Genomic DNA, 72,089 nt, shown 5'->3' with positions numbered 1-72,089 from the left:
AAAACCAAATAAAACACTAAATGGGCAATGCTCACAATGATAAGTGCAAATACTGGTAAGCATGCATAATGAAAAACTATTTGGTTCAATGGGACATGTTATATAAAGAGAACATGCAGAAAATGAGCTCTAAAAATGGCTAAAATATAGAGCCATCATCTACCATCTTGACGTAACTTTTTTTTTATGTGTGGGTGTTCCTGTACTTACAGATACAAAAACATGCAACTGACCTTCTAGCACTTGGTTCATATGATAGTCTAGATAAAGTTGCAACATTACATATTTTTATAAGGAAATGGCATAATTTTCCAAAAGTTATAGATAATGCATCTTGGATACATCAGGCTCGTGCAAGCAGGTGGCACAATTAGGGAGCCGGGATACTTCCTACTCCAAGTGATTACTATGCAGGAATTTTTTGGGGCACCAAGTGCTAGGGTATGCAGCAAGCCGCAAGATTTCCCGTTGGTCCAGAAATGAAGGTATCAATCCATAGATGCAACACCCATAGCCTCAATAAATCAACGTGGCAACACAAATTAAGAACCTACTTGTAGCCATGTTACTGATTCATTAAATTTGTTTGTTTTTGTGTGTATTTATCTATGATTAAAGGGGCTTTTAAGTTCCGGTCAATGCCCACTTCTGCATTTGAGCCCTCCCTGTATTCGCTCCATGTCGATTTCCGGTAGTATCTGTTTCCGTATTCATTTCCAGAGTTTCTGTATTCGTTTCAACTTCCACAAACAAATATGAAAAGAAATGTGCTAGCAGTCAATTCCGACCATTCCGCTCCGTTTTCATCCCTACTCGCAAATATGCATCAACCATTTGGAAAATAAATTGAAGGATATTGAGACATTGGCACACAATGTATTCCATGCCGGCTAAGGAGCAACAAGCTTAATTAGGTAGTGTACAATAAGTGCAACCTGCTGATCTACTCACGACATTGTTGAACGGACATTATAGAATGTTTTTCCTTTTTGTCTTGTCTGATATGCAATTGCGAAATAAATCTTGGCGCTTTTTGCGCCCCAAGGCTGTTGGGGGGGGGGGGGACGGAATACGTAATTACATCATATTGTTTCTCCGACACCGACAACTTCCTAAAGCACCATTTTTAAGTGTAACATTTGGGAAACCTTGATGTAAGGCAAAGCTATGCATGTATAAAAAATGCAATTTGGGTATGTACATACATGGCTTTACCAAATTGTCAAAAATAAATCTTCAGTTACTATTTGAAGGGGTGAATGAAAAAAAAGGTAATCAATGTGCTCGTAAATATGCAATCTGAAACTATATACTAGAATTTTCATGGACAAATGTTGAATCGAAGGATATTGAGGCAACATCATGTGGTTTCTTCCATTATGACAAGGGAACATCAAGCTTAACTAGGCAGGTCTCACTCTGCAGAGCAGACATAGTATGTGCCTCTGAGGTGACATGTAACGAGAAAAAGACGAGGAAAAACAAGGATTATAGGGAGACTCAAAGTAAAGTTGAGATGGACAGGAAGAAATCACTGGAGATGGGACCACGGACGGGGAAGGTCAAGGTGGTCAAGGTCCAAGTAAACAACACCGTGGGGAGGGGGCTATCTCGCATGGGTGACCGTTGTGTAACGGTTGAACCATTTCAAAATCGATACAAACAACTTTTGCACGCCAAGGTTCGGGGGACGAAGGGAAGGATACTTAGCTCGGCGATGGCATCGTCATATTGTCTCTTTGGTACCAAATTAAGGAGCTACGATCTTTTTCTCCAGCTGTAATATATTTCTTCTAATTTGCCTAGGGCACAACATTATGATTGCAAATCGATAGGTAGATAGATCTAATTGCCTTTCTCGAGGATTGTGCACAGACGCCAAGGGAGTTCATGGATGGATCGATGAGTCTGCAGCGTTGGTTGGCTTTGGGACGTACTTGCGCAGCCAGATCTGACGTTGGTCGATGGAGATCTTGATGAGCCTCTCGCCGTTGAGCACCAGTTGCACTACCGCCTCCGTCTTGAAGATGATCCGGCCATACATGGGCATGCTGCCCCCTGTCGTCTTCTCCATGAGCACCCTCACCACGCACTCACCCCATTTCCTGCGTCGATACATGACAAAGTGCTCATAATCACACATAAATGGCATCAGGGTCTGATTCCAATCATCATATGCGTGATGCATGCAAATCTTAGTAGTAGAGATAGATAATGCAACCCCAATCATCATGTATGCATGCAGATCTTATTATATCCATATATAATTATACACTTAATGTGTAGATCGAGTAGTCCACTTACTGCCTGAAGTAGTCGAAGATCTCCTCGCGGAGGAGAGGCATGCCCTTGGAGAAGGTGATGAATATGGAGCGGCAGTCCTCGGGCACGTCCACCGGCAGGGGGCTGTAGGGCGCCATGTGCTCCGGCGGGTTACCCACCAGGCCACTCTCCGACTTCCTCAGCAGGACCTGGAGGCGATCGTCGAAGACGAACTTGCCGGCGCCGTCAAGGAATTGGGCCACGCCACGGACAACTATGTCCTAGTGGAAGGCGAAGAACCTTGGCTCGATGCAGACGCCACCCTGCATGCACAACGCGGAGATGAGCGGGATGGGCGAGAGCACGGGCTTCGGGTAGCGCAAGCACTCGAGGACGGTGTTGGCCTACGCCGCGACGATGCCCACAGCGCCGGCATCAACGCCAGGGACGTGGTGGATGGCGGAGATGGTTCCTTGATCCAGCCACACCAGCAATGCCATTGCGTTCCGGGCCTGCTCCGGGTTGCCGCACACGGAGATGAACCGGTCGTACGCCTGCCGTGCGACGAAGTACATGTACAACACCTCCCACACCGTCATAGTGGACGACCCCTCCATGCTTGCTCTGTTTAATTGGTTGCTTGCACTGTCGATAGGTAGTAACCAAGAGAGGGGCGATGGATGGGGAATGGGTGCGGGGAGCGGTGGTATTTGTAGTTGCTCCATGGCTTAATGCTACAGTTTGCACTGACAAAATTGGAAGGAAACAGAGCGTTGTTTATTTCGAACGCTTTTCCTTGGATCGCTTTTACATCCATATATTACCTCATAATTAACTGCCACTTTCAAACTTATATGTCCCGGCTCAACGTAGTTAACAGCTTAATTTGGTGCTTTGTATTTGTATACGTGGTGCATCTTTTCTTGGATCTGTTTAATGTTGTACCATATATGCATGCTCCAGCTCTGTGCTCTGCATACCATTTTTATTTCATATACATATAAAGAACATGTTATGATTTCATATTGTATATACTTCCTTTGGCCAGACTCGATTATAGATCGTTATCTGTATATACGTGGATGTGTCGTTTCTACATACTGTCATAATTAACTGCTCCCATCCTCGCATTGAAAATTCATGTGATCACAGTAATGTATTCCTCAATACGAACTCGGAATTTGACGTTCTTGGGCTTGTTGGATTCGTATGAACGGCGCCATTCCATTTCTGTTTTAGATCTTGATTTGGAGCACTTTAAACAAAAGACTTTTTCCGACTACAAAATGGCTATGTCTGCCCCCTGGGTGTCTCCCTATTGAATCCCTCCTTTTCTCTTTCATCGTGCTTGGTCCTAGGTTGCTCCAAAACACCTGTAGGCGCAAGAAAACAAGGAAAACTAATAAAAACCAAATAAAACACTAAATGGGCAATGCTCACAATGATAAGTGCAAATACTGGTAAGCATGCATAATGAAAAACTATTTGGTTCAATGGGACATGTTATATAAAGAGAACATGCAGAAAATGAGCTCTAAAAATGGCTAAAATATAGAGCCATCATCTACCATCTTGACGTAACTTTTTTTTTATGTGTGGGTGTTCCTGTACTTACAGATACAAAAACATGCAACTGACCTTCTAGCACTTGGTTCATATGATAGTCTAGATAAAGTTGCAACATTACATATTTTTATAAGGAAATGGCATAATTTTCCAAAAGTTATAGATAATGCATCTTGGATACATCAGGCTCGTGCAAGCAGGTGGCACAATTAGGGAGCCGGGATACTTCCTACTCCAAGTGATTACTATGCAGGGATTTTTTGGGGCACCAAGTGCTAGGGTATGCAAGATTTCCCGTTGGTCCAGAAATGAAGGTATCAATCCATAGATGCAACACCCATAGCCTCAATAAATCAATGTGGCAACACAAATTAAGAACCTACTTGTAGCCATGTTACCAATTCATTAAATTTGTTTGTTTTTGTGTGTATTTATCTATGATTGACGGGGCTTTTAAGTTCCGGTCAATGCCCACTTCTGCATTTGAGTTCGCTCTGTATTCGCTCCGTGTCGATTTCCGGTAGTATCTATTTCCATATTCATTTCCATAGTTTTTATATTCGTTTCAACTTCTACAAACAAATATGAAGAAAATATGGTAGCACTCAATTCCGTCTGTTCCGCTCCGTTTTCATCCCTACTCGCAAATATGCAATGTGGAATTAAACAATAGAAATTGCATGCATGAACCACTTGGGAATTAAATTGAAGGATATTGAGACATTTGCACACGATGTATTCCATGCCGGCTAAGGAGCAACAAGCTTAATTAGGTAGTAGAATGTTGGACTGGAGGTGTATGCACATAGGTGGTCAGTGTACAAGTAGTGCAACCTACTGATCTACTCACGACATGGTTGAACGGACATTATAGAATGTTTGTGCTTTTTGTCTTGTCTGATATGCAATTGCGAAATAAATCTTGGCACTTTTTGCACCCCAAGGTTGTTTGGGGGGGGGGAGCGAATACGCAATTACATCATATTGTTTCTCCAACACCGACAATTTCCTAAAGCACCATTTTTAAGCGCAACATGTGGGAAACCCTGATATAAGGCAAAGCTATGCAAGTTGGGTATGTACATACATGGCTTTACCAAATTGTCAAAAATAAATCTTCCGTTACTCTTTGAAGCTGTGAATGACAATAAAAGGTAATCAATGGTGCTCGTAAATATGCAATATGAAACTAAAACCTAGAATTTTCATGGACAAACGTTAAATCGAAGGATATTGAGGCAACATCATGTGGTTTCTTCCGTTATGACAAGGGAACATCAAGATTAATTAGGCAGGTCTCCCTCTGCAGACCAGACATAGTATATGCCTCTGAGGTGACATGTAACGGGAAAAAGACAAGGAATAACAAGGATTATGGGGAGAATCAAAGTAAAGTTCAGATGGACAGGAAGAAATTATAGGAGATGGACCACAGACGGGGAAGGTCAAGGTGGTCAATGTCCAAGTAAACAACACCGTGGGGAGGGGGCTATCTCGCATGGGTGACCGTTGTGTAACGGTTGAGCCATTTCAAAATCGATACAAACAACTTTTGCGCACCAAGGTTCGGGGGACGAATGGAAGGATACTTAGCTGGCGATGGCATTGTCATATTGTCTCTTTGGTACCAAATTAAGGAGCTACAATCTTTTTCTTAAGCTGTAATATATTTCTTCTCATTTGCCTAGGGCACAACATTATGATTGCAAATTGATAGGTAGATAGATCGGATTGCCTTTCTCGAGGATTGTGCAGAGACGCCAATGGAGTTCATGGACGGATCGATGAGTCTGCAGCGTTGGTTGGCTTTGGGACGTACTTGCGCAGCCAGATCTGACGTTGGTCGATGGAGATCTTGATGAGCCTCTCGCCGTTGAGCACCAGCTGCACTACCGCCTCTGTCTTGAAGATGATCCGGCCATACATGGGCATGCTGCCCCCTGTCGTCTTCCCCATGAGCACCCTCACCACGCAGTCACCACATTTCCTGCATCGATACATGACAAATTGCTCATCATCAGACATAAATTTCATCAGGGTCCGATTCCAATCATCATATGTGTGATGCATGCAAATCTTAGTAGTAGAGATTGATAGTGCAACCCCAATCATCAGGTATACATGCAGATCTTATTATGTCCATATATAATTATACACTTAATGTGTAGATCGAGTAGTCCACTTACTGCCTTTTCAAAACTACTTTACTTAAATTTCAAAAAGCGTTTGAATAATTTAGAAAAAAGGTTTCTTGCCATTCAAATAACACATTCACGCATTTCATAAAATTCATGACATTATTTAAAATTTTCATACATGTAAAATAAATTCAAAGATTTAAAAAAATGTCTTACCATTCAAAAAAAGGCACGTGACATTTACAAAATGTTGACACGTTCGAAAACAAAAATTTTGTGAGATTGCTTTATCCCATTTAAAGAAATGTTCGTCTAATACGAAAAAATGTCTCCTATCATCCAATTCTTAGTGACATTTAGAAAAAACATGATCATGACATTTAACAAATATTAAATCACAAAATGTTCAACATGTATCTAAGAAAATGTCTCCTATCATCCAATTCTTAGTGACATTTAGAAAAAACATGATCATGGCATTAAATAAAAATTATATCACAAAATGATCATCATATTTAACATTTATTCGAAGAAAATGTTTCAAACATGTATTTGAATTTTTTTCATTATGTATTTGGAAAATATTCAACGTGTATCAAAAAATGATACACATGCATAAAAAATACAACATGTATTGATACAAAGTTGACATGTATTTGAGGAAAGAAAAGCAAAATGGAAAATCGTAACGCTGAAGAAAACTGGTAAAGAAACATAGAATAAAGAAACAAAAAACACAAGGAAAAGAATACAACGGGAAAAAGAAATGTAAAAAAAGGTTAACGAAACGAAGAAAACAGAAAACCACAACAAAAGCCGATAAAAACCTCACAGAAAAAACACACACAAAAAAAACGAAGGACCACGCAACTGTTTGTAGATGCTTTCCTGAAAATCGACCCCCCATGGCCCTTTTCCCTTTTCTTATTCGGATGAGAACCGCCGGGCCGGGCCATATCTCCATTCGCGAAGCATATCCATCCGTGGAGGCAAGGCCTACGCCTGTTGCTCCACAAGTGCCTTCACGTGCTGCTACTGCTGCTGGCACGATCTCTTTGCGAGCAGCCTTCTTTCTTGCTGCTCCAAGGATGTATATTTCCTTCCGGATTTATTCAATTTTGACCCTTCATTCATCTCCCTTCGATCAGTTCCATATCTAAAGAACCTGCTCTCCTCTGTGACCGGCCGGCAAAGAACAAAGGCAATCCAAAGTGTGCAATCTCGGGTGGCCGGCGCTGACGAAGCACACGTACTCTCGGTTCGTTCTATCTCCTTTCTCGCCATTTGTCTCCCCCCATGACAAAATCAAAAAAGTCAAAAGATAATTTAGTCAATAATAAACACTACAATGGTAAGCAACAGGAAAGCAAACAGTATCTATTTAACAAAACTTGTGCAAGCTAACGATTGGCTACTAAGGTCATTTAAACTAAGGTGATCATATGTGAGTACTTCAAGAGAGATATAGCCAAATCAGAAAGCACATACGAAAACTTATCGATTTCAATGTAGCTCCGTTCTTGTCGGTGCTTAGATAATTAAAATGAGAATTAATTCATGCTACCTAAATACAGGCACCCAGGGTTCAGAATAAACACCAGTTACATAATGACATATTTTGCTAAGCACTTGAATTTCACCTATTCTAATCGATGCTTTTCTTCAGTCCAAAATGGAAACTTCTTTTCAACCAAGTGCAGTGAAGTAGCTGAAACCACAGGGCATGTACGGGCATATTGAATGCATGACGTGCTTAGAAGAGGGAGAGTATATGGCCAGCAAACATTCGATGTGCTTCAGGAGGTAATGACATCTCTGAAGTACCGTCCAAGCATTGAAACCTAATTAGCAGTGATTCCGTATATTAGCATCTCACTTGTCCTACATGGCAAGAAACCAGTTTTCAACATCAGAAAAACCTTCAAGCATCAGCACTGGAGATGGCCTTAGCCTTTGATGTTTGGCATGAGCTTCATGCATGTAAATACATTGATAAATCAATGCTTCAACCCAGGCAATTATTGAGTTCATTTAGATAGGGCATACCGGTATGCTTCCGGTGTTTTCAATTAGATTTGTACGTGGTCTGTATTACTGCCTTTTTTTACACACCAGGCATGTATGAAGAAAAAAATGGATGTGTGCATCGCTCAACGCAGAGGCCGGGGGTTATCCTCCTTTTTGAAAAATATGTATGAAGAAAAAAGCTCTAAAAATATCTTATTATCAGCTATACACACACATAGCATCTGCTCCCGCTGAGTTTAAACATACCTTCCACATATCCGATAATTTTCAGAAAACCGTGGTAAGTACTCGCCCCGATCAAAATTAATTGACGCAGCTTTAGTACAATTTTGTAGTAAAGTTGTACTATAGTTGCGTCAGTTAATTAATATGGATCGGAGGGAGTATATAGTTTTTATTTTGAGAACCACTATAGTACAGAGTTGTGATCAGAAAGTTCCAGATGCATACAACTCCAACAAAGAAACACAATCAGAATTCCATATGGGGCACCTAGCCAAATCACCGCCGACTGGGGGAACATGCACCACAAATCTTGAAGCCGGTTGTATCCTGAAGCTTCAAGCACACCATGGTAGCCATCAAACATCGCCTCCGCTGACCGGATACTGGCCTCTCGCCAGCAAGCCGAAGGTCGAGTGTTACAAGCAGCAAGGAGCCGCGAGCAGAAAAGCTCCACCTCGCCTTTGATCAGCCATTTCGTAACGCCTGTGCTTCTTGCTCAGCTTAGTATGCGGTTTCAATAAATAATAATAACTTTTTCTCACCAAGGTTTTGGGAGAGGAAGTAAAGAACATCGAGGCAAGGACATGTAGTTTATTTACTGGAGGCAAGGGAGCAACAATGTACACAAAGAAGGGTAGCTCACAAATATGGAATGCGGGATAAAAACCTAGAACATTCGAGCCCCAACCATTTGGTAAGGAAACCAAAGTGCGGTTTTTCCATGTCAATAAAGGAGTAACAAGCTTAATTAGGTAGTGGTATGTTGTTGTGGCGTGTATGCACGCATGTGATCAATATTTAAATAGTGAAAGTTGGTGAACTAGCAACGACATGGTTATTGTTGTATAATGGTTGTGCTTTTTGTTCGGTCCAATATGCAGTTTCAAATAAAAACCAAACACTTTTCCGAGCCAAGGTTTTTGCAGTGTATGCAGTTTCAAATGAAAACAAAAAAAATTGTGAGGCAAGGTTTTGGGGAAAGGAAGCGAAGGATACGAGCCTGGCAATGACATTATGCGGTTTCTTCAATACTAGTGCCATGAAATGTTAGGACCAACAAGATTTTTGTTAAGCCTCGTGTGTTTCTTTATTTCCATAAAGCACAAACAATTAAATGGCCTTGTAATTAAATTTGGCACAACTTTTCGGGGGGTGTATGTGAGTATAGAAAATTAATCGACTTCAGTGTAGCTCCCTTCTTGTCGGTGCTTAGATAATTATAATGAAAATAAATCCATGCTACTTAAATACGTAAGCATCTCTTAAGCATTTGTGCCTAAAGAGCCGCTCAGGGTTCAGAATAAGCACCAATTACATAATGAAATATTTTGCTAAGCACTTGAATTTCACCTGTTCTATTCGATGCTTTTCTTCAATCCAAAATCAAAACTTCTTTTCAAATGAAGTGCAGTGAAGTAGCTGAAACCATAGGGCTTGTAAGGGCATATTGAATGCATGACGTGCTTAGAAGAGGCAGAGTATATGACCAGCAAATATTTGATGTGCTTCAGGAGGTAATTACATCTCTGAAGTACCGTCCTAGCATTGAAACCTAATAAGCAGCAATTCCCTATATTAGCATCTCACTTGTCTTACATGATAAGAAACCAGTTTTCAACATCAGAAAACTCTTCAAGCATCAGGATTGGAGATGGCCTTATCCTTCGATGTTTGGCATGAGCTTTGTGCATGTAAATACATTGATAAATCAATGCTTCAGCCCAGGCAATTATTTAGTTCATTTGCGAAGTGCCTGCACATGTGGGCTTCCGGTGTCTTCGATTAGATTTAAACATACCTTCCACATATCCAATAATTTTTAGAAAACCATGGTAAGTACTCCCTCCGATCAAAAATAATTGATGCGGCTTTAGTAAAATTTTGTAGTAAAGATGTACTAAAGTTGCATCACTTAATTTGGTTCGGAGGGAGTACATAGTTTTTATTTTGAGGACCACCATGATACAAAGTTGTGATCAGAAAGTCTCGGGTGCATACAACCCCAACAAAGAAAGAAAATAAGAATTCCAGATGGGGCATGTAGCCAAAGCACTACCAACGGGGAGAACACGCACTGCAAGTCTTCAAGCCGGTTGTATCCTGAAGCTTCAAGCACACCGTGGTAGCTAGGACTAGGCATTCGGTTAGACCGAGCACTTCGGTTCGGTGCCTCGGTTTATTTTCAAATTCGGTTTTCTTATTTAGCTAACCGATCGGTCTTCAAAGAAATCAGTGACCGAGGCTTCGGTCCTCTGAGAATTCGGTTCGGTTCTCGGTTACAACCGAATATATTAGCTAGCGAGGAGGAAATCGGGAATCAAATCTTGGCCAAGAAAATATGAACAACCAAAAATGAATCAATCGGAACATGTGTAACATACATTGCATGAGAGGAATGCTACGAGGAAACGCCTATCATCAGAAGCGGATAGCCGGCTGTGAAGGAGTGATGCTATGAGCCCAAGACCGCGTGGGAGAGATGGCGCCGCGGCCGCCGCTGCGCGGGAGCCATGGGCACCGCCTGCTGCCACCGCGCAGGACAGGCGCGCAGCCGGCCCAGCTGGTATTACAAGATGGGGATGGAGATGGAGGGCGGCGGCGCTGTGTGACCTGTGCGTTTGGAACCCTCTAGAGAATGCTAGGATAAGACAAGGGCCTGCGGGTGTTTGTGGCTGAGAAAAGGCCAGGGAAAATGTGTGTGTTTATTGGATGGCATTAACGTTGATGGGCTATTGGACTTTGTGTGCTAGGCTTTAATACGGTACACCATCTTGGTTAATTCGGGGGTTCGGTCAACAGACGCCAAGTACCGAGTTCACCGAAACAATTTCGGTTTCTGTAGTTTGCCAACCGAACAAACGACCGAAGCTTCGGTGCTCGGTTTTCTCGGCTTCGGTTCTGGTTTTTTCGGCTTCGGTCTTCGGTCCTCGGTTTTTATGCCCACCCCTAGTGCTAGCTATCAAACATTTCTCCACTGGCCAGATTCTGGCCTTTCGCCGGCTAGCCGATGGTCTAGTTACCACCAGCAAGGAGCCTCGATCAGGGAGGCTCCACCTCATCTTTGATCGCCATTATGTAATAGATATGCTTCTTGTTCAGTTTGGTATGCAGTTTCAGTAAATAATAATAACTTCTGCTCACCAAGAGAGAGGAAGTAAGGAACATTGAGGCAAGGACATGTAGATTATTTAGTTGCGGCAAGGGAGCATCAATGTACACAAATAAGGTTGGCTCATAAATATGGAATGTGGAATAAAAAACTAGAACTTCCGACCACCAACCATTTGGGAAAGAAACCAAAGTGTGGTTTCTTGCATGTCAATAAAGGAGCAAGAAGTTTAATTAGGTAGTGGTATGTTGGAGGGAGGTGTATGCACGCAGGCATGGTTAATGTTTAAATAGTGGAAGTTCGTGATCTACAAACGACATGGTTAATGTTGTATAACGGTTGTGCTTTTTATTCGATCCAATATGCAGTTTCGAATAAAAACAAAACACTTTTCCGAGCCAAGGTTTTTGCGGAATATGCAGTTTCAAATCAAAATCGATTTTTTTTGCGAGCCAAGGTTTTGGGGGAAAGGACACGAAGGATACGGAGCCTTGCAATGACATTATACCTATTCTTCAATACCAGTGCCACGAAATGTTAGGACCAACAAGATTTTTGTTAGGCCTCGTCTATTTCTTTATTTCCATTAAATTTCCTGAAGCACAAAAAATTAAACGGCCTTGTAACTAAAATTGCATGGCACAACTTTTGGGCATGTGTACGTGAGTATAGAACAAAAGACAAAGCACATGCAAGCATAGAAAACATGGATGTCCTTACATGGATTGACCCAACAATAAAACAAATTATCTCAATACTATTTGAAGTACTGTATGTAAGAAGTGGGAATCAGGGAGCTTGCATATATGCAACGTTAAAACAAAATTTAGAACTTTCATGCCTAACAACCTGGGAGAGAAATCGAGGGATATTGAGGCAATGACAGACGGTTTCTTCCGTACCTGCAAGGGAGCAATAACCTTAATTAGGCATATCTCCCTCTGCAGAGCGGAGAGAGTACATGGTGTCATGGACCCTGAAAAGATAGTGAATAACAAATATTGTAGGGAGGGTTAAATTAAAGTTGAAATGGATGGGGAAAATATGTAGAGGTGGACCACACCTGGGGAAGGTGCATGGTGGTGGTCAATGCCCAAATAACATAAATGGTATGCGGTATGTTGGAACATGTGATGATGTCATTATATATTTTTATTAGTACTAATTAAAGGAGAAACAATTTTGTACCTCAAGCAATTCTTTATCTCAGCTTTTTTTAGAGCACACCATTGTGTTACCAATCGATTGGTTGGTGGATCTGGCTATCTAGTATGAGGGTTGACAGGATGGAGATCCTAGACGGATGGATCGGGCAGTGCCGCTGGTTGGCTTTGGGGGGGGGGGGGGGGGAACGCAATTGCGGAACTAGATATCTAACGATGATCGGTAGAGATATTGACAAGCCTGTCACTGTTGAGCACCAACTTCATGATCGCCTTGATCTTGAAGATGATCCGGTCGTACATGAGCATGTTTCCTCCCATCGTCTTCTCCATGAGCACCTCACTACACATTCATCCCATTTACTGCACCCATCCATGAAAAATGCACAATTCAAAATCGAAACCAAGAACATTTCCACCAAGCTAGGAATGAACGAACGTTTTCGTTGGCTAAGAAAAACTACTCCCAACACACAGTCCATAATTGCCATGCGGAAGCAGATAAATTTGCCTATGTTGTTGTATATGGATATGCCATGTTCTAAATTTAAAACTTCATGCTGTGTAAAAACATTGTCATAAATTACCAAGCTGCAGAACGAGTACTTGCCATACATTTTTGGGGGATTGCCATGTCTGCAACATGCATAATTGCCAGACTAAAAATCAAAATTGTGAAAATTGCCATGCTCGGGACTTGCCATGCTGGATGAAGAGAATTGCCATGTTATATCAACATTAAAAGGTGAGAATTTCCATGATGGATGAAGAGAATTGTCATGTTATATCAACATTAAAAGATGACAATTTCCATGCTCTAAAACAGAATTTTTTATCCCCTAATGTGTTTCCTCAGGTTGCCATCCTGGGCGAACCAATCACTGCTGCCATCTCGTAGTCCGCTCAGAGGGTGCTTTTGGAGCGAACGCTTTGGGATTCGTGCGCTAGTCTAATGTGCCTAAGGGTGTTCGCTGGGACTCCTTAAAAATCTTACATAAGATTTTTAACATTTCGGTAAGGAAAAGCATATGTGTTGAAAACATGCAATGCATGTGGGGTATGCCTTAACCCGACAGTAAAAAGTACCCAAAAAATCTTTGATTACTATTAGAAGTAGTGTATGCACGATGTGAAAATCAAGGGTGCTTGTTAACATTCAATGTGAAATCAAAACCTAGAATTTTCATGGACCAACAACTTGGGAAAGAAACCAAAGGATACAGAGGCACTGACACATAGTTTCTTCCATGCCGGCATGGGAGCATGAAGCTTAATTAGGCATATCACCAAGAAAAGACAAGAAATATAAGGATTGTAGGGAGGATTATAAATAAAATTGAAATGGACATGGAAAATAATCGGTGATGTTACCACGGTTTGGGAAATGTGCCTGAAGGTGATCAATATCCAAATAACGTAGTGGGGAGAGGGGTGGCTATGTTGCAACATGGGTGGCCATTGTCTAATGTTTGAGCAGTTTCAAAATAAACCAAAAACTTTTGCGCGCCCTTTTGTTCTGTCTGATATGCACAATTTTAAAATCAAAACCAAGAACTTTTGCGCGCCAAGGTTTGGGAAAATGAAGATCTAAACCAAGAACTTTTGCGCGTCAAGGTTTTGGCAGAAGGAAGGGAAGGATACCGAGGTATGAAATGACATTATCATATTGTTTATTTACTACCAAACCGAGGAGCAACAAACTTTTTCTCGAATAGTTTTTTATTTTCTCTTAATTTGGCCGCAATATAATATTGGGTTACACATCTTTTTTTAAATGATACACGACAAATCCGGTAGATTTGGCTAACAAGCAGGACGAGCATCAAGCATGGACAAGACGATGATGGATTCCTGGATGGATTAGGCTCAGGCGTCGACGTTGGTTACCCTGGGAATGTATTTGCGCAGCCAAATCTCACGGTGGTCGATAGAGATCTTGACGAGCCTCTCACCGTTGAGCACCAGGTTCACGATCGCCTCTGTCTTGAAGATGATTCGGCCATACGTGGGCATGTTTCCTCCTGTCGTCTTCTCCATGAGCACCCTCACCACACAATCACCCCATTTCCTGCATCCATCCATGACAAATTGCCAATCATCAGACATATATTATAAGTATGCATGCATGCAAATCTTAGTATATTCAAGTATAAGTATAAACTTAGTGAGTAGATCTAGTAGTATATCTCGGTAATCAACTTACTCCCTGAAGTAGTCAAAGACCTCTTCACGATGGAGAGGCATGGTCTTGGAAAAGGTGACAAACATGGAGCGGCAGTCCTCCGGTACCGCCATCGGAAGGGGGCTGTAGGGAGCCATGAGCTCCGGCGGGTTCCCAACCAGGCCAGTCTCAGATCTCCTGAGCAATACATTCAAGCGGTCGTCGAAGACGAACTTACCGGCGCCTTCGAGGAAGTGGGCGACGCCGCGGACGACGAGGTCCTGGTGGAAGGCAAAGAAACCCGGCTCGATGTAGACACCGCCTTGCATGCAGAGCGTGGAGATAAGCGGGATGGGCGGGAGCACATGCAGCGGGTAGTGCAGGCACTCAAGGACGGCATTGGACTCCTCCGCGATGATGGCCACAGCGCCAGCATCAATGCCTGGGACGTGGTGGATGGCCGAGATGGTGCCCTGGTCCAGCCACACCAGCAAGGCCACCATGTTTCGGGCCTGCTCCGGGTTGCCGCAGACGGACATGAACCGCTCGTACGCCTGCCGTGCCACACTGTACATGTACAGCACGTCCCGCACCGTCATAGTGGCCGACCCCTTCATGCTAGCACCGCAGGCGGTCGGCGACAAGAGAGGAGCAAGACTGGGATGAAGAGTCAATGGGGAATGGATTCTTATTTGTAGCTGCTGGTCTAGCCAATGTTTAATGAGCTGCCAGAAATGGGCACCTCCGGCGGGAAACTGCTGTCGTTGGTTTTACATCCTTTTCTGCTTTTAGTTCGTTTTACATCCTAAAATGTAGAAATGAGCAATACATTGTATCCTGCTAAATATATGGCGTGATGATGTGCTAATGAATTGCTTAATCTGTACGACCTACAAACAAACAAACCATTTGATGACATCATCGCCTAGCTCGGTGTCCTTCACATCCCCTCCCAAACCTTTATTTCTCCTTAATTTGGTACCAAAGAAACCATATGACTTGTTATCGCCCAGCTCTGTATCCTTCGCATCCTTCTCCCAAAAATTCAACCTTACCCATATATCAGACCAAGCAAAAAACTCAACCTTACTACGCAACGGTCACCCATGTCGCGGCAAAGACCCTTCTGCACTCCCCTCCTCTGTTTCATTATTTGGACATGAGCACCTATATGTGCTTTCTGCCAACCATGGTCCCACCTCTGATCTCCCCATCTTATTCAACTTTACTTTACTCCTTTCTATTGTCCTCGATTATTCCTTCTCTTTTCTCGGAACATGACACGTCATTGGGATCCATGTACCGTTTCCGCTCCATGAAGGGAGATGCCTAATTCAGCTTGTCACTTGTCGGCATGGAAGAACCCGCGTGACATTGCCTGTATATCCTTTGGTTTCTTTCCCAAATAGTTGGTGCACAACAGTTATAGGTTTTGGTTTGCACTTCTTGATCCGGCGACGCAGTTGCACTCCGGTGGACGGTGGTTTAATGCTGCAGTTCACACTGCAAAAAATGGAAGGAAACAGTGTTGTTCATTTCAAACGCTGTTCTTACCCATATATGCAACTAATGGACGGGGCCCAATTTATTTTTTTGCTTTGTATTTTGTATATACGTGGTGCACCTTTTCGTGGTACTGTTCAATGTTATACCATATCCAAGCTCCAGCTGTATGCTCTGCATACCTTTTTGATTTCATATAGATATATAGAACATGTTATGGTTTCACGCTCTGTATACTTCGGCATGTAGACTCTTAAACCAACAGCAATCAATGTTTACATACATTATATACCGGCACTACTAGAATCGCCGTTTAAGCCGAGTTTAAAGGAAACTTGACAGAGCACATATTAAACTTGGCGACATCTTCACCGAGTGCCAAACTCGGCGCAGCTCACTCGGCTGGACAGGGCCCGGCAATCATTAATACTGCTGAGTGCATTCTATCGAGAACTCGGAGAATATATAAACAATGTTTGCCGAGTTCCACTCAGAAAAAACTCGGCGAACCTCACCGTCAGGCTGAACGCGCCGTTAACGGAAGTACCACGTGGCACAAATATTCACCGAGTTTCTGAAGGCCAAACTCGGCAAAGACTAACCAATAGAAATAAACCACGTGGAAGAACACATTGCCCAGTACAAAATATTTGTCGGGTTCATCATTCAGCAGAACTGTGCAATTTCTTTGGCGAGTTCCACACTCAGAAATCATCTAACCAATTACCTCATGCCGCGTGGCACAACGTTATTACCCAGTGCCAAACTTCGCCTAGTTCCTTAAATCACAGAACCGGGCAATGCGTTCGCCGAGTTTTGAACTCGATAGTACGGTAACCAATTAGGGCCTGCCGCGTGTACACACAACACTGCCCGGTGCTAAATTTCGCCGTGTGCCTTGATTAGCCGAACTTGGCGAACTATTTGCCGAGTTTACCACTCGGCAACAATTCGCCCACTAACGGACTAACGCGTGGCACGGTCTTATTGCCGTGTTCTGTATTTCGCTGAGTGCACGTTCAATGCCGCTGGGCGAACTGTTCGCCGAGTATCCGCAGTCTAAAACTCGCTAAAGTCTGACCTTTTTCTAGTACGGAACTTGGTGAAAACAAGTTGTTCCTTGCTTTGCCGAGTTCCGCATCTCGGTATTTTTCCAGGTCAGATTTTTGCCGAGCTGTGGTACTCGGTAAAGGTCCCATATCAGGTCGACCCAGCACACAAATGTTTGCCCAGGATCTACGTTGGACAGAATATAACAATAAAACACAATAACAATATTGTTCACCACAACAATCTAATCAGCACAGGTACGTCATTGATTGAAATAACAATATTGATACAAATTTGTCCATAATGTAATCACAACAAATGTGGACAGATCAAACACAAAGTGCATAGGTAAAGAAGAGTTATAGATTCACAAGTGGAATAGGAAGAAACAGGACTATGGAAAGGCATGACTAGTTTGGTACGGCAGCTTGTACATCGACAACCAAAGGCATCTGCGATGTAAACCTATTAAACAAGTATAAGGGCTAGTTAGTTACAAAGGAGGATGCACAAGAAAAGAAGCAGCAAAGTATAAAATGGGGCTACGGCATCATTTATGAACATTGTGGCTAGAATATGCTGGCATGGCAGCAAAGATAAGCTATTTCAATCATAAACGATGCAATGCTGGCAAAAATGATTGTTTCTTGCTTTGAAATTTGTTGTCAAACCTGAGTCAAGTTTTTGGCGACGGCGGGATACCACCAACAGCGTCGGAATGGCTAGCACATTGTGAACCTCGTGAATATCTAGCTCCAGGGATATTCGAACCAACTGACATAGGGACCATTTGCAACTGCATGTCGTGGCAGGTTAAGAAAAGTTCATTCGATACAATAGACTACGAAGGGCAATAATGTTTTCACGAAAGTTTTTAAAGAGAACTCAGTTGACCGAATGTTGGTGGTCGAGTGAGAAGGTCTAGGGTTGGTGGCAGGGGTTGGTTCTGTGCAATACAAAGACGCTGCATATTTTGCCCACCATGAAAAGTTACATATTCTACCCGATGGCAAATGTTATGTAATGAAACTAAGTCTACCATGAGTGCATTATATTATGCGCAGGATCTAACCGTTGTAGCCTCATGTTGTGCCATCAGTGAGGCATGCCACATAGCGTCACGTTGCGCTATTAGATCTGCCATATCAAGCACCATGGATCGCCTCTCCTCCACAATATTCGCCAAGAGCCTGTCTTCTGGCCTTCTCGCGTCTTCCTCCCGTAGCCTCTTTTCCTCGTCTAGCTGGCACTACAGGTAGTCATTGCAATTTCATCAACTTTGCAATGCAAACATGGAAAAGGCCTAAATTAATGAACAAGAACAAAACCTTGATTTTCGACAACACAGTCAGTGTGTTTGACCGAGGGAGTACCGGAGCACTAGAGCTAGTCACTCACACATTGTACTTAGAGAGACTGGGAGTGGAGTCCGTATCGAGGATCGTGTTGCCAATGAGATGACGTCCACTCGGCTTGCCGTGACCCGCCGGCACAACGAACTGTGGATCAATGTCTTGCTTATTGGCCTCAAAACCCTCGCCATACGTCGCCTTTCCGGTCTCGGTGTATGCAAGCATCTTATGGCCAAAGTGTGGGTTCATCCACTCTTTGCCATCACGTCCCCTTTTGGACATCATCCAAGCTTGCGTGGTGTTGAGCTTTATACCCAAATTCTGCGACTGCAACAAGAAGCGGCGAAATGGAGTGAGCCTCGAGATAAATAAGACTTGATGGGTAGAAGCCGACGGTAATGCATACCTTGATTTCCGCCAATTCGATAAGGTTCGACGAGCCTTGACGATGTGATGGGCCACCCATCAATTTTTGGCATGCCCACATTCTCTGTGAACCTTCCTCCACTGTTTACTTACCCACTTGTCGACGATCATCTCCCAGCATGGAAACTCTGAGACACACCAAACGGGAGGCACCTAAACAATTAAATGCATCAAGTCATGAGTTCAATGGAATGCTAGTAATGTAATGAATACTTTGGCTCGATGTTACTTGCCTTCAAGTACTGGTCAGCTCGTGGAAACTTGAGGACGTCTTCTTTCTTTGTTAGATGCTTCTTGCAGTACTCTGCATAGTATGTGATAACGGCCTCGATGCGCGCCCCATAGAACATACCCTTAACAAGCGACTTGGCGGAATCAGCAGTATTCAAAGTTGCTTGGTTCTCGAAACCCGGCTCGCAGCTAAAGTAGTCCTGCATGTATCCGCGACAGATAAGATCACGCCATGGGTTAAGTAACTTGGAAGCCATAACTGTTGAGTAATGAAGTGTGATGAACAACTTACGCACGGCTCCATTTTCGCTAGGACTTATGATCTAAGTCCTCGGTATCATCCGCTACTGTGTAATGTTGCCATGTCCATGCTGGCTCCTCGTTCCCATTGAATTTCACCAAGCCGGGGAAGTGTTCCCTAAGTAGACGGCCAAGTATGCCATTGACCATACAGGTACTCTTGCGTAACTCTTTTCCAGTCTTTTTCCAGTGTCTGAAAAATGAAAATATTAGTAATTTGTATGAGTTTAAAAAAATGCAAGGTACGTAATTCATATCAGCATAGAGATGCACTTACTTTTTTTCCTATTGGCTGGATGACCGGTTTTACCTTGACCGGCCGCTTGGGTAGTCTGGAAGAACCACACCTCCAAACGTTCACTGACTCATCATTGGTGACTACCGTCCGTGATTCTTCGTCACTAGAGTTCATCTCAAACTCTGACCACACTTCAGTGTCCGCCACCTCCCCGTCCTCGTTTGCAAACATCCCCCGAAACTCATCATCCTCATAGAGATACACGGACGACTCGGGATCCTCCTCATGCCCCTCAATCTCCACATCCATCTGTTCCCGCAACTCGGGATCCTCATCGTGCCCCTCAATGTCCACATCCCTCTGTTCCCGCATCTTGGGATCCTCCCCATGCTCTAGCGTCTCCTCCGTTTTTTGGGTACTTCATGAGATTGAGGAGGTTCCTTCCCTTTTGTGTTCTTTGTTTTTTTTGTATACCAGATTAATACTCATCTTCTCCTGTACGTTGCAGTCCTCTCCCACTTTCTTCATGCTCGAGTCACCTGCAATGATAAACAATAAATGAGTTAGCGGAGATATAAATGCAACATAACATACAAATCAAATAAATAAGCATATATAACATATATGGGTTAGAAATATGCCTCATTATTGCGATCCCTTGGATCATAAGTCCCATCATTATTAGGATTCGTTTCACCATCAAACAGAGTGTACGTGAGCAGGAACATGATCAGATGTTGCTGGATACAAAGAAACAACTGCAGGAGCTTGCTGTGCAAGTGGCATCTCTTAGTAATGCACCTCCGCCCCCACATTCACAACGGTAGAAATTGTATCTATCGATCAGTACTGATGGAAGTAATTATGCAGGTTTTGGCCTCCTTCCGTGGAGGTAATACCCTACTCACGTGGTGATCTTGCTCTTAGCATAGGTTACAGATGAGAGAGTTCAACCCTCACCCGGGTGCGCTACTCCCGACTTATATAGAGTGCGTTGGGAGGTGGTGCCACAAATAGGGTGGTATAAATGCTATTGACCACATGCACGACCAACTGTTCATGGGTATTACTGCTGGTAACTGTAGTATTTAACTATATTATGCCACTGTTAAGTAAAGGTGGTAATGAATGCATCGTGGGGATAATGGTATCCTAGGAGGCAACCAACTCTATGTCGTTTGACTGCCCCTGTCTTCCTGATGACCGACTTTTGGGTCTCGTCCATCAGGGGGTTGGTGATCTGACCGTAGGCACATGGTTCCTTGGTGAGTATCTCCCCTGGTATCTGACGCCTAGGGCTCCAGGCCAAAGGTCGTGGTGTGTAGCCTCTTGTCCCATTGTCTTTTGGAATGTATTCTTGATTGGCTTGGGCCATAGGCTGGGCCATATGTGCACTTGTCCCCGTTAGTATCCTTTGATCATATAACTCCTGGAGGTGAAGTGCAAGCAATCTGGAAAAAACTTGGTGATACCCAGTTTCAATCGATCTATTCGAGTGAGGATGGCTCGTGGCCTGATTGTGTGTGTACCATTAAATTCCGAGTGGTGCTGAGACGACTGGTATTGATCTGCTAAAGTTTTTCCGGTCAGTATCCTTCGTGTAGGACGTCGATTAGACACATTTCTCGACAACCAAGTTTGTGCAGCTAGTCATTTGATTTTTCCGGGGAAATATTCATGCCAGGGGGGTGGGGGGTGGGGGTGCCTTGGGCGATCTTTACCAAGTGTCATTACACTCAGTTTTCGTTGAATGCCTTGCACTCGGATTATCATCGTGCTGAGCACATGGATTTCTAACTCGGGACTGACCCTAGTACCTAAAAATTCCATGGTATGCAATGACATCATATGGTTTCTCCGATACCGACAACTTCCTAAAGCACAAAAAAAATTAAATGGCCATGCAACAAATTTTTCGGTGCAACTTCTGGGAAACCCTGACATAAGACTACAAAGCAATACAAGTATAAAAAATGCAAGTTGGGTATGTACATACGTGGCTTGACTAAATAGTCAAAAATAAATGTTCTGTTATTATTTAAAGTGGTGAATGACAATAATAGGTAATCTATGGTGCTCGTAAATATGCAATATGAAACTAAAACCTATAATTTTCATGGACAAACGTTAAACCGAAGGATATTGAGGCAACATCATGCGGTTTCTTCCGTTCTGACAAGGGAACGTCAAGCTTAATTAGGCAGGTCTCCCTCTCCAGAGCAGAAATAGTATGTGCATGTTAGGTGTCATGTAATGAGAAAAGGATGATGAATAACAACGATTATAGGGTGAATCAAAGTAAAGTAGAGATGGACGAGAAATAAATCACTGGATATGGGGCCATGGATGGGGAAGGTGAAGGTGGTCAATGTCCAAATAACAAAGGCCGTGGGGAGGGGGCTATCTCGCATGGCGTGACCATTATGTAACGGTTGAGCCATTTCAAAATCAATACAAAAAACTTTTGCACGCCATGGTTTGCAGGGAGGAAGGATTGGATACCGAGCTACGCGATGGCAACATCATATTGTTTCTTAGTACCGAATTAAGGACCTACAATCTTTTTCTCGAGCAGCAATATATTTCTTTTAATTTGCCTAGGGCCCAACATTACGGTTGCAAATCGATAGGTAGATAGATCTGATTGCCTTGCTTGAGGATTGTGCAGAGCCAGCAATGGAGTTCATGGACGGATGGATCAGTCTGCAGCATTGGTTGGCTTAGGGACGTATTTGCGCAGCCAGATCTGACGTTGGTCGATGGAGATCTTGACGAGCCTCTCGCCGTTCAGCACCAGCTGAACTACTGCCTCTGTCTTGAAGATGATCTGGCCATACATGGGCATGCTGCCCCCTGTTGTCTTCTCCATGAGCACCCTCACCACACAGTCACCCCATTTCCTGCATCCATCCATGACAAATTGCTCATCATCAAACATAAATGCCATCCTGGTCCGATTCCAATCATCATATGCATGATGCATGCAAATCTTAGTAGTAGATTGATAATGCAATCCCGATCATCATGTATGCATGCAAATCTTATTATATCCATATATAACTATACACTTAATGTGTTGATCGAGTAGTCCACTTACTTCCTGAAGTAGTCGAAGATCTCCTCGCGGAGGAGAGGCATGCCCTTGGAGAAGGTGATGAACATAGAACGGCAGTCCTCGGGCACATCCAGCGGCAGGGAGCTGTAGGGCGCCATGAGCTCTGGCGGGTTACCCACCAGACCTGTCTCAGACTTCCTCAGCAGGACCTGGAGGCGGTCGTCGAAGACGAACTTGCCGGCGCCGTCGAGAAAGTGGGAAACGCCACAGACCACTAAGTCCTGGTGGAAGGCGAAGAATCTCGGCTCGATGCAAACGCCGCCCTGCATGCACAGCGCAGAGATGAGCGGGATGGGTGGGACCATGGGCTTCGGGTAGCGCAAGCACTCGAGGATGGCGTTGGCCTCCTCCGCGACGATGCCCACAGCGCCGGCATCAATGCCAGGGACGTGGTGGATGGCGGAGATGGTGCCCTGATCCAGCCACACCAGCAACGCCACTGCGTTCCGGGCCTGCTCCGGGTTGCCGCACACGGAGACGAACCGGTCATACGGCTGCCGTGCGACGAAGTACATGTACAGCACCTCCCGCACCGTCATAGTGGATGACCCCTCCATGCTTGCTCTGTTTAATTGGTTGCTTGCACCGCCGATAGGTAGCAAGCAAGAGAGGAGCGACGGATGGGGAATGGGTGCAGGGAGCGGTGGTATTTGTAGCCACTGCATGGCTTAATGCTACAGTTTGCACTGACAAAAATGGAAAGAAACAGAGCGTTGTTTATTTGAAACGCTTTTACATGGATCGATTTTACATCCATATATTACCACATTATTAACTGCCGCTTTCAAACTTTTTTGTCCCAGCTCAACGTATTTAACAGCTTAATTTGGTGCTTTTTATTTTTATACGTGCTGCACCTTTTCTTGGAACTGTTTAATGTTATACCATATATGCAAGCTCCAGCTCCGTGCTCTGCATACCATTTTGATTTCATATACGTATATAGAACATTTTATGATTTCAGACTCTATATACATCCTTTGGTCAGACTCAGTTATAGATCGTTATGTGTATATATGTGTATGTGTCATTTCTACATACAGTTATGAGCAACTGCTCCCATCCTCGCACTGAAAATTCATGTGATCACATGTACTGTATACCCACGCTTAGGGCACGCCCTCTTTTCTTGCCACAGTTGTTCTTCCATGTCTCCCAGCCATTGCGCACTTTCGTGCCTCTAGCTTCATTCTTTCTCGACCCGCAATACATTGCATCTATAGTGAAATCATCTTGTTAAGGCAACATCGCGCCCCAATCAGGTAACGAACTAAGTCCATTTAGTAGTTCATTGCGCGTTAAAGAGCTCAATTTACATTAGCACCCTGGTCAATGGTTGAAGAAGTTGGGCTGGTGGTGCTGTGGTTCGGCTAGGCCTGCTAGGCTGCATCTGCTGAGAGAGAGAGAGAGAGAGAGAGAGAGAGAGAGAGAGAGAGAGAGAGAGAGAGAGAGAGAGAGAGAATGGGCCTGGCACTGTTAGGTTGGGTCTGTTGAATTTATACTACTACCCCTCAAAAAAGTAGAATTTGAATTTGAACTTATGTAGAAAAGAAAATTCAGAATATATCCTAAATATTTATAAAAAAATAAATTACTGTGAATATAAGAAATACATTACCCTCTCCATACAAAAATTCATAACTGTATTTCATTTAATAAAATAATTTAATGCACAGAATAATTCCATAAAATAGTTTTTCAGGTTTTATGTATACCGAGATGATTTATCTTAACCCAATTAATATTTCAAATGGGCATTACTAAATATTTCCATTGACATTCTTAGAGAGTCATATGATCTCCTCTCTTTTTATTATTGGAAGTCTTTGAAGTAGTCATAAATACAAATAATCAAATAACTTCTTAAATTCAAATAAAACACTAAATGAAATATTTTCCGCCATAACTAAGAAATTCATTTTATTCTCACTCCATAAATTTGAATGTGGTGTCAAAATATATCTAAAGAGACCAAAATAAATGAAATATTTGTTATGAATTTATTAATAAACACTACAACCAAGATTTTCTTTGTTGGATAAATGATTATGCTATTTCTGAAACAAGGTTTGAAAAGGATTAAGCAAAGACTCCAAAATATTTATTTCCCCTAATATCAACGCAATTCACTCAATATTATTTATTATGAACATTCCAAAATTAGATTTTTTTTTTGGATGCTACATTCTACAACTGGGAAGGAAACAAAGTTTTTGTTGCACGGAACGGGGTTTTCCTTTGGAAAAAAATTCTCAGCTAGGAATCCAGTGTAAGATCGTTTCGACTTGTAGAAGTTTGAGAACCACTTGGGGACAGTTCAACCGGTGTCTCAACGGAGAAGGTTATTGAACTCGAAGAGTGGAAGCAATATTGGAACTACAGAGGTCCAAAAGATTGCGCATAGTGCATGATGTATTGTTGCTGGAAGCGAAGAGCCGACTATGTATGCAAAAGCGATGGTGAACCTGGATTCCGAGGAAAGGGTGGAGGCCATGAGATCCATTTCAAAGTCCATGGATGACAATCGATTCTGGGACTTGGTTGATCTGCCAGCTGGCGCACAACCATTGGTTGTAGAATGGGTGTTTAAAAAGGAAATCAATGTGGATGGAAATGTTTAAATGTACAACGACTTGTCACGAAGGGGTATCGACAGGTTCAAGGAATCGGCTACTACGAGATTTTCTCTCTGGTGACGATGTTGAAGTTGGTTAGGATCATGAAAGCTATAGTTGCATATTTTTATTACGAGATATGGCAGATGAATGCCAAGATGGTCTTCCTTTATGAAAATTTTAACCGAGGATGTATACATGATGCAAGCCGAGTGTTTTTCCAATCCGAATAGCACTAGTAAGGTATGCAATCTAAAGAAATCCATTTGTGGCTCAGAGCTGGAACATTCATTTTGATGAGGTCATCATCGGTCTCATTTCATCAAGAACGAGAAAGAACCATGTTTATATAGGATGTGGAGTGGGAGTAATGTAGTTTTTCTGGTCTTGTATGTGGATGACATATTGCTGATCAAAAACAATGTTTCGATGTTGAAATTGGTCAAGGAATCATTGAAAGGAGACTTTTTGATAACTAGGTTGGTGATCAGGGTTATATATGGAGATTGCGGGAAAAAGAGATGGTTAGGGAGACCTAGAGGGTCCCATGCTGCACTGAGATGGGGCCACAAAGTGCCACCCAAGTGGGTCCCATAGGCCTCCCCCGTGTCCCACCGTTGACGTAACTTTTACATATTCTATGAAGCATGGTGGTTCCTGTACTTACAGATACAAAAACATGCAACTGGCCTTCTAGCACTTGGTCGATATGATAGTCTAGATAAAGTTGCAACTTTACATGTTTTTATAAGGAAATGGCATAATTTAAAAAAATGATAGATGCATCTTGGATACATCAGGCTCGTGCATGAAGGTGGCACAATTAGGCAACCGACATACTTCCTACTCCAAGTAATTACTATGCAAGAAATTTTTGGGGCACCAAGTGCTAGGGCATGCAGCAAGCCGCAAGAATTCCCATTGATCGGGAAATCGAGGTAACACTCCATAGATGCATGGACAGATCCCATCCCCTCCTCTCCCTCATTGTTACCTAAGGGCATCGCTTGGTGAAGCCAGTGCTGTGTCGTCGGTGGTGAGGCTGCTTGTCCCTCTCGAGGGGTTTTGTGGCGGGTGTTGTTCAGGGCACACCCTCTTTTCTTGCCACCGTTGTTGTTCCATGTCTCCCAGCCATTGCGCACTTTCATGCATCTACCTTCGTTCGTTCTCGACTAGCAATACATTGCATCTATAGCGAAATCATCAAATTAAGGCACCGTTGCGCCCCAATCAAGTAACGAACTAAATCCATCTAGTAGTTCATTGCACGTTAAAGAGCTCATTTTACATTAGCACCCTCGTCAATGGTTGAAGAAGTTGGGTTGGTGGTGCTGTGGTTCTGCTGCGCTGCGTCTGCTTGCTTGAGTCGCCAACGCACGATTGAGAGAGAGAGAGAGAGAGAGAGAGAGAGAGAGAGAGAGAGTAAACGAATGAATGAATGGGGCTGGTCCGGTTATGTTGGGTCTGTTTCTCGTTATAATTATCAGTAGAATTTGAATTTATATTACCCCTCAAAAAAAGTAGAAATTGAATTTCAACTAATGTAAAAAAGAAAATTTAGAATATATCCTAAATATTTATACAAAATAAATTACTGTGAATATAAAAAATAAATTACTCTCTCCACATAAAAATTCATAACTTTATTTTTATTTAATAAAATAATTCAATGTATATAATAATTGCATAAAATTATTTTTCGGGTTTTATGTATACCCAAATGATTTTAACCAAATATTTCAAATGGCCATTATTAAATATGTCCAATTACATTCTTAGATAGTCATATTATCTCGTCTCATTTTTATTATTGGAAGTCTTTAAAGTAGTCATAAAATACAAATAATCAAATAACTTCTTAAGTTCAAATAAACCACTAAATGAAATATTTTCCACCATAACTGAGAAGGTCATTTTGTTTTCACTCCATAAATTTGAACGTGGTGTCAATATATTTCTAAAGAGACCAAAATAAATTAAGTTTTATGAATTTATTAATAAACATTACAACCAAGATTTTCTTGGTTGGATAAATGATCATGCGATTTTTAAAACATGGTTTGAAAAGGATTAAGCAAAGACTTAAATAAAATTATTGTCCCCTGAATATCAAGGTAATTCATTCAATATTATTTATCATTAACATTCCAAACATATGTCATGATGAATAATCATCTAATCTTTTTTGCTGAATATTTCGTGCCCCAAACATATGACCATGAGTCAAAGGGTTGAGAATTAACAATTGATGTTGGGCTTTAGCATGTGAACCAACCGAACCACATTGTGGGCCTCCAAAGATAAAGGCAGATCGAAACTATCACTTAACTAGGTTCGTGGAAATGTATAACTCGACAGCAAAAATGTCCTCATCCATGCCATATGAGTGGAGACATGCAAATTCCGGAGTGTGGATTCTTCCCTCCAATTGATAGTGCCACATAGCCACCTCCTTTCGACAATGAGACATATCACCTGGAAACCACGTATTCAGTGGAATCCTGGAAACCTGAGCACAGATGGTTGGATGCTATTTGTATGGGCCAGATTGACTCATAACTGCTCTGCCCTATTTGCAAAACAACGGCCGCAACTAGAGAGTACATTTTACACGGAACCCCTCAGGCCTACTAGTAAACACAGCTAGCCTCTTGCCACTTATTTCCAGTTTTTTGTCAGCAAATAGGATGAGTAAGCCATCTGGTGTGCCTATGAATTACCACGCATGCTGGACAAGTACATTTCGATTTAAAATGGAAAAGTAGCAGCAATGGATAGCAAAACTGACAGAAGGTGATTCTAAATAGTCTCCTAATAGCAGAGTACCAGCAAAATCACATTTAGGAAACTAAAACAACTAACATGCAATGCCCCAGACCATACAATAGAAAACTGAAAGGTGCACTATACATATTAGTTAGACAAGTACTTACACAGAAAGGTGCACTATACAAGTTTTGTGGTGTGCTAAATACAATTTCGGCACTTGGTCTAGTGTGGACGGCAAATTCTGCATCAGGGCGTCACAAATAGCCAAAGGTGGAGCCTTGCTCACTCCGCTCTGGCATTCCATAGTTACTACAAAGAGAAGATATACCGTTTGTAAGTGGACAACACATTCTCATAGGAGCCAGTCAATATGTGCATTCCGGAATAGCATAGAAAAAAAAAACTGGTAGAAAGAACATTCAAAGTGTTAGCAGTATCTAATCTCAGCTCACTTCACAATCAATTGCAATATAAATTAAAGCTGACAGCTAAAATCATTTCTACAATTTATCTATGCTCAAATATTTTCAACTCCTTTCTTATTCCCATTGTACTACACAGAATCCTGCAAGAACTAATGGTTTTCTTAATTTCTTATTTCCACTATGGTGTACAGTATTGTCAAATTAGCATGATTGGATCTCCTTGTTGTTGCATTAATATAAAACTAGCTTATCAAATGAGTTAGACTTTACCAACTTCTTGAAGACCAAAATCTGGACAGTAGACTTAGGGGCAATCAGCAGTTGCAGCCAAGATACTACTACCTCGCTCCCTCCCCTACTCTATTTGCTTTGCTTTGCAAACCTAGCCCAACTAGAAGAGATGGAACTACTAGATGAGCTCCGAAGAGAAGACCATGGTAAAGTATAGAAGATGAACAATGTAATAGAAATCTTCATACCTTTAGACTTAGATCCAGTACCAATCCGATGGGGAATGCTTAGAGAATGATTTCCGTGTTGGGCCAGCCACCGGAGAGGAGAGAAGCCCGGAGAAGAAATACCGCGCCGGTCGCCGGGGTGTACTGCTGGGTTGTCACGGTAGGACAGCCGCCGGAGAGGAGAGAACGAATTAGCCGTGGCCGCCCCGACGCCGGAGAAGTGAGAAGGAACTAGACGCAGTCGCCGGCCACCGGCCCTGCGTGGAACGAGGGCGTCGTGCTGGGCGAGGCGACCATCTCCGAACCCTAGCTATGGGGAAAACGTGAATCGGGATAGCCCCATAGGGAAAGAGGCACCGATGGCTCATCTTCCATCAAGGATGTCGTACCGAGGTACAGGAAGATTACGGGGTTCTTTTTGCATTTCGTCCATCTTTTCATCTCAAATCGCACAATCCTCATCCAACGGCACAGGATCAAGTTTCCGTGCTTCCATTGAATACGTGGTTTCCATCAGATATGTACTCTTCGACAATCAATCAAGACACACTACTGCATGATGCTGCTAATGCGACACTACGATCAGAGACCCTTCGACGAAACAGTGTGCGATAGAATAATCGCAAATGATGGTGTAAAAAAACCGTCAAAAAAGGTGCAAAACGTTTGCGATGGCGGATGCATCAAACACAGTTCAGATTTTAGTTGCGTGTGCGATGTAGGGCATACGGTTTAGTTCAATTAACTGTTTGCGATGAGGAGGAACAAAAGAAACGGGCAGCCCGATGAAGGTGTGTGTGATATACAGCATACGGTTCACTCGAATGGACTATTTGTGATTAGGCAATACAAAAGAAACGGTCGGCCAGATCAAGGTGTGTGCGATATACGCCATGTGGTTCACTCGGATGAACTGTTTGCTTTGAGCCAAGAGAACAGAAAGGGTTCAATATAATAAGATGTGTGTGATATGCGGCAAACAGGCCTGTAATCAAAAATGTGTGTGTGAAGACTGATAATAACACAGACGATTGCTGCTAAAAAGCCATGTGTGTTATGTGCAAACGCTTGGTGGTATACAATTGTCAGCGATTGATGAAATCATCACCGACGGGTTCCCCAGTATGGTCCGTGTGCTATGGCATTGCACACAGAACAACAGCATATGTACTTATTGAAACACATGAACAATTATTTAAACACCGCGGCATTTTTTTGAATTGTTCAAAACACTTCTAAATTACGTAAAGAAATACAATGTATTAATATGTTTTGAAAACATCACGCATAGTTTTTTAATCTCTTGAAAACTAATAATTTCATTATTTTCTTTTGCAATTAAAAAAAAGACTCGAACAAGTTTCTGCCGTGCATGAATATTTTTTAAAATGTATCAAGAACATTCTTTATAATTTAAGTAAATGAAATTTTCGAATACAAGAATTATAATATTTCCAAATGCGAAAAAATAAAAGGAAAATATGATAAACAACTTTTTTTTGTTGAGAATCCATGATATAAACAACTAAACAACGAATGTAAGGCAATCCAAACATAACGCACATGACATACACAGCTGGCCCGTTTAAAGCAAGTGGTCTTTATGAGTCAGCTAGCCTCAAATAAAAAAGAATTGCTAATAGTGAGCTGGATAAAGAATACAAGAAAGAAAACAAAGTTACTAAGTGCAAGGCGTTCAATGGAGCAGTGGTTTGTGCATTGCTTTGTGCAGGGTGAGGTCCCCGGGACCTCAATAGCGCGCATTCAGCGCAACGCAAGAGAACTGGCGACGGCAGCAGCGGCTGGATGGGCCGGCCCACGATCGCGCAACAAGCAACACCAAAAATGACCGGCAAAAATACCTCCCAACTCGGAATCAAACTCGCGCACCGGCTATGCATCAGTGAATACTAACAGCATGAAATCTTTAAAGTATAGAAATGTAGACGCGCTATTTTTTGCGCATTAGACTGTAGCGTTTATATTTTCTAATTATTTGAAAATATGTTCACATATTACAAATGGAGTTCATGAGCATGCAGAGAAAGTTCACGTATTCAAAAAGTAGTTCACTAAATTGAAAAAGTTCATGTATTCAAAAAACAGTTCACGAATTCAAAAGAAGTTCATAGATTTGCAAAAATTGTTCATTGAATTTGAAAAAAAGTTTATCGACTTTGTAAAAAGAAGTTCATCAATTTTGAAAAAAGTTCATCGATTTTGAAATAAGTTCATCCATTTTGAGAAAAAGTTCATCCATTTTTAAAATAAGCTCATCGATTTTAAGAATTTTTTTGGAAAATTGTAGAAAGTTCATCAAATTTGGAAAATACGTTCCTCTAATTTGAAAAAGGTTCATCAATTTGAAAAAAAGTTCATGATTTTCGAAAAATTCAGTTCACTAATTTCAAGAAGTTCACCTATTTGAAGAAAACAATTACGAATTTGTAAGAAAATAAAGTAAAAAAGGATAGTAAAAAAAGGAAAAAAGAAAGTAAGAACCTGATGAAGTGTTCGAATCCTAGCTAGCGTGCCTTTTTTACAGTTTATCATCTAGATTTAAGAAAACAACAAAAATGGTAGTTGGGCCGAACCCAGCTAGTGCCGCTGAAGGCCCCGGTTTGCAGAAACAGCTATAATCGGCGCCTGCAGGGCTAAATAGGAAATGCCGAGGTCCCCACGCATCTATTTGCACTTTTAATGGAAAAAGAAAATATCTACTGGGCCGGCCCAAGCACCTAGGGGGATATGCGCTGGTTTGTAAAATGCATAGTAACAGCCGCTTAAGTGCCCGTGGGTTGGCCAGTTTTATTTTTTGTTTTTTCTTATGCTTTTTTGTCTTTTCTATGTTTTCGTTTTTTTCTACTGGTTCTTTCAGAGTTTTTTTTTCTTGTATTTTCATTATTTGGTTCTTTTTGCCAGTTTTCTTTCTTTTTTTTCCTTTCAATATACTTTAAGAAAATATTTCATCATGTATTCTTCATTAATACTTTAATACAATCAACAATCTGTGCTTTTCTATTTATTGTTTCATTTTCTTCAAAAAAATATGTTATATAAGAGTTCATCTTGTGTTAAAAAGATGTTGATTGTATATTTAAGCAAATGCCCACCGTCTGTTAATAAAAGTTCAACATATGTTAAAAAAATGTTCATTGTGTATTTAAAAACTGTTCACATATATCACTAAAATATTCAGTGTTCATTTAAAAGCTGCTCAGCATAAATATTAAAAATGTTCAATGTTAATTTTCAAAAATTCTCTGTAGATTAAATAAATGTACAATTTATATTGAAAAATTATGCAATGTCATTTTTTCAAGAAACGTTCGAAATATGAGAATTTAGTTTACATTTTCAATAGTTGTTCACTTTTCTTAAAAAGGTTTCACCTTTTCAAAAATTGATCACATGTAGCAGTTTGTGCGAATTCGCTGGAAAAAAAATCATGATTTGCACAACATTATTCTGATTTCTTTAAGAATTTTTTTTCAACTCCACGGTCTATCACTAGATGCAGTTTGTGTAGCATTCATTTTCTAGCCTTTTGTGGGTATTTTTCAATAGTTTCTCGTAGCATCTTTTTTTTATAGTCAAATATATGCACTAAAAAGTTCTTAATTAGGAAAATATATTGTTCTAGCATTCAAAAAAGTTTGTGAACACCAAAAAATGTTCATGAATTTCGAACTACTAGTAAATGCGCATGTGCAACACACGTTAATATTTAGCCAATAGAATAATTGCACACGGATATTAGGTATGATATTATTTGTGTGTTAATTCTGTGATTAGTGCAATATTTGGTATGATATTAATTGCATGTTGAACACGTTGAACGCTCACCATTGGAGCAGTCTAGGTCATTGATTTCACTTAGTTTGATGGCCGAGATCAGTTGGATCTGCCTTTTTGGGTCTTTTTATATTGGTATAGATTTATAAATGCAAAACAAGTTTCAGCCCGAATAATTACTTACAAAATAAACATTTTTAAACTAAAAAATTAGTCCAATTTTTTTTCATAAATTTGCCAATTATTCTTGAATTTAAAATATTTCACCTAATTCAACACAGTTCATAAATTTAAAATAATTTATTGACTTTCAGAAATTTTTCATGAATTGAAAAAAATTTAATGTAAATTTTTAAAAATTAATAAATTTGGAAAATGCTCGAAAAACCAAAAACAATTCTCAGATTTTTTGAAAAAAATCACAATTTTAAATTTTTTTTTGTGAATTAAGAGCAATTCCCAAAGTTAGAAAAATATTTTAAACCTTCAAAAGAAATAATGAATACAAAAAGATGTTTGCAACAGTACAAGAAAAACATGAATTCAAGTATCATACATGGAAATGGAAAAAAAATCATAAAAGCATGTAACGTTCGCAAATATGAAATTTTTACAATTTTGAATATTTTCGATGAATTCAAAAAAAAGTGTATGAGCTAAAAATAAAATAAGAAACATAACAAAATATAGATAGAAACCAGGAAACAGTAAAAAGACAAAAAAGTAACCAAAAAACAGAAATAAGAAAGAAAACAGGCCATAAGCTTCCCAAAATCGGGTGAGAGGCTTTCAGAACCTTCTGTAAAACTGTTGTACTAACCCCTAAAGAAAAAAATAAAATCGGTCTTGGTTGTGAAAATGCGCGAGAAAACTCCCGTTAGCGTCTCTTCATGGGCCGGCCCGCTCGGCACAACCCTATAAGCGATCGACCTATTTGTGCTCGCATAGGGAATTTCCTTTTTTATGGGAAGGCTTACTTTATTAATCAAATGATAGATACATCGTCTGCTAGCAATTTCACAATAAAATCAGGTGGGGCATCAATCCAAAGAGATGGATTGTTAACACGTCCCCATCTAGCCAACTCATGAGCTACATAATTTGACTCTCTAATACAATGCTCAATAGTAACCCTCCCGAAATCTACTAGATTAGTTCGACATTCATTAATGACCGGCGCTGTCACCATAGAATAACCTCCATTGTGGTTTAGTGCATCCACCACCGTGGTATTGTCCGATCTCACCACCAAGTTATAGCATCCCATATCCCTTGCTAGCTTTAATCCTTCGAGCAAAGCTGCCGCTTCTGCTGTAAACACATCAGCAACGTGTTCTAATCTCGCTGTGGATGCCGCTATAAAGGACCCCTGGTGATCACGGATAACAGCTCCACATGATCCTGCATAGTCGCCCTCTGTGAATGATGCATCCAAATTTAGAATTAGCTGCCCCGCGAGAAACACCGGCCACTTATTTATCTTGGGTGCGATTTTAACTAAGGTTCCACGAACATAGTTCAGCGCTAGGGCAACCACAGTAGGTGCTGTTCTTCCTGGTGTCAATATATCTTCCCCTCGCACAAACTGTCTTCTTTGCCACCATAAAAACCAGCATGCTGTCGATATAAGCTCCAATAATTTAACCACTCCAGAGTAGCGTCACCGATAAGAACCATCGCAGAGAATAAAATCTAGGACCGCCGAACCTGACCGATCAGTCATTCTAGAGAAAGTAATATCAGGTGCGATTCCCAGAGCCTCCCATACTGCCTGCGATCTTGCACACTTGAACAACATATGAGATAAGTCCTCCGCCCCATCTGGACAAAATGGGCATTGGGAAACAGTCCCAACATGGCGATTCATCAGAGTACTCCGACATGGAATGGCCTTGTGCAAGCATCTCCAGATAAAAATTTTAACTTTTGCTGGTACTTTCAAACTCCACAAATTCCTCCAGACTGGGTGGGGCGCCGTGGAATAGCTGGCCAGACCGCTTCCCTCGGTATCATAGTTCACTTCCCATTGCTTGTAATAGGCAGATCGCACTGAAAATACTCCGCTCTTCGTGAGGTGCCATGCAACATAGTCTTCCGTCTCCACATGAAACAACGGAATTTGTAATATGCGCTCTGCATCGATATGCCAGAAGTTCTCCCGGATTAACATCTCATCCCATTCTCCTGTAGTTGGGTCAATCAACTCATTCACTTTAGTAAGTACTTGGTTCCCCCTTACTGTCAATATTTTCTTGGAAGCACTGTTTGGGATCCAGCAATCATCCCATATATTAATCTTGTCTCCATTGCCCTCTCCAAATATAGCCCTTCTTAAAAGTTTGAATGCCAGACCAAATGCTTTGCCACACATAAGACGACCCCTTCTTCAATTGACAGTTCAAAAGGTCTCCTGTAGGGTAGTACCTTGCTCTTAGAACACGTGCACATAAGGAACCAAAGTTCTCAATTAGTCTCCAACACTGTTTTGCCAACATTGCCATTAAAACTATGAATATCCCGGAATCCCATACCTCTCCTCTCCTTTGGAATACACATCTTCCACCAAGCAAACCAATGCATACTTCGTTGGTTCTCCTCATCACCCCACCAAAATTGCGACATTGCATCAGTGATTCCTTTGCAAATTTTCTTTGGGAATTTAAATACACTCATCGCATAAGTTGGGATGGCTTGGGCCACTGCTTTCAGCAAAGCCTCTTTACCTCCATATGAGAGAGTTCTCTATTTCCATCCATTCACATAGGGAATTTCCTTTGTGATACTCATTGCATCACATCCTCATCAGCCAGGCAAACAATTCCGGTTTTGGGACCTATCTAGAGGGTTCCCGGACCGGTTTTTTCTTTTTCCATATTTCTAGGTTTTTTCTATTTTTCTTCATGGTTTTTATTTTTTAGGTTTAGTTTTTGTTGTTCTTTTCTGTTTTGTTTTTTTTAATATTCATGAATTCAAAAATGTTCAATATTTATAAAAACTGTTCACCTGCAGAAGACATTGTACTAGACGTAAATCCATCGATGCTCTGTCTGGTAAAAGAACCAATAATCTTTATTAGATTCTTGTTCTTTTTTCATTAGAAGAGCTATTTGAATAATGTGAAAATTCCTTATTTACCATAGACAAGATCTGCTATTACTTATTTTCCATCGAACAAAACATGTCTATTTGGTGACTTGTTTACTATCCTTTTGTGATATGATGAAAATATATTGTTTTCACGCTTAAAATTGTTTGATCCTGAAATTACAAGGAAGGTGCTGCCAATTTTTTGTATAGAAATATATGTTATTGTCATGCAAGCTAGCTTCAGCAAGGTGATGCCTGTTTTCTTATCCTTATTTTGTGTGGCGATGAAAATATTATATTGTTGCCAATTTGCCATAAAATTGTTTGATCCTGAAATTACAGGCAATGTCCGCCATGTTGTCATGGAAAAATGTAATCTCAATATGTTTTGATAGTTTCAGTAGAAGTTGTTCAACGTGCTTACAAGTAACTGTTGGCAATGTTCCTTATTTTCGATTGAGGGAAAAATCATCATTTTTTTTACTTTAACAGAAGTGGTTCACACCAACTTAACGGTTGATGGCAAATAGGCAACAAAATGAGTTTGCAAGTGGCATATAAGCTACGTTGGTTTATTTGACGGCAAATGAGTAATAGCTGACCTTGTCAATGGTAAATAAGCAATTATCTCATGAATAACCGATTAAACTTTCGCTAAATGAAGTAATTCAGATAAAAACTAATTAAATGGGGTAATTCAGATGAAGGTATTAGATGAAGGTTCAAAAAAACTTGTTGAATGGGGTAATTCAGATAAAAATTGTTAATTGGGTAATTAGCGTCAAAATTACCAAAGTAGGGGGTAAAAACAGAAAGTCACTCTTTTCTTAGTTCTTTCCATAGCAAGCACTATGCCTCGTTCCATTGACTAAGAAGGTTCTTGCCAAGTTAATTAACAAAAAGCGCACCAGAAACGATTACAAGATGCATCCATCGTCTGTCATGGACATGGCGGCACACTGGGCGCCGGCCAACCTGACTACAGTCGTGGACTCCACGCATATCACCGAGAAGGGAGCATCTGTGGAGGTTGAGTAACACGCCTCATCATCATCATGAATCACCCACGGTCTAAGGCTTCCAACTTCGACAAGGATGAAAAATAATGTGACGATCATCACGAACCGTTGCACAAAACTTGTGGCGTCCCATGCGTACCAAACAATCGACCGGTCCGACTTTGACAACAAGCATCCGGGGATAAACGGGCTTTCATCGATCGACACTTCCACAAACAAGCACTCTGCACACATTGATGTCACCCCCGGTGCACGCCAGCCAAGCCGACCACCGAAACCCATGTCTAAAGTGTGCAACCACTTTGAGTTGATGGATTAGGGACACATTTCACTGAAAATCAGGCCAAGTGCGGCCAGGATGGCAACTCTGCTAGACCGTTCTTTTCGGCCAAAATCATCCTATTTGAAAGCTGAATAAAACTGTTGCTTATTGATGATTTGGTGCGGCATACAAGAGTATATAAGAGGGTACAAACCGACTTGGGGTAGGGGTACAAAACTGACTTGGACTAGAAGTCGTATACCATAATGACTACTCTAACATCCCCCCGCAGTATCAACGGCAGGCTCGACGACGTTGAGACTGAAACAGATATCTTGAAATGGCTTAGTAGGCAGTGCCTTGGTGAAAATGTCAGCAAACTGAGCCGTAGAGGGAACATGAAGCACCCGCACCTGACCAAGAGCAACCTTTTCACGAACAAAATGATTATCAATCTCAATATGCTTTGTGCGTCGGTGTTGAACTGGATTGCTGGTCATGTAGACTGCTGATATGTTGTCACAGTAGACAATAGTGGCCTGCTCAATAGGCCTGTGTAGCTCGGAGAGTAACTGCCCAATCCAGATTGTATCTGCAACGGCATGTGCCACAGCGCGATACTCAGCCTCGGCCGACGAACGTGAGACTGTAACCTGTCTTTTCACCAAGAAATCAAATTGTTACCAAGAAAAACACAAAAACCGGAAGTGGACCTTCGAGTGTCAGGACAACCAGCCCAGTCTGCATCAGAGTATGCGGTAAGCGAGTTTGGAGAAGAATTATTGAGGTGGAGACCATGATTGAGAGTTCCTTTTAAATACCGAAGAATGCGTTTAACATGATTATAGTGAGGAACCCGGGGATCATGCATATAGAGACATGCTTGTTGAACAGCAAAAGAGATTTCAGGATGAGTAATGGTGAGATATTGGAGAGCACCTGTTAGGCTACGATAGAGAGTAGGATCGGAAAAGGGTTCACCGGTAGCCGAAAGTTTAAAACTAGTATCGACAGGAGTGCGAGATGATTGACAGTCAAGCATACCAGCACGATTAAGAAGATCAAGAATATACTGGCGTTGGGAAAGAAAAAGGCTGGAGGAATCTCGAACAACAGCAATGCCTAAGAAATGATGAAGGAGTCCTAGGTCAGTCATAGAAAATTCAGATCGAAGAAGAGAGACAATATGATCTAAGAACTTTTGAGAGGAGGCGGTAAGAATGATATCATCTACATAGAGAAGTAAATAGGCAGTGTCAGACGTTTGATGATACACAAAAAGAGAGGTGTCGGAGAGAGATGGAGTGAAGCCTATTGTTTGAATGAAGGAGGAGAAGCGTTGAAACCAAGCTCGTGGGGCCTGTTTAAGACCGTAGAGAGATTTCTGAAGAAGACATACATGAGTTGGAAAGGATGGATTTTCAAAACCCAGAGGTTGCTGGCAGTAGACAGTTTCTTGAAGGGAACCATGGAGGAAAGCATTTTTAACATCAAGTTGGTGAATGGGCCATGAAGAGGAGATAGCAACACTAAGAACGGTGCGAATGGTGCTAGGTTTAACAACAGGAGAGAAGGTTTCTTCGTAATCAATTCCTTGTTGCTGAGAAAAGCCACGACAAACCCACCTGGCTTTATATCGTGAGAGGCTCCCATCGGAGTGGAACTTTTGGTGAAAAATCCATTTGCCAGAAACAATATTTGTATTGGGAGGACGAGGAACAAGTTGCCATGTTTTGTTTTGAAGTAAAGCATTATATTCTTCTTGCATGGCAGCGGCCCAATTGGGATCAAGTAGAGCAGTTTTGTAATTCTTTGGAAGAGAAGTGAGAGATACGGAGGTATGAAGGTTTAGGCGGTCTTGGGGTTGATGAAATCCTGATTTGGCCCTAGTACGCATGCGATGATCATTAATCGGGGCTGCTGTAGGAATAGCACGAGGGGGTAAGGTGGGTACTGGTGAGTCCGGCGCAGCGGAAGAGTCGGACGAAGGAGTAGGGCTGGGTGGTGGAGTGGGAGCAGGGCTGGGTGGTGGAGTGGGAGTAGGGGCCGGGGGTGTTGGGGAGGGAGCAGGGGTCGGGGGTGTTGGGGACATCTCGGGTGGGGTGAGTGTATGGTTGTGTTCGGCAGGTAGGGGAGTATATAGTTGGAAAGGACGGGGAGAGGGGGTGTTTGCGGAGCTAGGGGTGTTGGATGGTGTAGTAGTGCGTTGTGAGAAAGGAAAAATGTGCTCAGCAAACGTGACATGACGAGAGACATGAACGTGTCCGGTGTGAAGGTCGAGACAGCGATAGCCTTTGTGCTCGTCAGAGAAGCCGAGAAAAGCACATGGGATAGAGCGTGGTGACAATTTATTTGCAGAAGTGGCGTAGGCATTGGGAAAACAGAGACAGCCGAAAACACGAACCGCGGAGTAGTCGGGGTGGGAAAGAAAGAGGGAATAATAGGGAGTAGTGTTGGGTTTAGTTTTAGAAGGTCGAATATTTAGAAGGAAGGTGGCCATGTGTAGGGCTTCAGCCCAAAACTTGGGAGGCATAGATGATTGAATGAGGAGAGTGCGAACTGTATCATTGAGGGTGCGAAGAGAGCGTTCTGCTTTACCATTTTGAGGGGAGGTGTAGGGACATGAGAACCTAAGCAGGATGCCATGTTGTAAGAAGAAAGTACGATTTTTAATGTTATCAAACTCGCGACCATTGTCACATTGGATAAAGCGAATTGGGAGGAAGAAGTGAACAGACACATAGCGTTGAAAATTAAGGAAAAGAGAATGGACCTCGGATTTGTTGCGTAGAGGAAAAGTCCAGACAAAGTGGGTGAAATCATCTAGGATAACAAGGTAGTATTTAAAACCCGAAACACTTGCAATGGGAGAGGTCCATAAATCACAATGTATTAATTCAAAGGGATAAGTGCTACAAGAACTAGAGGAACTAAAGGGAAGACGCACATGTTTGCCTAATTGACAAGACTCGCAAAACACAGAATTATGAGAGTCCCTATTACATGGTATGGTAAATTCACTAAGCATAGAAGCTAAGACTGCGGGGTTGGGATGGCCCAAGCGACGATGCCAGAGATCGACAGAGGCCAGCATGGATGTTGGAGGGGTGGCGGCAGGAACTCCATTAAGAGAATAAAGATCACCGGAGCTATTGAAGCGAGCGATCTCGGCCTTGGTCAGGTAATCCTTCACAGATAAACCAAAAGGGTCAAATTCAGCCGAAACTAGATTGTCGCAAGTAAATTGGCGAACAGAGATAAGATTTTTAATGAGGGCGGGTGCAACTAGAACATCGCGAAGTAAAAGAGGTTTGGTGGAAGAGGGAAGTTGAGCCTGACCAACACAATATATAGGAATAGATGATCCATCTCCAAGGATAATGAAAGGGAAAGGAGATTTAGTGCAAGAAGATAACCAATTACTAGATGCAGACATATGACTAGAGGCCCCTGAATCAAAGATTCAATCCGTACCTGAGTTTCCTTGTGCAGCAAAGTTATTCATGGCCTGGAGAAAGGCAGCTTGATCCCAGCTCGGCGTCGCAGGTGAGGGTGGCGTCGGAAGCAGTGCCGGCGGATACGATGGTGAAGGCAGTAGGGCCGGCTGGGGAGTGTAGTAGGCATTGGCCGGCTGTGGTGGGGGTGGCGTCGGGAGCAGGGCCGGCTGAGGTGTGTAGTAGGCGCCGCCGTCGTTGCTGTAATGACCATAAGGAGCATACGTCGGGGCGGCGTGATAGGCATTGGCCGGCTGTCGGGGGTTGAGAACCCCGGGAGCACCAGTAGGCGGCCAAAGGCCGGGTTGCGAGGCACCTGAGTATGCCGGCGGAGCACCGAGGGTGGACGGAGCGGACCAAGGCATGGGCCATGCTTGAACAAGCCCCGTCCAAGGATCATGAGGAGGCCGCCATGCAACCGCAGATGGAGCACTGGTGGGTGGTGCAGGACTCGGTGCTGGTGATGTCGTAGGCGGAACCGAACGAGTCGACGGCGGCCTGTAGATAGGGTTTTTGCCGCGGTAGTTCGGACTAGGACGCCAGCCTGGCTGCCCCAGCTGTCGAGAAGGTGTTTGACGCTGGTTGATCACCTCAAGGAGTTCAGCAAGCGCTTCCCCACCTTACAGCTCGAGGACGAGCTATTTGTGCAGGCGGGGAGAAGTGTTATGACCAGTTTAGCTTACGGACGTAGAAGGCCCACCGGGCAATCTTAGCCCACAAGTTATCTTAGGTTAATTCGTATGCAAGTTATCTAGGTTATAAATATATGCTGTAAGACTCTTTTTGAGATTAAGCAATAAGAATATTATTATCCCTATTGCCCGGCTCCCAGAGGAGCCGGAAACCCTAGCCGCGCCGCCATCTTCATCTCCCGCGCCGGCGCCCAGCCGCCAGCGGGGCCGCTCATCGCCTCGCCCAGCCCCCTCTTTCCCTTACCGCTTACGCCCCATGCCTGGTAGGGTACAAGCTCCTACCATATATCGATCATGCACTTATGACAACTCTGCTAGAGTTTCTCTTAATACCAATGGGGCAGGCGGACAAAGGGCCACCGCCATGGCACACACCACCACCGCCGGAGTGCCATGGTCCACCGGAGATTAATGTTGAATTGTACATGAATAGATTAAGCCGCTGGATATCACCACCACCGCCACCACCGCTATAGCTAGCCAGTCATTATTTGATGGCCGGCACTAGTCGCTATTTGCATTTTAATTTCTGTCCATCGCGGGCGCGCCGCTCCTGTGTAATGGTCATATGATAGTAGTACATACTACTCTCAACTCTGCAGTGTGCAGCCTAGGTGCATCCCATGCATTCGCCAGCTCTCCAGCCCCTACGTAATAGGAGTAGTACATCACACTCATGACTAAGCTGTTTGCTAGCTACTCACCCATAGTCCATAGAGATCGGTCGATGCACCTTTTAGTAGTAGTAGTAGTAGAGTACAGGTCCAAAAGAAATCGAAATCCTATTAGATGACGGTTATCTGGGAGAGAACCGGTAAACGAACCCCATTTCATGGCAGTTTTAGCTCTGAGTCGAGATCAAACAGTGACAGTTTTAAACAGAAATTATCTTCTCCGACAGAAACTGCCATGTCTCTTTGAATAAACGGTCATCCCCTCGCAACTACAAATGCCAACAAAATCGTTCCCAAATGTCACCCCCTCCCAGCGAATCTCGTTCGCCAGCTAAGGGGGTCCAAAGAAAAACTTGGTAGCGTGGTTCCTACTCCAACGATCATCCACCATCTCCTTGCCAATTATGTCTACTTTGCCCACCTAGCTAATAGAGTAATCAGTCACTGCATATGTATACTTTGGCCACCTTCATTGTTCTTGGATCCATGGACAGGGGTGGAGTAGACGTACTGCAAACCGTCCGGCCGCTCATTTGATTGCCCACTGCACCTACCTCGCCAGTGCATTACATGCATGTTAATTACATTGAGACTTGTACTCCATACGTGGTTGCATGGCAGTCCTATTCCAGACTTTCAGCCCACTAATGAGGATTAAAGTTCAGGTTTGACGCTCGTCTAATGATTTTGCCGAGTTTGAAGCTCCGCGACTGTGATATGCTATAAGGAATGCGTGAGCTTGTACATGATGTGGTGGTGGTGCAAACCAACGTTTGTACTCGTTGCCGAAGGCGCGCCGCAGTCATCCTTCCTCCCTTATGAGAGTGTTGCAAACCCTGTTGTAGTAGACCATTGAAAAGTCGTCATTCTAAGACCTCCAAAGGACCAACGCACCAAAACAACAACAATCATCGATTAAGAGAAGTGCAGATTGTAAGGATCCAAGTACATCAATCCAAGACAGACATCGATCGATTCCCACGAGATCCGCGAGAGACACATCTCCTCACGACCTCTGACAAGAATATACGCACTACGGGGACTGATGCTAGACGGGAAAAAACTTATTCCATCTGTAGGGGGCCACCGCCTCGCTTTCTGGAGCAGGACACAAACCCTAACGAGAGTAGAAAAATACCTAAAAATATAGCAGGAGCCCTTCTGTCGACAATGGTCAGGATCCACCGTGCCTCCCTATGGTCATAGGGCCACAGGGGACAAGGCAGACTGACGGCAGTGCCGGTAGGAGGTGCAAAAACCCTAGTCGGTTGAAGATGCTCTGCGAAAGTAAAGCTTCCTGTCTAGTTTTTTTTTTACGAATATTTTCTATTTATTAGTTTATTACTCAACGAGTGCAAAGTAAAATTTGGAGAGGATTTTTTTTGTGTAAATCTAAAATTTGATAGGATATTTTTTTTTGGAATCCAAAATTGGAGATGGAATAAGCTAGGTAGGTGCAGGCATATGAGAGAAAAGAACATGGCTAGCTAGCTTGGTAGGCAGGGAGCGGCTAGTTTCCGGTGTTGGTGTAGTCCGGCAATATATCCTGTCAAATCGAAATGAATGGATAAATTCCACCGTGAGATAGAACGAACGTATGCATATGATAGAACGAACGAAATCTATATATATATATATATATATATATATATATATATATATATATATATATATATATATATATAGTGCATGCCTTCATTTCGTGAAAAGACGGACCTTTGGAGACGAATAAGTATGGACGTACACTCCTAGAGTAAATTCTGAAAGATGTACATCAAAACGGTGGTACAACCAGCTACCATTTGCTGTAGTGGAGTAACTCGTGTAGTCAGCTAGCCGCGGTAGTGGCCGCACGTCCGCTGCATGCCATTACCAAAACAGTGGCCAACATGAACACAACATACACGCATATACGAGTCATATCTCGCAGCAGTACGATTCCTTGACTCGAGCACAGCCATTGCAATTTACTGGCATTGGCCGTTTGGTTGGGCTTGCTTTGGTGTCATCACTTAATTGGGATATACTGACAGCAGCATTGTTAGCATGCAGATCCACAACCATGCAGGTCATATTTAAGGTAGCCAACATCTACTGCACACGCAATCAAGGCACGCGCGTACACCCAAGAGTAAACCGGGTAGTACTAGTAGTAGTACATCACAACGGTGGTTGTGCCTTTGTCTTTAGTGCAGGGCCGTTCAGATATCTATCATGCATGAATATCAACGGAAGGAATTGATAAGCAGTAGTATCAACAAGCAGTAGACTACGTATACCATGGTTTGTTCAGAAATTTTGTTTGTCTCTTCATCATTTCAGATTTTTGGATGAACTAGCTGAAGTACGAATTCAATAGTGTAACCGAACCATGAAGTCTCATGGTCAAAATCCTCCCATCGGATTGGACTTTTGGATAAACTATCTGCGGTATGAATTTAGTGCAGTTTACAGTAGCAAAAAAGGAAAAAACCTCGGGTTACAAGGCATGCAGTCTTGCTCGTAAACAACATCTACAGCTGGATTTGGCAAATCCGCCCCTTTAAACTTTCGCAGACGGATCCAACCACGATCCGGGACAGCACCAAACAACCCCTCATATGTCCTGCCGGGCGGCCTCACTTTTCAAATATAAACCCGCAATCCATACATGTGAATCAATAGCACAAATTTATCATAATTAGTTAACAATGCAACAAAGCAAATAAACAATTCAACAATTCGAACATGCCAAAATGAAAAACAAGTCCAGGCCAAGACCGGCAAATGTGATGGATCACTCATCGGGCGGCATCTGTGCTGCCTGCTCTACCATCGCTGCTCTTGCAATCTCGCACTCCCTACGTTGGTTGATCTCTGTCTTCTTCCCCTCATGTCGTTGCTTGCTCATCCAAGAGGCTAGAGCCCGTCAACATAATACTTGAATCCCCCGTGTGCTGAGCAAGTTGCAACCTCTCCTTCTCACACTCTATTTATCCAAAAGTCTAGGCCTTCTCGAGCTCCCATTTGAGACACGTCTCTCTCTTCTCCTACTCTCCATTCTCCCTCTCAATTCGCAACTTGTTGTTCGCCCTCTCTTGGTCCCAATCCATCATTTATTTTTGTGCATCTAATATGATCTTGAACATGTCCTCTTTCTTGTTCTCCCTTGTGGAAAAAATGCCCCGTCCATGTGGTGAACATTTTTGTCACTATGGTGTCACAAGCCACCCTGCCCTTCTCCCACTTGGTTTCCATCACTTGCCGGTTATTCTTTCGAATGGTGGCTCCATTCCCCCTACAACTTCTTCCTCTTCGTCATCCACCCCAATGGATTGGTGGGAGCTTGAGCCACCATTTCTCTTCAACATCCTGATGCCTTTCTTGAGTTCTTCCACAATTTGATTATGCTTTGGTTGGCCATTCAATTTCATCCAACAATGACTAAAACCGAATGGCTTCTTCCTGACTTATTGAAACGAAGCTACGGCCAACACCATCTATCAACAATAAGAGCATCTACAGCGGGACTTGCCAAATCCGGCATCCTATACACCCGCGGACGCGTTCGTTCATGTCCGCGGACAGTGACCGGGCAGTCCCTACATCTGCGCATCCATAGCTGTGTATCTCATATCCGGCACCCAATATCCATACAAAATTATGCAATGTAGTACGTAGATCACCAAACGGGCAAAATGGACAGGAAACATACTCTAACCCAATAGCAAACGGGCTTAAATTCACATATAAACATCACCGGAAGATAGGTCATAGTTCACACAATTCAAATTGTCCGGCAAATGCTAACTAGATACTAGAAGGTAGATACAATGAGCTAGATATGAGAGGGAGGAGCTTCACCACTTCCTTGCCGGCACTTTGCCCTTTTGGTCGTCGACGCTGTTGTAGGCGTCCATGGCAGGAAGTGGGTCGATGTCGGAGCCGTCGGAGCTGGACCTGTTGGAGGAGGAGGAATCATAGATGACAATGTAGCCCTACAAACGCCGGACGATGTGGTGCTGCTTAAGATTGAGCTTGGCCACCCGCATCGCCTCTGCCGCCTCCCGCTCGGATAGCTCAATGTCGAGCCGGAGTTGCTTGGCGTTGATTATCTAGAGCCGCGGGGCATCCTTCTCCGCCTTGGTAAGTGATCGACTGTACACCCACTGGAGGAGACACTCCTCCTCATCGGGCACCAGCATCACTCGGCGTCGGCAGGCGAACTACGTGGTCGCATCTAACGCGCCCCCAATCTCCATTGCCCTCTGCCTCTCGCGGCGGGCGGCACGTGCCTCCGATTCCAGAGTCTGCATCCGTGGCGTCGGTAGAGCGGGCACTAGAACTCCCCGCTGCCCGCGAAAAGCAGAGGACAGAGGTGGAGCAGGCTGGAGGCCGGATGTCACCAATTGATCTGCCCTCGCATATCTGCGCGTGGGGCAAGAAGGGCCGACGACGGCCGACAGGCGGCATCGCACCTGAACCGGAGTTCTCACCGGCCCATATCAATCCGTGAGCGCTCCAGCGCGATACAGAGCGTCAACTCATTCTTGTCTCTGGAGTTGCCGTCGGAGTGGCTACCGGTGCTGGACATGGTCGCCGGTGTTCGGGGTTGGAGAAAGGGGAGCGAACGGAGTGAAGTGAGCCTAGGGTTTGCTCCGGAGGGGGAATTTGTCGGGTCGGGGTGGGCCAGAGGTGGGCCGGGCGGATGTGGCGGATGCGCCCGGGCGTGGCCTGGCCGCCTCATATACGCCCTAGATTTGGCCTAGATATGATGGGTGCTGGTCAGCCCGAGCGTTTGAGGCTGGTTTGGGGCGCCCGGTTGGGTCTTATTTTCTTGACCGGTCAATGATTGGTCCGCCCGCGGGCATTTGCGGCGGGTTTGGACTCCCGGCTGTAGATGCTCCAAAGTAATAAACCAACATTAAAAACTAGCAATGCAAATTACGACAAACTTTGCAATTTAACTTCTGTGACTTTGGACTCCAATCCCACTTTGATTACGGCCAAGACGGGATAATAGTGGCTGACAAACTTGTTCACATATTCTTGGATGGTGTACCATCTATGTTGGGGAGAGGCCACATTGGGGGTGATAAGGATAGGATGCAGCCCTACATGTTCCTTGTGTTCATGATAGGGCTTGTGGATTTTCTCCCGATACTTGTTGCCCTTTTGCTCCATGCCACATATAGGGTCCAAGCTTGTGACCAACTAAGTTTTGACCAACAAAACATCCTCAAATGTTGTGGCTGCTAGACCTCTTGCCTTGAGACCCTAGTTGATCATCACGGCCATGCATTTCTCCTAAAGTGACCATGATCCCTAGTAAACTAACGGAATATGGAACTAATACAGTCAATGGCTTATGCAACTAACTGATCCAATGACATGGTGAATATAACGAACAAAGGGATACAAAATGGAGCGAAATTTATACCGTCTCATGTTGGGACATTTCGTAGAACATGAGGTGGGCAGACCAGATGCCGGCACTACCCATGCTTGTCCGCACCCATTGAAGTTACGGCGTGTCACACACCTCATCGTCCTACCATTGTATTTCTGTTAATCCGTCTGGAATCATCCGATCGGCCGTCGGATTTATGTCGGTTGCAAGTGTCACGGACAACAACTTCATTGTCGGCGGCAGGATGGACAGGCGTGGGGCGACCGAGCACAGCGGAGGTGACACATCCTCCTCAGTGTCCACAACATCCTTCGTTGCAACTCCTTGCACTGCCACCTCCCTCTCGTGTTGCTTTCTTCGCCGCTCCCGGGCGAACGGGCCCGGGCGCGTCCGTGCCTCCTTATATTCGACGAATATTTGGGCTGAAAATGAGGGGTGCCGATGAGCCCGGCTGTGTATGGTGTAACATACAAGCAGCCCAGCTGGCCATGCATTTGAGTAGCAGAGCAAGTCCTGTAGTCAGCTCGCTGCAGTACTGGACGTACGTACACACGTCCGCTGCCTCGACCAAAACAGTGGCCAACATGAACACAACAATCCTCTTGCACGTATTTGCATTGGCCATTTGGTTGGGTTTGCTTTCGTGTCACTGTCACCCATCGATTCAGAAAAATATGGTAGCGTTGTGGGCAGTAACGGAGCTATGGGCGAGCTGGGGCCATGGCTGCCCCATGCTCAATTTTTTTGTGAAACATCCCATGCACACGTCCTGTGAGATTCATTCTTTTTTTTCAGAAATCCCTCTTCTTCTTCCTCAAGCCCCTTGAGAAATGGCCAGGTCTGGCCCATTTCTCAAAAGATGTCTTTACAGGATCCCTATCCACAACAATTTTTACTTCTAGTTCCAGCGAACAAATAATCATTAAGTCCTCTTCTTTCCGGTGTTGGACGCGGTGTTTCTGCGCTCGAGCGCACATGAGCTCGATATCTTAGCGGTTGAGTTGACTCGAACGATGCGATGCATTTATGAGTTGGGCCAGAGGCGCGAGCACCGGAAAATGAGTGAAAGGAGAAAATACAACTAAGCTGTGGGCCAGGGGCGAGACGGAGGAGACGCGGTGGTCGACGGCAGCTGGCCGAGCCGTGGCAAGTGGTAAATGACTCGATTGGATGGCAAGTGGTGGGAGTGGGGCGGTACAATCGTCTCCTACCTCACGCTTCAGGATTTGTAGCAGAGTGCGGACAAGGGATTCACCAAGCGATTCAACCATGGAGTTCTATATGCAGCCGATCAAAAGGTATAAGAGCAACTCCAATGGGGCAACTCATTTCGTCCGCGGCTGTCCATTTGGGTCGGCGCAGACAAAAAAGCCGGACCCAAATGGACGCGCGTCCGCTTTTGTCCGCCTGTCGACCCATTCCCGGCCCATTTTTAGCCTGATTTGCGTCGGCGCGAACACAAGACGGACGCGCACGTGCTCGCCCTCTTTCCTCACCGGGCCCGCTGGTCGATGGCACATTGGATTCACACCCTCGCCCGCCTGCTACGTCGCCGATGCCGCCGGTCATTTTTTAGATAAAAATGGATACATAGATAGTTCTAGTGTACACAGATAAAAGAAAAGACCACTACTCGTCGCTTTCTGACTCCGACTCGGTAATGTCCTCCTCCGACGTCTGAACGTAGGCGTCAGCATACGCCTCGTCTTCAAAGTCCCAACGCGCCGTTTCTCGTAGCTCCAGTTTCAATTGAGCTGCCTGCTTCCGCGAACGCTTGTCCTCCCGATAGGTGGCTCGCTCCCTCCTCCTCGCATCCCTCTCCAACCTCCTTTGCTTGTAGAACTGGCACTCGTCGACGATGTCCTGCGGGAAGCCTCCGCGCCACACCACCAAGGCTTCCACGTCCTTCTCCGCGATGGCGAGGCGACGCTGCCGCCTCCGGTGGACACGACGATCCTCGTCGGTGAAAAGCCGTGGGAGAGGCGCCAGATCCTACGCCCGCTGGCTCGACACATTAGGAAAATTCATATCCCGACGAGGCCTCAGGGGGCGCCACGCCGCCGCGTCGTGCGCGCGGGCCGCCTCCTCTGCGGTATCGAAGGTGCCGAGGATGAGACGTTTCTCGCGAAACCAGATCTCGGAGGAGAAGGCGCCGGAGCGGCGCTCGCGGACTCCGCGAAAATCCGAAACGCCCAGGCGGCGGATCGACATGGTGGCGCAGAGGCGGCAAGAGTGGGCGGCGGACAGAGTGTGGAGGGAGCGCCTTCTTTATAACGAGCGCCGGCTGCGGCGCGCGCGAACCTTTCCCGCGCGCTGGAGCGCCAAAACCAGGGCGACGACATGATCTAAAACGCGCGTGGTCATGAAATGGGTCGGCCCGTTGGGCGCACTGCCGACCCAAAACTAAAAAAGGACAGACGGCGGGCGGGCGGCCGACCCAAACGAACAAAAGGCGGACAAAAATGCCGTCCGTTTGGGTCGACCCGTTGGAGTTGCTCTAAAGGTCTCCCCTAGTGTTTCTTGTCCTACTAGATTCTATGGCGTCGATCTGAAGTTTGGGTCCATTTCTTGTGAGATTTACAGTGCTTGAGGTGGTTAACGACAGTGACATCCCTACGGAGCCCCTTCCATTATCCTGTTGCAGCTCCGCCGGCTGGTATCGAGCAGAATCAACCCCCGTTGGACGCTACGACAGTCAAATTTGTGTGGTGGAGGCATGCATGCAGGTCACTGCCTTGGTCTCGCTCCTCTTGCTGCTGACGGTGGCCACTGGTGTTTCCGGCCGAACCACGTGTTGGGAAACGCTGCTTGGAAAACAAAAATTTTCTATGCACATGCAAGATCTATCTAGTAGACGCATAGCAATGAGAGGAAAGCGTGTGTCTATGTGCCCTCGTAGACCATAAGCGGAAACGTTTCAGAACGCGGTTGATGTAGTCGAACTTTCTTCGCGATCCAACCGATCTAGTACCGAACATACGACACCTCCGCGTTCAGCACACGTTCAACTCGGTGACGTTCCTCGTGTTCTTGATCCAGCAAGATGTCGAGGTAGTAGATGAGTTCCGTCAGCACGACGGCGTGGTGACGGTGATGGTGAAGTGATCCCCGCAGGGCTTCGCCTAAGCGCTATGAAAATATGACCAGTGTGTAAACGGTGGAGGGGGGCGCCGCACACGGCTAGGCAATTGTCTGCGTGTGCTAGACGCCCCCCCCCCCCCCCCCACATATACATACATATATATATAGGTGGGGGAGGAGGGAGCAGCCAGGAGGGCGCCCCAAGTAGGTCGAATCCTACTTGGGGTCCTCCCAAGTGGCGCCCCTGCCATATTTGCCGGAAGGGGAAAGGAAGGGGGAATCCTATTCCCTTTCTTTCATTTTCTTCTCCACCTTGGCCGGCCCATATGGGGGCGCACCAGCCCTTTGTGGCTGGTGCGTTTGTCCTCTTGGCCCATAAGGCCCATATCTTTTGTCGGGGGTGCCCGGAACCCTTTCCGGTGACCCGATATGTACCTGGTACCCTCCGGAACACTTTCGGTGTTCGAATACTATCGTCCTATATATACATCTTTACCTCTCGACCATTTCGAGACTCCTCGTCATGTCCGTGATCTCATCCGGGACTCCGAACAACATTCGGTCACCAAAGCACATAACTCATATAATAGTATATCGTCAACGAACGTTAAGTGTGCGGACCCTGCGGGTTCGATAACTATGTAGACATGACCAAGACACCTCTCCGGTCAATAACCAGTAGCGGAACCTGGATGCCCATATTGGCTCGTACGTATTCTACGAAGATCTTTATCAGTCGAACCGTTATGACAACATACGTAATTCCCTTTGTCCATCGGTATGTTACTTGTCCGAGATTCGATCGTCGGTATCTCTATACCTAGTTCTACCTCGTTACCGGCAAGTCTCTTTACTGGTTCTGTAATACATCACCTCGTGACTAACTCATTAGTCGGTTGCTTGCAAGCTTATGATGTGTATTACCGAGAGGGCCTAGAGATACCTCTCCGATACTCGGAGTGACAAATCCTAATCTCGATCTATGTCAACTCAACAAACACCTTCGGAGATACCTGTAGAGCAACTTTATAATCACCCAGTTACGTTGTGGCGTTTGATAGCACACAAGGCATTCCTTCGGTATCCGGGAGTTGCATAATCTCATAGTCGAAGGAATATGTATTTGACATGAACAAAGCAATAGCAATAAAACTTAACGATTATTATGCTAAGCTAACGGATGGGTCTTGTCCATCACATCATTCTCCTAATGATGTGATCCCGTTATCAAATGACAACTCATGTCCATGGTTAGGAAACCTTAACCATCTTTGATCAACCAGCTAGTCTAGTAAAGGCTTACTACGGACACGGTATTTGTTTATGTATTCACATATGTACTTAAGTTTCCGATCAATAGAATTCTAGCATGAATAATAAACCTTTATCATGAATAAGGAAATATAAAATAACAACTTTATTATTGCCTCTAGGGCATATTTTCTTTAGTCTCCCACTTGCACTAGAGTCAATAATCTAGATTACATTGTAATGAATCTAACACCCATGGAGTCTTGGTGCTGAACATGTTTTGCTCGCGGAAGAGACTTAGTCAACGGGTCTGCTACATTCAGATCTGTATACATTTTGCAAATTTCTATGTCTCCATCCTTGACCTTTTCACGGATAGAGTTAAAGCATCTCTTGGTGTGTTTGGTTCTCTTGTGAAACGTGAATTCTTTCACCAAGGCAATTGCTCTAGTGTTGTAACAAAAGAATTTCATTGGACCCGATGCACTAGGTATTACACCTAGATCGGATATGAACTCCTTCATCTAGACTCCTTCATGTGCTGCTTTTGAAGCACCTATGTACTCCGCTTCACACGTAGATCTCGCCACGACGCTATGCTTGGAACTGCACCAACTGACAGCTCCACCATTCAATATAAAAACACATCCGATTTGTGACTTACAATCATCCGGATCAGTGTCAAAGCTAGCATCGACGTAAACATTTACGACGAGCTCTTCGTCACCTCCATAAACGAGAAACATATCCTTTGTCCTTTTTAGGTACTTCAGAATGTTCTTGACCACTGTCCAGTGATCTACTCCTGGATTACATTGGTACCTCCTGCCAAACTTATGGCAAGGCACACATCAGGTCTGGTACATAGCATAGCATACATGATAGAACATATGGCTGAGGCATAGAGAATGACTTTCATTTTCTCTCTATCGTCTGCATTGGTCGGGCTTTGAGTCTGACTCAACTTCACACCTTGTAACACAGGCAAGAACCCTTTCTTTGGTCGATCCATTTTGAACTTCTTCAAAATATTATCAAGGTATGTGCTTTGTGAAAGTCCTATTAAGCTTCTCGATCTCTCCCTATAGATTTCGATGCCCAATATATAAGCAACTTCACTGGGTTCTTTCATTGAATTTTTTTATTTAAGTATCCTTTTATGCTATCCAGAAATTCTATATCATTTCCGATCAACAATATGTCATCCACATATATAATATCAGAAATGCTATAGAGCTCCCACTCACTTTCTTGTAAATACATGCTTCACCGTAAGTCTGTATAAAACCATATGCTTTGATCACCACATCAAGTTGTATATTCCAACTCCGAGATGCTTGCACCAGTCCATAGATGGATCACTGGAGGTTGCGCACTTTGTTAGCACCTTTAGGATTGACAAAACCTTCTGGTTGCATCATATACAACTCTTCTTTAATAAATCCATTAAGGAATGCAGTTTTGACGTCCATTTGCCAAATTTCATAATCATAAAATACGGTAATTGCTAACATGATTCTAACAGACTTAAGCATCGCTACGGGTGAGAAAGTCTCATCGTAGTCAACTCCTTGAACTTGTCAAAAACATTTCGCGACAAGTCGAGCTTTGAAGACAGTAAGATTACCATCAGCGTCGGTCTTCTTCTTGAAGATCCATTTATTTTCTATGGCTTACCGATCATCGGGCAAGTCCGTCAAAGTCCATACTTTGTTCTCATACATGGATCCTATCTTAGATTTCAAGGCCTCAAGCCATTTGTCGGAATCTGGGCTCATCATAACTTCTTCATAGTTCGTAGGCTTGCCTTGGTCTAGTAACATGACTTCTAGAACAGTATTACCATACCACTCTGGTGCGGATCGTGCTCTGGTTGACCTACGAGGTTCAGTACTAACTTGATCTGAAGTTTCATGATCATCATCATTAGCTTCCTCTCTAGTTGGTGTAGGCATTATGGGAACGGTTTTCTATGATGAGCTACTTTCTAATTCGAGAGAAGGTACAATTACCTCATCAAGTTCTACTTTCCTCCCACTCACTTCTTTCGAGAGAAACTTCTTCTCTAGAAAGGTTCCATTCTTGAGAACAAAGATCTTGCCTTCGGATCTGTGGTAGAAGGTGTACCCAATTGTTTCCTTAGGGTATCCTATGAAGACGCACTTCTCCGATTTGGGTTCGAGCTTATCAGACTTGAAGCCTTTTGACATAAGTGTCGCAACCCCAAACTTTAAGATACGACAGCTTAGGTTTCTTGACAAACCACAGTTCATACGGTGTCGTCTCAACGGATTTAGACGGTGCCCTATTTAACGTGAATGCAGCTGTCTCTAATGCATAATCCCAAAATGATAGTGGTAAATTGGTAAGAGACATCATAGAACACACCATATCCAATAAAGTACGGTTACGACGTTCGGACACACTATTACGCTGTGGTGTTCCAGGTGGCGTGAGTTGTGAAACTATTTCACATTGTTTTAAATGAAGACCAAACTCGTAACTCAAGTATTCGCCTCCACGATCAGACCGTAGAAACTTTATTTTCTTGTTACGATGATTCTCTACTTCACTTTGAAATTCTTTGAACTTTTCAAATGTTTCAGACTTGTGTTTCATCAAGTAGATATACCCATACCTTTTTCTCTACTCTATTTCTTTTATGCGCGCTAATTGGCCGGCCTGTTCCTGTTGACACTGGACGCGAGAGAAGCTACTATATATTGCTGTAAGGGAGACATAGCTCTTGGGAGTTGGGAGCGCCACTTCGGTATGAAAGCTTCGAGTGATACGATAGTGATCGCACATGAGAGTTCCGACGTGGGCCAGGTAAGCAACAAGGCGGGATGGTTTCAATCCGTTTTGGGACGTATCCAACTATCTTTTTTTCTTATCCGGTGTTGGTTTTCTAGTAGTTTTTATTATATATTTTTGTTTTCCTCTCATATTCCTTCTGTTTTTTGTTTTTATTTTTTACTTCTTCTGGTTTTCTCTATTCTAAAATTCATGGACTTTTCTGTATTCATGAATCTATCTATATCTATCTATCTATATCTATCTATCTATCTATCTATATCTATATCTATATCTATCTATACTTCTATATCTATATCTATATCTATCTATCTATATCTATCTATCTATCTATATCTATATCTATACTAATTATAGACTCCCAAGAAATTACCATGTTAATCAGAAATTACGAACCGTTCATCTGGTGGGACCGAGTTATAACGGTAGAGATCCACCCATATAAGTTTTTTTCTCTTACCATGTTAACCAGAAATTACGAACCGTTCATCTGATGGGACCGAGTTGTAATGGTAGAGATCCATCCATATAGGTTTTTTTTCTCGGCTATATCTACACGTAACAAACATCCAACTTAATTCCGACGTTAAAAAAGTTCATCCGGCCAACACGCATGCACGCATGTATCCAAGGTGAGAGTCCATTCATTTTTAAAAAGGTGAGAGTCCATTGATATTTTTTTAATTGAGAGTCCACCTCATATACGTTTAATACCATCTCTCCTAATCCTTTACGCTTCTATATATATAATAATCTTCACGCCTATAGATGTGCGTCAATACGTGCTTCAGTCCACAACAGCACATCGTCGTGTCCTATCCTAGACCTTAATCGCCTTATGTGGGCAATTTTCTGGCTGCCACTTTTTTCCTCAGGTATTTGCAAAACTATGTATCAATTGTTCTTCCCGTACGGCCACAGTACGCGCGGCCACGAAGGCATGCAACACCAGATGAAAGTTGTGCCACCGGTCCAGCTGATCACCCCGTTTATGATTTCCTGCCACCTCTAGATTTCTACTGTACTAATTAACGACCGTTTGAAGTTGATGTGCATGCATTGAATAATACCCAGGTCTGTTCGTATCTCCACTCAATCTGACCGGAGCCCTCCCCAACATCCTAGGTCATAACAGGTCATAACAGGTCATAACAGGTCATAACATGCATTGAATAAATTTTCTACCTTTTGTTATTTTTCACTGTATTTCCATAATCACAGATATTAAATCTACTAGGTCATAACAGGTCGCTCGCAGGCAAGCCATGCGGATTGAAGTGAAAATTAGGACAATGGAAATTGCAAGCATGCCCTACACAGTGGCGGAGGCAGGGGGGTGGCCAGCCAGGTCCGGGGCCCTCCCCAACATCCTAATTTCCTTTGTATTTTGCATATGAACAGTGACATTTTTTACTGTTGCCTGCAGCCGGCCCTCCCCAACATCAGATTATACGCATTCCTGCCTCCACCACTGGCCCTACACGAATAAATCAAGGAGAGCGGTCGGGCCACCGACTAACGATCCTCTAATATTTTTATTTCCAAAGCCTTTGTTCTCTTTGAGATGAAATAAACAGTTTTAACTTTTAGAACACAGTTTATAGTTGGTATAGGGTGGATGCCTGAATGTAGTCTGCTTATCGTTAGTTTCATTATTTATATCTAGGTGAGAATAACAGTTATAACCAGCAGGATGCTCTACGATTAATAGACTCTTCGTTGAAAACTCTCTTAACAGGATGTGAGGTAGATCCTAACAGAAACAGGATGGATGTCGGGCCCATGGCATGGTCTTACATATGGACTATTCTCACGATATCAATACGACACATGGAGTCAAGCATGGTGAACAAAATAACAAGATGCATCCATATATGGATCTTATCCTCCTGGACATTGGAAGAAGAAGTTGGCTAATATGGTAGACTTGAACGTCATTGGCACACCACCAGCCCTGACGATGTCTAGCCGCTAGCATGCAACTGAGAGAAAAGGCAACATCGAGCAGTGGCAAGGTTGTCGTCACAGAGTAGTCCTGTTGCCGGACTTGCCCATGAAGAAAATCAGACTTTGACAAGATTTCAGTTGAATTCAAAGCAGTGATTCCATATTTCAATTTTAAGTACGTAAATAAGGATGCATGCAAGAAGGAGAGGAGTAGCCCATGTTTAATTATGTTGTCATGTTTGATCGCAGGCAGCAAGGAAGGTAGATATGGTCTGCAAGCAGGAGCAGGAAGTTTATTTCTAAATTAGTGATGATGATAAAACAGAGGGTTTCTTCCAATTTGTAGTGCTTGCTATTCATCTTGATAATGTACTCAGGGTAGTCACAATCCCGACTCGACTTCTAGAATCCTACGACTTCACGACCCTACGGAACCATGTCAATCCAAGTCCCACTATGAATCCGGATCAGGTAGAATCCATGATGAGTCGCGATCCAAATCATAGAATCATGTACAAAACTGTAGAAACCCGACTATGCTATGGACTATGTCCGATTCTACTAATTTATCTAAGTTGTTTGTTTATTTGTAGCAGAATAGTATGCCATCATCCAAAGCATTTTCACATGCCTCATGGCCCTTTATTCTCCTCCCAAGCCCAAATGCTCAGCCGCCGACACCTTTGATCTGGCTCTCAAAACCTAGATCAAAATTGAGGATCAGACTTGTCGACAAATGGAATTGGCATGGGAAGGAGGATGCGTCAAGATTGATCGGAGAAGGAGAGCAAGACCCTTCAAGGTTCAGCACTGCAGGGCGGATATACAAGTGATCGGCTATTCACGTATTCTAAAAAACCCGTAAGTAAATTTTGTGCATTGAAGATTTCAATGTTCTATATATTTTCCTCTCATATACGTTCCATACATCCAAGCTAATAGTAGGTTAGCCATAAAAAGAAGTGAAATATAACTAGCATTGATGTGTACGTCTTTGCTCAATATTTAGTGTCAAAAATCTATAGAACCCATATATATTTCTTCCATGGATACAAAATATCTTATTTGAGTAAATCTAGTAGAATCCTCGATACTACGACTCGATTCTGTCTAAGGAAAATTGATCCGACTCCGAATCCCGACTCTGATAATGTACTCAGGGCAAGTTTTAATTTTACTTAATATGAATACATACGATGCAAAATTGCATATCTCGACAATTACGGAAGGATTCGAACAGAGGTGATGTTTAGAGTATTACATTACTTAGTTTTGTACTAACCTACTGATTACAACATATATCTGATCTGCCATGTCAAGTTACGATCTATAATTTAATAATTGAAAGTACTATGAAATTATATTATATTTACTACATATATGATTAATTTGTTGCCTCGTGTTCGAGTAAACATTGAAGGATACGTATAGAAAGTCTATTTCCATCTCTAATATTCTTTTAAAAATATATTTGTTTTATTTGTTTCCATGTTGCTTGCAGAGGCAATCAGAACGCTCTCATTTTTGGTAATCACTAATCACGAGGTAAATAACATTCGGAGAGAGCACATAAAGATATCGATGTAACATAGTTGCTCCATTTTTATCTAATTTTTTTATTCTGCTAGCATTTATATGGATGATCAAAATACAAATTTATCTCTACTAATTATAAATCACAGTTAGTTGCATGGGATAACAATTTTAAGTGGGCTCGATTAGTTTATGCTTTTTCTGGATAACTTATTTCTGTTTCACATGATATCTCGACCCCTTATTCACAGCAGTAGCATTTATCGATCTTGAAATAGGGGTAACTATATCAAAATCTCAGGTTTGTAAAATGTCAATTCATATTTAATTAGGTGATTTAGACATCTCCATCAAAACTACTTATTAAAGAAAATGAGGATATATCCATGTAAAGTGTGAGAAATATGAATTGGAGGTGAAATCTTCAACATGTACTGAAATAAATTAGGACAAAACGTAAACCAAAAATGGTTCTCGCTGAGCTTTTTTATTGAGATTACTGTTGACTAAAATTCTAATGCATATATCTATATATGTTTGGCTTTTAATAGTTATGCTTTAGTGGTATTCAACGTATACGTATGGTTTACTAAAACGTTACTCTGAATATATATGTACCTCTATGAATGAAGTAAAATATTTATTTTCCATCTTTAGTAGTAAATATAATATACACTCATATTATAAATATAAAATAGTCAATTTGTACAGCTAACCAAATGTTGAATATAGACAAATTTGCTCATATAATTTCAACAATATGGCATCTCACCTTTTACATGTGAACTTGCAAAATTCTTAAACGAAAATATGAAATAGCACCATGTATACTGTAAATAAACTTTTGGATTCAAACAAAAAAAATATATACAAAATACATGCTAGCCCGTGCGAATGCACGGGTTGACGACTACTACCTCCGTCTCGGTGTAGTCATTTGCATAGTTCTAGGTCATCGATTTGAGGAATTAAATATGTGTTATATGTCATGAAAAGTATATCACTAGATTTTTACACGGATGTAGTTTCTAAATATATATATTTTTTGTCACATATAATACATATTTAGATAGTTAAATTGTCGACCTAGAACTACGTGAATGACTTATACACCGGGAATGGGGTAGTAGTAGTTATAATTTCTGAATTGTTTTCAAACTAGTGATTTTTCTTAGCTATTTTTTTTTCAAAAGAAACGGAAATTCATGGTTATTTGTTGAAATTGAACAACTTTTGAAATTCGTGAATATAGTTTTTATTTATGAACATTTACAAAATTTACGTGAATTTTTCTACTTTCTGAAGAGTTTTCTAATTATGAACTGTTTTTAAACTGATGAACTTTACTCCGAACTCATGATATTTTTAAGAATTGGTGAACATTTTTTGAATTACTGAACATTTTCTGTATTCACAAATTTTCCAAAAGTCGTGTTTTCTTTTTTTTGCTTTCGTGAACTTTTTTTGATTTTATGAAATTTTCCCAAAATCGCAGGTATAGTTAAGATGGTCGATCCCCGGGTACCCAGTTTACTGTGCCCTAAGCAATGACTATTTTCTGTTGATTAACAGATATAGTGCTTCCACAAAAGAACAATTATTCCCAGGCCTGCACTGCCCGTGTGAGTATGGTCATACTATGATACAGTAGTCGTACTCTCCATCATGTATGCTAGCTGCATCTAATTGCCAGCTCCCCCTCTCCGGCCCCTATGTACATCACTCTACACTAGCTAAGTTTAATTTCATCAAATTTTGGGGTACTTCCTCCATTTTTATATACAAAGCCACAAACTCAAATTAGAGGTACCAAGGTTAAATTTAATACATGTTTTACAATCCAACTATTTTTTTGTTGACTGGGATCATTAATACACCGCATGTATGCAAGAAAACTGAATGGAGAAAGTAGCTGAGTGTCATTATGATTGTATGCATGCAAGTATTAAACAACTTGATAGCACGAGGAAACATCATTAATTTTTTCCTCAATTACTATTAGTGGCCTTGTATAGATGCAAAACATATACTCCATAGTGACCTTGTATATGTAAGAGCAAGTACAATAGCAGGCTTATAGCCCGCTTACATGGCAATTTTGCCTATGTGGAGAGAGAGACATGAAAAACTAAGAGGAGTGGACTCTTATGCAAGAGTCTAGCTATATGCGGATTTATAGACCAATACAATAAATATGAAGAGAGATAGAGAGAAGATGAGAAAAAGTAGTACCCTTATAGCCAACCTTATAGCTAACCTTATTGTATGAGTGGTATAAGCGTGGGCTATATATCACATGGCAACATCATATAGACAGCAGTTGGCTCGAAATTATATAGGAGCACTCGGCGAAGCTGCCCACCGAAATCTCCTCTACTAATTTGCATCGGGATCCCAACCATTATATTAGTCAGGATGTATTCCATGATTCAACAATCGTGTATATCCCTCCCGTATAAATATCAACAGTTGTCCTGACTTGACCAGTGGCAAAGGAGAAGACCCCATTGTCTCCAATAGCCACCTCCGAACCACCCATCAAATATTAAATGCAACCCGTTGTTACTATGGCCTTGATCAAATCTTGCTAGTACTGGACATCTAATATTTTAGTTGGACAAAATTTGAGGTTGGGAAGATTGATTATGTGTTTAACTGTTCCCTCAAGGTTGTGTTTCTGTTGCATATTTTAGTACGATGGAAGAAGTAGTGCTTAATGATGGAGATATGGTAATTGTATTATCAACCATCTGACCCTAATCATGTAATCAATTATTATATGTATGCTTACTGAGACGTTTTTTGTACTACGCTTAGTTTGTCAACATAGTTTTCTCAAAATCGTAGTACTAATCTAAAACCTCTGTATTTAATTGCGTAAACAATGAATACTTCAGTTTTGAAAAACCATAGTTTTTTTTCTTCAGTTTAGAAAAAAGTGGTCAAGACATCTTTTCTTGAATACTACAAAAAATGGTATTAGAGATAATATATTTATAAAACTGTGATATTTGTTGAACCCAAACACCTCATAGTTTTGAAAACTGTGCTTTATGAGAAAAGCATAATATTCTTCAAATACTTCAAAAAAAAAACTAGCATAAGTCTTTGTAGCGGCATCTTTTATTTTACCTTTTACCGTTTTATCTTCCACTGTAAGATTTTTTAGGGGTATCTTCCCACTGTAAGTTGCCTGGCAAGTTTACATTCATTTATTTCAATCCGTTCTCCGTTGAAAACTCCACCATTTTGTCAGTCAATGTGTGAGTTAAATGCGCTGCGTCCAGTTTACTAATAAATGAGTATGGACAGCTTTTTACTATTGACATATACACAAACGCGTGTATTATGAGGTCACTTCCAATTCAAGAAAAAGTTGCACCAATCCCAAAACTAACGACGAGTGGCTTAGATTCTGGTGGGTGTGGTCACCGTGTGCTACTCGTTTGCGTCCGCGGTTGACTCTACTATTAACCATTCTCTAAATGGAGGGAGTAGCTTTTGCACTAATAGTGCTGCTGAAAATATCTTAAAAATTAATAATAATGGAGCGGCTAGCCGTCGGTCATTTGAAAACGTTTTGGTGTCAAGTAGATTTTTCATGTTCTATCTGAAATGTTGGATAAAGATCCAACGGATCCCGCATCGTCTTCCAACTTGAACGGGTACGCCCACTGTTGTGTTCTTCATCTTCATCTTCTTCAACTTGAACGGGTACGCCACTGCCCCAACCGCCTGCCATCACCACTCCCTGGCTGAGGCCTTGCCGCCGTCGGCGGCCTCGATGCTCTGCCGTGCCTCCTTTTCCAAACAGAACCAACCGACCCAAATTCAAAATCATGCAAATTACATCCAGCTAAACTGCAATAATAATTCAACATTTTTTTTCACAACCTACGTACATAGGTGCGTGCACAACACAAACACAATGAATTTGAAATGTCAATCACAAACAGTACGTGCAAGGTAGCTAGGGCATCAAAGTTCTCTGGTCAGTCGATGAGCTCCTTGAGGTAGTTGTCGTAGACGAAGTCGACGAGGATACGATACGCCTTCTCCGTGGGGTGGTAGCTGTCCCAGAACAAATAGTCGGTGACGTCGCCGCACACCGCCGACGTAACACCGTTGCAGAGCACGGAGACCTCCATCATGCCGGTGCCGCAGCAGCCCAGCGTGGACTCCTTGAACCCGTACCCCTCCGGGCGCATCATCATGTCGAACAAGTACCCGTAGATGTCCATGAGCACCACCCTCGCCCCCTGGTGCTTGGCCTTGAGCGACTCCACGGTGGTGCCCATGCCGGCGTTGATCATCTCGGCGATCTCGTTGTGGCCCGACGAGCAGTCCCGCGCCATGCCGCCCGAGAGCGTGCGCTGGGACGGCACGCACCCGATGGGCGGCATGGAGATGATGGCCACTCGCTTGGCCCCCGCGGAGAGCAGGCCGTCGAGGAAGGCGCCGGCGTGGGACACGATGAGGGACGCGTAGTCGGCGTGCGAGTAGGAGCTGCGGGCGCGCATGGTGAAGTAGGTGTTGGCCACGTCGTCGCTGCCCGCGCACACCGCGAAGACTCCCTTCGAGAGGATCTCCGAGAGAGCGGCGTCGCCAGCCAGGGCCCGGACCTTGGCCTTGTACTCATGGAACATGCGGAGCTGGTCCGTCATGGAGATGACGGAGGCGAGCTGCGCGGTGAGCGGGTCGTAGCCGGTCCCGCCCGACGCGAAGCTGACGCCGGTGAGCAGGTCGTGGGTGGTGAGGTTCGGGGACTGCTGCAGGTAGGCCGGGAGGAGCTGCTTGAGCCCCAGCTTGGAGGCGATGAAGTCGGTGGGGATCCGGCCGTTGCAGAAGCGGCCGGTGGGGCGGTGGTCGGCGCCGAAGTCGTGGCCGTAGGGCGGGAAGTTGGCCTTGATGATGGTGTGGATGGCGTTGTTGTTCCCCGGGTCCACGATGGAGTCGCCGAACACCACCAGCGCAGGCACCTGCTTGGTGTTGGTCTCCTTGGTCTGCGGCTTCGGCTTGACCAAATGGTCATGGTGGCCTTGCTTCTTCCCCGTCGCCGGCGGCGTCGTCACTCGTGCACCACTAGCACTTGCAGTGTTGCTGCTGCCCGTGTACGTGGTTCGGCCGGAAACGCCAGTCGCCACGGCCAACAGCACAACAAGGACGAAGATGAAGCTCCTGCCCTGCATCGTTGCAGTTCCACGCCGCACGCCCATTCCCATCGGTAGATAGACGGAATGCAGTGCAGCTAGCTCGCTCTAGCTTATAGCTTAGTGGAGTGGAGTGTGATATAGTGGAGTGGAGTGTTGGAGGTGGTAGGATTTATGCATGGCTTTCGGCGCATGGAATGAAGGCCGGCATGGCGGCAAGATCACATGCCGAGTAAATGCCGCCTGCGCCACTAGTAGTAGTCCATCCATGGATCTATGGGTGAGGTGGTGCAGCGGTGAGTCCGTACTACCTCCGTTCAGGTTTATTAAGCCTCTTCTCATTTTAAACTAAAATTTGATCAATAAATTTAACTAATAAAATGTAAACTATATTTCACAAAAATTATACATTCGAAAAGCTCTTTCAAATATAATTTCAATAGTGTACTTTTTATAGCATTTATTCCACATTCTATTAGTCATATGAGTGGTCAAAGGTTTGGCTCTAAATATTAGGGGCCAAATAAACCCTGACGGAGGTAGTACGCTCGGTCCGCGCGTGCTTTGCTTACGTGTGCAGTAGATGTTGGCTAGCTTAGAGCATCTCTAGTCGCGCCCCCAACAGGCTCCCCAAGGCGTTTTTTTCGCGCCGGCGGCCGAAAATCGGCACAGTTGCGCCCCTAGGATCTCATTTGGCGCCAGTTTGGGCAGAAATAACAGCCGACGAACCCGAGCCGAACCCAAGCGCCCGGGGGTCGCCTCGGGGCGCCGGCAGAAGCGAAAAGCGGCGTGCGGCCACTCTGTCGGCGAGAGGAGGCCCTTTTCCTGCCGTTTCCTCTCGCTTTCCCCCTTCGGCTTCCCTCTCATTCTCCATTCTTCCCGCCAATCTCCTCCTTCTCCCCTCCCAGCCGGCCGCCATCCCGCCGAAGAAGTACGTGGCCCCCCGCGCCGCGACGGATGCCAACGCCGCCGCCACCCTGCCGAAGCAGAGGAAACAGACGGCGCCGCCGTCCAAGCCCCCGGGCATGTCTAACGCCGACTGGAGGGCGCAAGTTCAGCGCCGGCATCGTTCATTGCCATCGGTAGATAGACGGAATGCAGTGCAGCTAGCTCAGTTCTAGCTGGTGGAGAGGAGTGAAATGGAGTGGAGTGTGATATAGTGGACTGGAGTGGAGTGTTGGAGGTGGTAGGATTTATCGGCGCATGCAATGAAAGCCGGCAAGAATCACATGCCAAGTAAATGCCGCCTGCGCCACTAGTAGTCCATCCATCGATCTATGGGTGCGGTGGTGCAGCGGTAAGTACGTACTACCTCCGTTCAGGTTTCTTAGGCCCCTCTCATTTTAGGTTAAAGTTTGATCAATAAATTTAACTAATAAAATTTGAACTATATGTCACAAAAATTATGCGTTTGAAAAGCCCTTTCAAATACAAATTCCATAGCGTACTTTTTATAGCATTTATTCTATATTTTATTAGTCATATGAATAATCAAAGTTTGGCTCCAAATATTAAGGGCCTAATAAAGCCAGACGGAAGTACTCCCTCTCTCTCAGTTTACTGGGCGTGCGCGTGCCCCTAGATCGTCAATTTGACCAATCTAATACAAGTCATATATTGCAAAAAATATACTAATATAAACTTCAGATGTTCTATTTTCAAACGTATAATTTTTGTGTTATATAGTTTATATTAGGGTGATAAAATTGACAACGTAGCTATACGCGCAGGACTTGTAAACTCTTCGTCCGCGCGTGCTTTGATTGCGTGTGCAGTAGATGTCGGCTAGCTTAAATATGACCTACATGCCTGCGTGCCCACAATGTTGCCATCTCTTTCTGGATCTCGCCAATCAATGGGTGACACCAAAGCAAAGCAGGACAAATGGCCAATGCCGGTACGTGAGAATGCTGTGCTCCAGTCAAGGAAGGGCACTGGAGCTAGATATGACTCACTCGTGTATGCGCGTATGTATGCTGTGTTCATGTTGGCCACTGTTTTGGTAATAGCATGCAGCGGACTTACGGCCACTACTGCAGATAGCTGGTTGTAAGAACCTGAAACGAGCCTGCAGTCACGACCACCGTTTTGTTGTAGTACATGCAGATGTAGATCTTTCCGAAGTGTACAGGTAATTTGTTGAAATATGGGGTAACCTTTAGGCCCATCTTACAATTTCAGAAAAAACTTTAAAGATCCATGTGGGTTATATGACACTAGATGTAGTGAGAAGTTTAGTCTCACACTGCTAGTGGAGAAGGAGTTGGACATGTTTATAAGGAATTCTCTTCCACTTGCTATTGGAGCTTGAGAATAGAAGAGGCCCTCGCGCACTCCTCATCCGCCGCCCGCGTCGCCACGGCGCGCTGCAGGTTACGGGAATGAGCCAAGCCGAGCTCACACCTATGCGCTTAATTTTTTCAGGTCAGTAACGGAGAGTTTCCTAACCCTAGCCGTCATCCACGCCCATCGTCGTTCCTTTGCTGCTGCTGTCGCCGGCGACTCCGTCCCGTTCACTGCGTACACGGTTCATGGAAGAGCAGGTCTCCGAAACACCGCCTCTCCGGATCCTGTATGGGAGAGGGGCTACGCGACTGTTCGCCTCTGTTCGCCTGCTTACTCCACGTCCGCGTCGCCTTCATCATCATCATGTCTCAGTCCGACGCGACCGTCTCGCCGCCGAGAAGCTCGAGGCCGACAAGAAGGTCGCTGAGGACGCCGCGGCTTTTGCCTAGCATGGGACTAGGCAGCGAGTCCTATCATATTCATACTTCCTCCGGTCCTTTTTAGTTCAAACCTCGCAAACTTTGACCAAGTTTATAGACGTGTCATGACTTTAGTTTTCATATTGTGCAAATTTAGCATGGTAAATGTTAATATATTTTTATATACATATGATCAAATTTTATGAAGTTTGACTTTATACAAATTTTATACGCAGAGTAAAAAGGACTGAAAGGAGACAGTTGAATGAATCCATTTGATTCGATTTGACAGGATATATAGCCGGACTTGACTACACCAACACCGCGGACTGGCCAACTGGCTCCACAATGCTACCAGCTACTAGCTCAGGGTGTGATCAGCTGAGTGCGTGGAGTGTGGAGTAGGATTTATGCATGGCTTTCGGCGCATCCGGTGCCGGCAAGGATGACATGCCAAGTAAATGCCGCCTGCGGCACTAGTCCATCCATCGATCTATCTATCGGTGTGGTGGTGCAGGGAGCTCCTTCGTCCGCGCGTGCCTTGATTGCGTGTGCAGTGGATGTTGGTCAGCTTAAATATGACCTGCATCTCTGCATGCCCACAGCGCTGCCATATTTTTCTGGATCTCGCCAATCAATGGGCGACACCGAAGCAAACCAAACAAACGGCGAATGCCAATATATGTGCGATTGCTGTGCTCCGGTCAAAGGAATGACACTAGAGCCAAGATATGACTCATGTATGCGCGTATGTTGTGTTCATGTTGGCCACTGTTTGTTTTGGTAGAGGCAGCGGACGTACGGCCACTACTGCAACGAGCTGACGACTACAGGACTTACTCTACTAGAGCAAATGCATGGCCAGCTGGGCTGCTTGTATATACTCCCCCGTCCCAAATTTCTTGTCTTAGATTTGACTAAATACGGATGTATCTAGTTACGTTTTAGTGTTAGATACATCCGTATCTAGACAAATCTAAGACAATAATTTTTGGACGGAGTATGTTAGAGCATCTACAGCCGAATGGCCCGGTCAGTGATCGGTCACAAAAAAGTGACCCAGCTGGACTCCTGGCCCTGTACGTCTCGGATGAATGGCACCCCTCATTTGCAGTCCAAATCTTGGTCCGATATGAGGAGATTGCCCTGTCGGCTCCGACAGACAGGATGCACCCCAAATTGCGCCAAATCGACCAATTCCATAAAATCCACCCGGTCAAAACTTAGTTGGCCACAAGCATCGACCATATTTGTGTCACGGAACAAAAGGGCAACAAGTATCGGGAGAAGATCCAGAAGCACTATCATGAACACAAGGTATATGTAGAGGAACATCCGATCCTATCATTACGATCCACGGTGTGGCATCTCTCTAACATAGATGGTCCACCATCCAAGGATATGTGAACAAGTTTTTCGGCCACTATTCTTCCATGCTTGGCTGTAATCAAAGTAGGATTTGAGTCCAAAGTCATGGAAGTTGAATTGTAAATTTTGTTGTAATCTACATTGCTAGTTTTTAATGTCGGTTTCTCATGATTATTTTATTGTTGATAAATCGTGTTGGCCGCCGCTTTGTTTCAATAAGTCAAGAAGAAGCTTTTTAGTTTTAGCCACTGTTTGATGAAACTGAATGGCCAACCAAAGCGGAATCAACTTGTTGAATAACTCAAGAAAGGCACCAAGAGGTTGAAGATAAATGATGGCTCAGGGTCCCGCTAATCCATTGGAGTTGATGACGAAGAGGAAGAAGTTTTAGGGGGAATGGAAGAGCCACCGTTCCAAAGAATAACCGGTAAATGATGGAAACCAAGTGGGAGAAGGACAGGGCTACCCGTGACACGGCAACAACAAAAATATTCACCACATGGACGTGCATTTTTTCCACAAGGGAGAACAAGAAAGAGAAGAGGTTCAAAGATCATGTTGGATGTGCAAAAAATAAAGGATGGATTGGGACCAAGAGAGGGTTAACAACAAGTTGCAAACTGAGAGCAACAAGTTGCAAGTCGAGAGGGAGAAGATAGAGACGTGTCTCAAATGGGAGCTTGGGAAGGCCCAGACTTTCGGACCAATAGAGTGAGAGAAGGAGAGATTGTAACTTGCTCGAGACACGGAGGATTAGAGTATTATGTCCACTGACGCAAGCCTCTTGGATGAGCAAGCAATGCTTGAGGGGAAAAAGAAGGAGATCCACCAACATAGGGAGTACGAGGTTGCATGATATTAGTATATGATACTCACTATTATGAGTGGCCTCAATTCCTCCCGTTGATGTTCATGCGTGATAGATGTCTGAACGGCCGTGCACTAAAGACAAAGGCGCAACCACCGTTGTGACGTACTACTAGTAGTACTACATGTAGATCTTTCCCTGTTTACTCTTGGAGTGTACGCGCGTGCCTTGGTTGCGTGTGCAGTAGATGTTGGCTACCTTAAATATGACCTGCATGGATGTGGATCTGCATGCCCACAATGCTGCTGTCATCTATCCCTGTCTGTCTGGATCTCGACAATTAAGTGATGACACCAAAGCAAGCCCAACCAAACGGCCAATGCCAGTAAATTGCAATCGCTGTGCTCGAGTCAAGGAATGGCCCGTGTATGCGTGTATGTTGTGTTCGTGTTGGCCACTGTTTTGCGTACGGCCACTACTGCAAGTAGCTGACTACACGAGATCGTTACTCCACTACAGCAAACGGTAGGTTGGTAGCTGCTTGTACGAGCCTGCAGGCGCGACCACCGTTTCGATATAGTACATGTATAGATGTAGTTGATGAAAAAAAAATGATGCACACTTTTCACGAAATTACTCTAGGAGTGTGTACGTCCATGATAATTCATCTCCAAAAAGGGCGGTGAAATGAAGGCATGCACTATATGTAGGAGTATATCGTTCGTGCCATATAGCTGGCCAGGATACATACCGAAAACTAGCCAGCCAACTGAGCTAACATAGCTGGCCAGGAGTATATCGTTCTTTATGTGCCGCTCCCTGCCTACCAAGCTAGCTAGCCATGTTCTTTATCTGCCAAGTTTAATTCATCTGCAAATTTTGGATTCCAAACAAAAAAAATCCTCTCCAAATTTTAGATTCACAAAAGAAAATCCTTTCAAAATTTTAGTTTGCACCCATTTAGTAATAATAACCTAATAAACACACAAATTAGACGGTAAGCTTTTCTTTGTTAGAGCATCTCCAATCGACTAGAGTTTTTCCACCTGCGTCGGCACTGCCGTCGATCTGCCCGTTCTCATGTGACCTTAGTACCATGCATGGACGCGCGGAGGATCCTAGACCTTGTAGACAGAAGGGCTTCTGCTTCGTTTTTAAGTGTTTCTAGTTTGTTTAGGTTTGTGTCCTACTTAGTAAGACGAGGCAGCGACTCCCTAAAGATGGAATAAGGTTTTCCCCTGCCTAGCCCCCGTCATGGAGGTGCATTGCGCAAAGTCTTATCGAAGGGCGTGTGGACGTGTGTCACAGTCTTATCGAAGGGATTGCTCACACATTCCTTATAGCATATCACAGTCGCGGAGCTTCAAACTTGGCAAAATCATCAGATGGACGTCAAACCTGAGGTTTAATCCTTATTAGTGGGGTGGAAGCCTGGAATAGCACTGCCATCCAACCACATATATATTGAGTACAAGTCTCAATGTAGTGAGCATGCATGTAATGCACTGGCGAGGTAGGTGCGGTGGGCAATCATATGAGCGGCCGGACGCTTTGTCCATGGATCCAAAGTATTACATATGCAGTGACTGATTTCTCTATTAGCTAGGTGGCCAAAGTAGACATAAGCGCTCTGTGCGTGTGCATTTAATTGGAAACGGGATGGTGGATGATCGTTCCAGTAGCTAGCACGCTACCAAATTTTTCATTGGAGCCCCTTAGCTTCTGAACGTTCGCTGCGAGGGGATGACATTTGCAAACAATTTTGTTGGCATTTTTAGTTGTGAAGGGATGGCCGTTTCTTTAAAGTGACATGGCATTTTTTGTCAGAGAATGCAATTTTTCGTTTAAAACTGCCACTGTTTGATCTCGTCTCAGAGCTAAAACTGTCATCAAAAGGGGTTCGTTTGCCACCCCTCTCCCGGTGAACGGTCGCCAGATAGGATTTCCGTTTTCTTTTGGACTTGCAGTGTACTACTAGGTGCATCGACTGATCTCTATGGACTATGGGTGAGTTGCTAGCAAACAGTTTAGTCATGAGTGTGATGTACTACTCCTATTACGTAGGGATCTGGAGAGCTGGCGAATGCACACTCCAGGGTTGAGGGCACGTCCTACTGTACTATCATATGACCATTACACAGGAGGGACCAAAATTAAAATGCAAACAGCAACTAGTGCCGGCCATCTATATATAGCAGCTAGGATATCCGGCGGCTTAAGGTATTCATGTACAATTCAACATTAATTGACAGTTGAGTGGTGGTGTTTGCATATATTAGAAGAAAATGACAAAATTTTAAGTTTGAAATTTGATTGTGATTTTACATACAAGAAGAGAACGGGTAGAAAAACGAAAAATAAAAAACAGAAGGAAGGAAGAATAAAAAACAAAAAAACTGGGTGAAGCCCACTTAAACAAGCGAAGCAGGAGGAGTGTGTGCCCCAAATAGGTTTCGGGCTTGCGTTGTGGGGCACCTCGGAGCTCCTAAACGGCGCCTTAAACGCAACTCGTCTGCTCTATTGAGTTGGCCCATCAAGGACAAGCGATCGATCCCGATAGGCAGCTCCCTCGTGATGCCTCACTCGTTCGTCTGTTTTAACCTCGACCATGGACCGTTTAACAGATTGACCACTAACTTTTCAAAAACTGAAAACAGTTCATGAATACAAAATAAGTTTCGTGAATTAGAAAAGTTCGCAATTTGAAAAAAAACGCTCATTAAAAATTGATGATTAATTTGAAAAAAATCACAAATATCAAAGTTCAAGTGGTTCCTGAATTGCAAAAATGTTCATCGATTTGAAAACAAAAATCTAAAATTTGCAAAAAAAAATTGCACATTTTAAAAAGTTCAAAATTTGAGAAACATTATTCGATCAAAATTTTGTCACACATTTGAAAAAAATTCACGATCTTTGAAACGTTATCTTTTCAGAAATTTTCGTGAATTAGAAAAGTTTGCAATTGGTAAAAATGTGCATGAATTCTGCAAAATAATTAAAATGAAAAGTACAAACAAAAATGGTAAACAAGAAGGGAAAACAAAAAAATAAAAATAAAAAAAACCCGGTCAATACTCTTGCTGGTAACAAACCGCCCCACTAACCCGGTCAATACTCTAGGAAGTTCCAAAACTGCTGAGAAAGAAAATATAGGGACTGGACCAACAAGAACTTGTTGTGTGCGATGTATGGTGCAAACCAGGAAAAAATATTTAATGTGCCGAGCCCAAGGTGGCAGTGGGTATGGGCTCAATAGAAAACTATAACCGGCGCTTAAGGCACTGAATAGCGTTTGGATTCTTGATGATGCGAGATCAGACCTATCGTCTTAGGTGGCCTCCGTAAGTGGGCCAGCCCAGTAGCTGGGGTTCGTTACGTTTCATTTTCCTTACATTCGTTTGTTCAGCATTTTCCTTTTAATTTTGTTTATTATATTCAAAATATTCTGAATACATATATTCCAATATTTCATTTACTTAAATTTCATCACCAATTTCAAATAATATACATGCACTGCAGAAAACACGTTCACGTAATGTTTTTCTCAATGTGCCATTCAAAAAACAATCGTGAAATTACTATTTTTCGTGAGATTCAGGAAATGTGAGTGGCCTTTTCAAAACATTTAAAAGAATAATTTCAAAAATAAAAGAATAATTCAAAAAATTTAGAAGGTTTCATACGATTCAGAAAAATGGTGAAATTTAAAAGAATGTTAATGTGTTTCAAAAACGTATTTGTGACATTTTCAAAAATATTTATACAACGCAAAACATGTTCACATAGTATAACTTTTTTACCATGACAAAAATGTTCAACACATATTTGAAATGTTTTTTAACATGTATTTGAAAAAAATACCATGATCATATTCGCAGCACTT

The 72,089-nt window shown here is 43.3% G+C and overlaps 4 protein-coding genes and 1 long non-coding RNA gene across 8 annotated transcripts; 1 reads left to right on the top strand and 4 right to left on the bottom strand.

Annotated features, from left to right (window-relative positions):
- Positions 1 to 14,357: 14,357 nt before the first annotated feature.
- Positions 14,358 to 15,251, bottom strand: LOC141025410 (uncharacterized). The gene is made up of 2 exons (XM_073500685.1): positions 14,695 to 15,251; positions 14,358 to 14,559 (listed from the first exon to the last, which is right to left on the bottom strand). Exons 1-2 carry the CDS (start codon positions 15,249 to 15,251, stop codon positions 14,358 to 14,360), a joined length of 759 nt encoding a protein of 252 aa, XP_073356786.1.
- Positions 15,252 to 22,450: 7,199 nt separating this feature from the next.
- Positions 22,451 to 23,406, bottom strand: LOC109778926 (uncharacterized). The gene is made up of 2 exons (XM_020337509.1): positions 22,850 to 23,406; positions 22,451 to 22,652 (listed from the first exon to the last, which is right to left on the bottom strand). Exons 1-2 carry the CDS (start codon positions 23,404 to 23,406, stop codon positions 22,451 to 22,453), a joined length of 759 nt encoding a protein of 252 aa, XP_020193098.1.
- Positions 23,407 to 49,175: 25,769 nt separating this feature from the next.
- Positions 49,176 to 49,757, bottom strand: LOC120966408 (uncharacterized). The gene is made up of 2 exons (XM_040392432.1): positions 49,626 to 49,757; positions 49,176 to 49,538 (listed from the first exon to the last, which is right to left on the bottom strand). The coding sequence occupies exons 1-2, from the start codon at positions 49,755 to 49,757 to the stop codon at positions 49,176 to 49,178; spliced, it is 495 nt and encodes a 164-aa protein (XP_040248366.1).
- Positions 49,758 to 54,778: 5,021 nt separating this feature from the next.
- Positions 54,779 to 60,017, top strand: LOC120966029 (uncharacterized). Of its 4 annotated transcripts, none has more exons than XR_012186935.1 (7): positions 54,779 to 55,567; positions 55,767 to 55,847; positions 55,940 to 56,040; positions 56,119 to 57,110; positions 57,236 to 57,500; positions 58,141 to 58,184; positions 59,668 to 60,017. It is a non-coding gene; the product is annotated as an uncharacterized lncRNA (long non-coding RNA). The 4 variants fall into 4 exon arrangements; XR_012186937.1 differs by having other exon boundaries at positions 54,779 to 55,847; positions 56,119 to 56,814; positions 56,889 to 57,110; XR_012186936.1 differs by having other exon boundaries at positions 54,779 to 55,837.
- Positions 60,018 to 62,023: 2,006 nt separating this feature from the next.
- Positions 62,024 to 63,495, bottom strand: LOC109778931 (GDSL esterase/lipase EXL3). Its single transcript, XM_020337511.4, has one exon. The coding sequence runs from the start codon at positions 63,392 to 63,394 to the stop codon at positions 62,165 to 62,167; it is 1,230 nt and encodes a 409-aa protein (XP_020193100.1). The 5' UTR covers positions 63,395 to 63,495; the 3' UTR covers positions 62,024 to 62,164.
- Positions 63,496 to 72,089: the final 8,594 nt, after the last annotated feature.

This window comes from Aegilops tauschii, chromosome 6 (assembly GCF_002575655.3).
Source record: "Aegilops tauschii subsp. strangulata cultivar AL8/78 chromosome 6, Aet v6.0, whole genome shotgun sequence".
NCBI lineage: Eukaryota > Viridiplantae > Streptophyta > Magnoliopsida > Poales > Poaceae > Aegilops > Aegilops tauschii.
Note: the sequence above shows the minus strand (reverse complement) of the source record. Positions and strands in the feature narration are given on the sequence as shown.

Excerpts from the sequence above, each read along its gene's own strand:
- LOC109778926 (XM_020337509.1), bottom strand. The coding sequence starts at position 23,406 with ATGACGGTGCGGGAGGTGCTGTACATGTACTTCGTCGCACGGCAGCCG. Across the intron at positions 22,653-22,849 it reads ATCTTCGACTACTTCAGGAA|GAAATGGGGTGACTGTGTGG; the intron begins GTAAGTGGACTA and ends GGATGGATGCAG.
- LOC141025410 (XM_073500685.1), bottom strand. The coding sequence starts at position 15,251 with ATGACGGTGCGGGACGTGCTGTACATGTACAGTGTGGCACGGCAGGCG. Across the intron at positions 14,560-14,694 it reads GTCTTTGACTACTTCAGGGA|GAAATGGGGTGATTGTGTGG; the intron begins GTAAGTTGATTA and ends GGATGGATGCAG.
- LOC109778931 (XM_020337511.4), bottom strand. The coding sequence starts at position 63,394 with ATGGGAATGGGCGTGCGGCGTGGAACTGCAACGATGCAGGGCAGGAGC.
- LOC120966408 (XM_040392432.1), bottom strand. The coding sequence starts at position 49,757 with ATGTCGATCCGCCGCCTGGGCGTTTCGGATTTTCGCGGAGTCCGCGAG. Across the intron at positions 49,539-49,625 it reads TCGATACCGCAGAGGAGGCG|GATCTGGCGCCTCTCCCACG; the intron begins GCCCGCGCGCAC and ends CAGCGGGCGTAG.